This window comes from Arachis ipaensis, chromosome B9, assembly GCF_059453495.1.
Source record: "Arachis ipaensis isolate K30076 ecotype BB chromosome B9, ASM5945349v1, whole genome shotgun sequence".
Classification (NCBI taxonomy): Eukaryota; Viridiplantae; Streptophyta; class Magnoliopsida; order Fabales; family Fabaceae; genus Arachis; species Arachis ipaensis.
The window spans coordinates 16,227,066-16,278,936 of record NC_142444.1 but is presented as its reverse complement, the minus strand read 5'-3'; the positions used below and the strand labels follow the sequence as shown (position 1 = coordinate 16,278,936).

The 51,871-nt window shown below is 32.4% G+C and overlaps 4 protein-coding genes and 1 pseudogene across 6 annotated transcripts; 1 reads left to right on the top strand and 4 right to left on the bottom strand.

The window, feature by feature from the left end:
• Positions 1 to 5,379: 5,379 nt before the first annotated feature.
• On the bottom strand, positions 5,380 to 5,868 carry LOC107617045 (uncharacterized). Its single transcript, XM_016318877.3, has one exon. It carries the CDS (start codon positions 5,866 to 5,868, stop codon positions 5,380 to 5,382), a length of 489 nt encoding a protein of 162 aa, XP_016174363.1.
• Positions 5,869 to 13,868: 8,000 nt separating this feature from the next.
• LOC148543866 (uncharacterized) lies at positions 13,869 to 14,369 on the bottom strand. The gene has a single exon (XM_088498747.1). It carries the CDS (start codon positions 14,367 to 14,369, stop codon positions 13,869 to 13,871), a length of 501 nt encoding a protein of 166 aa, XP_088354873.1.
• Positions 14,370 to 17,626: 3,257 nt separating this feature from the next.
• On the bottom strand, positions 17,627 to 19,673 carry LOC107616829 (delta(12)-fatty-acid desaturase FAD2 pseudogene; annotated as a pseudogene). Its single transcript, XR_015899785.1, has 2 exons — positions 19,587 to 19,673; positions 17,627 to 19,003 (listed from the first exon to the last, which is right to left on the bottom strand). The product of XR_015899785.1 is annotated as a delta(12)-fatty-acid desaturase FAD2 pseudogene (transcript).
• Positions 19,674 to 39,581: 19,908 nt separating this feature from the next.
• Positions 39,582 to 40,715, top strand: LOC107616551 (11 kDa late embryogenesis abundant protein). Its single transcript, XM_016318503.3, has 2 exons — positions 39,582 to 39,754; positions 40,274 to 40,715. The coding sequence occupies exons 1-2, from the start codon at positions 39,647 to 39,649 to the stop codon at positions 40,574 to 40,576; spliced, it is 411 nt and encodes a 136-aa protein (XP_016173989.1). The 5' UTR covers positions 39,582 to 39,646; the 3' UTR covers positions 40,577 to 40,715.
• A 1,045-nt stretch (positions 40,716 to 41,760) lies between these two features.
• Positions 41,761 to 46,030, bottom strand: LOC107618290 (protein EMSY-LIKE 1). 2 transcript variants are annotated; one of them, XR_001615186.3, is made up of 10 exons: positions 45,603 to 46,019; positions 44,804 to 44,969; positions 44,601 to 44,710; positions 44,374 to 44,491; positions 43,929 to 44,159; positions 43,609 to 43,677; positions 42,923 to 43,162; positions 42,761 to 42,843; positions 42,596 to 42,659; positions 41,761 to 42,144 (listed from the first exon to the last, which is right to left on the bottom strand). XR_001615186.3 is itself a non-coding variant. In XM_016320308.3 (10 exons), exons 2-10 carry the CDS (start codon positions 44,888 to 44,890, stop codon positions 42,095 to 42,097), a joined length of 1,038 nt encoding a protein of 345 aa, XP_016175794.1. In that variant the 5' UTR covers positions 44,891 to 44,969; positions 45,603 to 46,030; the 3' UTR covers positions 41,761 to 42,094. The 2 variants fall into 2 exon arrangements, 1 of the variants encoding a protein (XP_016175794.1); XM_016320308.3 differs by having other exon boundaries at positions 42,761 to 42,829; positions 45,603 to 46,030.
• Between the last annotated feature and the right edge of the window lie 5,841 nt (positions 46,031 to 51,871).

The window sequence follows — 51,871 nt, the reverse complement described above, 5'->3', positions numbered from 1 at the left end:
AAAAATAAATGCTTACGCAGAAAAGTTGCAATAAAAATACATATTAAATGCTGACATTTTTAATTAGGAGTTAAACTCCAAAATGGTCCCTGAGATTGGCGTTATGCACTAAAATCGTCTCTGAGATTTTAATTGCACCAATTACGTCTTTGAGATTGAAAAAAATACACCATATTAGTTCCTGACCCACTTTCCATTAACGACGTGATGACATGGCATGATGACGTGGACTGTAAGTGACACGTGTCACTTCATGATTTGGCCACGTGTAATGGTATGATGATGTGGTGACCAGTGACACGTGGCATGCTGATGTGTTCGTTTGTGCCACGTGTCACAACAGTATTCGTCCACGTGTCATTCATTATGTCATCGTTCTATATACACCAAATTAGTCCCTTACTTTACATTAAGTGACTCATTTTAGTCTCTGAAATTAAATGTGCACCAAATTAGTCCATTCACCAATTTTTTCTCATTTTTTTCTATAAATTCAAAATTCTCAATATTTTTGAATGCATTAATTTCAATTCTATTTTTTCACATGTTCTTCAAATAAAAGTGTTTTTATAAAATATTTTTTCTCTTGCGAATACCCTAACTGCCGACTTGGAGTTGACGTGAAGGCTTTTCAAGCACCTTCACTATCATCTCCGACCTCTTTCAATACTTTTATAAAATATTTTTTTCTTGTGGATACCCCTAATAACTGCTGTCTTGGAGTTGACGTGAAGGCATTTCAAACTTCCCTCGTTACCATCTCTGACCTCTTTCGTCTAGACTGCAGAGGTCAAAGATGGTAGTGAGGGTGCTTGAAGTGCCTTCAATCTAGCTCATTTACACATAACAAAAACGTATATTTCATAAGAAAAAAATGTTTATTTTAATTATTAATTTCTTGTTAAAAACACATGTTTTTTTATGAAAAAAATGTGTCTAATCAATCATATAATTATTTTTTTATAATAACATACTTATATATTACAAAATTTACCAATGTTAAATTATTAAAAAAATTATATAATTAAAACTAAAATCTTAAAAATTTTTATAAAAGCACTTGTATTTAAACGATATATGAAAAAATATAATTGAAATTAGTGTATCCAAGATATTAAAATTTTAAATTTAAAAAAATGAGAAAAAATTGGTAAAAGGACTAATTTGATGCACGACATTCAATTTTAGGGACTAAAATGAGTCACTTAATGCAAAGTGGGGAACTAATTTGGTGCATATAAAACGATGACATAATGGATGACACGTGGGCGAATACTGTTGCGACACGTGGCACAAACAGACACGTGGCCAAATAACATTGTGACACGTGGCACAACCATCCATATCAGCATGCCACGTGTCACTGGTCACCACATTATCATACTATTATATGTGGCCAAATCATGAAGTGACACGTGTCACTTACAATCCACGTCATCATGCCATGTCATCACGTTGTTAATGAAAAATAGGTCAGGGATTAATATGGTGCATTTTTTCAATCTCAGGACATAATTAGTGCAATTGAAATCTCAAAAACGATTTTAGTGCATAACGCTAATCTCATGGACTATTTTGAAGTTTAACTCTATTAATTAGCTCAATCTTAATTAAATGGTAGAACGTGTACAAACGTAAATGTAAGAGACCATCAGCATCTCAAAATGAAAATAAAAATAAATAGAATAAGAGAATGTGTATTTACGTCATTACGTGTGCAGCATTCTCTCAACTCTAGCATCAATTTGGTAATGAAATATGGACTCGAGGTATGGTGGGGATATCTTAATCCAATTCCAAAACTACTTCCCTTTGCTTTGGACCTTTGGTAGGATGTAATGACTATATCAAAATTAAATAACTTTAAATATTAAATAATTCGGCCGACATGTACTAGTTTTAACTTTTAAGCATTAAATCCCAAATGGCTAGCATTAATAAATAAATGTTGGAAATAAATGGTTCATATGATATGCCTTTGGAGCAAATTTTTGCAAGGAAATTAGAGCAAGAGGTAAAAAGACTCACTTGGAAAAACACGAACTTCTCCCAAAACGTTAGCTTTTCTCAATAATTATTGAAATTACTTAAACTTATATGACATAGAAATACAAATTTAAAGACAAATAAAAGAGGAACGTATAGGTCTATATGAACCACGTTTTTTTTTTCAATTTTTTAATTTAAATGAGTTGTTACATACACAAATTAAAATTTGAATTTCTGACACTTACTTAATTACTTAAGTGAATTACTAGAGAATTAATCACTAGATTAATCCAAATAGTTAAAGCAACATGGTTCTAAGCCCAGAAAAAAAAAGGGAAAAAATCATAACATAACAAACAAAATGAAACCTTCCATATTTGGAGTGTTCATAAATCAGATTATATCCGTAAATCCACAATATTTATTGGTATTCAATTCTCAATTTGTGATACGATCTTCGAATCTAATTCACACTCTTATCGAATTCGATCGCGGATATCACATCAATAAATTTCATATCTGCGATGTGCACCAAATAATAAATAAATAAATAATATTTATGTTGTATTTATGTTTTATTTCAATTTGTAAAGGGTAACGTCGGAAAAAGGCAATTTCACTTCCATTCCTAGAATTGTTAAAAAGCTAAAGTCTCTTTTTTTTCATTGGATCCTTTTTAGTGGATCGCAGTATTATCTTATTGTTGTTATTTAAAAAAAATTAGTTTATTCAATATTTTAAGAGTAATCACGTTTAAGAAAATGAAAAAAGGATTTTATTATAGTAAAAAATGAATTTTATTGATTTTTTTAAATAGAAATAAGTTTGTTAATATATTTTTATTTTGTAGATATATCTAATATTCGATTCGATCCGTAAATATGTAGATTGTTCGAACATAAAAAATATGAATATTAGATTTGATTTAATTCTATTAGTTTAGTGCGAATCAAATTGAGATTTTGACCATATCCAATTCCATTAGCCAAACACTCTAATTCATAAAAAAAAAAAAAACTAAAGAATCCCCTCCCAGATTCACCAGTTTCTCCTGTTAAAAAATGAAAGATGTTAAAAAATGAGCACAAAAAATAGTACAAATAATAAAATAATATATAAAAATACAAAAATTTAGGTGTCTAAATATTTTCATTAATCAAGTTATTAAAATTTAAATTTAAATTTTTTTCTTTTTCCTCCTCCTCTTTCTCTAACATTGTCGTCGCTACCGCCAGCACAAAAAATAGTACAAATAATAAAATAATATATAAAAATACAAAAATTTAGGTGTCCAAGTATTTTCATTAACCAAGTTATTAAAATTTAAACTTCAATTTTTTTCCTTTTCCTCCTCTTCTTTTAACATCGTTGTTGCTGCCGCCGCCGCCGCCGCCGCCACCACCACCACCACCACTGTCATCGTCGCTGCTGTCGCTGCCATCATTGTCGACTTCTTCTTCAACGTAGTCTTGTTGTTATTGTTGTTGTTATTTAATTTCTTTTTCTTTGTAAATTGGATGTATCTTTTTTATTGAGTGAAATTGAAAAGATACGAATGCCTTTTATATTGTTATTTTATGCTCAATATTTATGTGTTATATGTGTAAATTTGTGTGTTATGTTGAACAAAAATATGTGCTATGCTTAAATATTTGTGTGCTGTAATAAATCAGAATTTGTTTAATGATTTCTGATAAATTAGTGTGAGTTATCAATCTACTATTAGTTTCGATTACTTGTGTTGTTTTTCTATATTCGATGTTTGTGTACTATTGTATATATTTTTGTTTTTTTTTCTCTTGGTTATGGTTATTTATGATGATTTTAATTTCTTTAATTAAGTTGTTTGAAAAATTAATATTATTCTATAATTCTAGTTTTTGTGCTATATATATATGTGAATTTGTGTGCTATGTTGAACAAAAATATGTGCTACGTTTAAATATTTCTGTGCTATGATAAACCAAAATTTGTTTAATAATATTTGTCAAATTAATGTGAACTACCAAATTATTAGCTTCGATGACTTGTGTGCTATGAAAATGAAGGAGTGTGTGTTGTTTTACTTTGTTTGATTTACACATATGATGTGGTATAGTCAATAAAGGAATATATATATTGGTGTAGCAGAATTTGTGTGCTGTATTTTAAAAATTTATGTATTATGATTAAAAAATTTGTATATTATGTACAAAAGTTTATGTGTTATATTAAAACATTTGTGTTACGTTACAATTTTTGTATGCTATATTTTAAAAAGTTGTGTGCTATATTTTGAAATTTATGTGCTATAAAAAATGTAGAAAAATTTATACATATGGTGCAAATCTTTTGAATTGTACATTAATAAAGCACTGAAGTGCGTGCCATATTTTTTATTTTGAGGATGATTTTTATTATAATTAGACCAACTTAATTAGACTTAATTACTAAAAAAATTTGTATATATAATATCAATCATAAAAATAATATACAATGTGTCCAAGAGATGATATGTGTGTGGTCGCGCGCTCAATTTATTGAAAAATACTTATGAATTGACCTATCACTTGTATCGTTGAATAACCTGTGAAATTTAATTTAAACAATATTGAACTCTTACTTAAAGGGATCATCTGGTACACAGGCATCATCCTTAATTAAAAGTATGGTAAAGTATTAAATTAGTTATTTATGTTTAGGCCTAATTTTATTTTAGTCTTTAAAATTTAAAGTATCGTATTTAAATCTTAAAAAATTTTATTTAATTTTAATATAATTTTATCGTGAAATCAACGTTAAATAATTAACGTCTCTATTTCACTAAATTTTAATGTCGTTCTTTAAAAAAGAAGTACAAATTTGAGAGGCATAGGATGCATTTCCCTAAATTACCAGTCTTAGTTTCAACCACATTAAAAATATTGTCAAGAATTTGCTTTTCGCAAAAAAGTTCGTTGATGGCGACAAAAAATAAGGTCGTCGTCACTTCTACTGCGAAGAGCATCTCTTGATAATCAAAAAGTTTGGTTATATAAATTTTTCATATATGAAAATTGAGTTTTACCATTACATTAAAATTAAATGAAAATTTTTTAGATTTAAATAAGAGACTTTAAATTTTAGAGACTAAAACAAGATTAAACCCAAACATAAGAAACCAATTTAGTACTTTAGCATTTGAAAGAAAAGAAAAAGACACATGATTTCGTATATTTTTAATCAGATAAAATTTGATCAGTCAGCGATTATGTAAACCGGATTAAATTAAACATGATAATCATAACATACAGAAGCTATAAATAAACCTCCACACTCATGTGGAAGGATCTATCATATGTAATTCTATATATATATGAAGCTAACCTTTATGTCTATAAGAGTTCTAAATTGCAGTGTTGGATCGAAAATTTATGCATACAATTTTTCCACAAACCCTTGCATGTGATGAGTGGCATCCAAAGGAAACAACTCAGAAATAAAACCTTCCAAATCTGAGAACCCTCCTCCATCTCTAAAACTTCCTACTTCTTCTTCTTTGACTTTCTCATCACTATCATCATTCCTCAGCTCCATTTTCTTGGTTGGATTATTCTCTAACACCCCATTATCATTGCCGCTTGTTTCTTTCTCTTTCCTTGATGTGATGTTATTTTTCCTTGTCTTCGTTGATGGCTGCTTCTTCTTCTTCTTGCGGGTACTTTGATCTTCACTTGTTGGTTTCCCAGTTAACTTCTGAACCAGTTCCCTGAAGTTTTCCACATCGGTCTTGATAATCTCCGGTGCATATATGTGAATTATGCGTATCTTGGGCTTATATTTGGTTTTGCATATTGTGTGTGAATCTTCGTGCAAAGAATGATGCACATGTGATGATTCTTTCTTAGCCTTGTTTTCCATTGAAAAATCAGATTTGAAAGGAAACTATAAGAGAAATAATGTAGGGTTGGTTGGTTCGATTTGTATGTAGTGGTTAGAAAGGAAGAAAAAAAAAAAAAAGAGTGAGTCACATATTTATATATATGTAGCATATTTATAAGGCACAAAGAAGAAATAACTAACTAATATTATGTAGAGATTTATTTCTGAGTGAAGGACAGAGAGGAATATAACGAAGAAATGATAAGGGACACTTTCAGAAAGGAAAAAATTAATATATATGGGAACAAAAATGCTATTGTCAAATTAAAATTAAATACTAAAATTAACTATTAATATAAGTATAATTTAATTTATTTTTAATATATATTTATATTTTAATATATATTTTATATTAATTACTGATTTTAGTAGATAATTTTGATACACCCTGTAACATAATCCATATGAAAAGCTATTAGTTGAATGAATCCTTTGTGTGACAAATGCAAAGAATAGAGAGTCAATAAAGGAATCGGAACTTAAGATATGGTCCCCATTATTCTCCCACTTTTCATTTGTATACAATAAATGTTGATGTTCATTATTGCTAGCTAGGTATTTATTATTATTTTAAGTAGTTTTAAGTTAAACATTTAAAATTTAAAAATCAAAATCCAACATCTATATTAAGTAATTGCTTGTTATCTTTTACAATTATATTACATCTACATAAAAAAATTAGACACCATATATATATATATATATATATATATATATATATATATATATATATATATAATTTCATAACATATAATTATATATAATTCCATAACATATATATATATCTTTTACAATTATATATTTCATAACAAAAACAAAACATATAATAGGTTAACTAATTACTTGTCAATGTTCACAATTTGTATATCAATTATGTTAAGACAACAAAAATAATCACCAAATCAGATATTTATATATAATATAGGTTAAAATATAAAAAATAAATTAAATAATATATATTTAATTTATATATAAATATATAATAATTAATTTAGTAATTATTTTTTGGTGTGTATTTAATATTTTAATTTTTATATATATAATAGAAGTAGACCTTAATTCCAAGTTTATAGATCAAAAAGAAAAAAAAAAGTATAAATACATGGACCTTTATGATTTGTAAGAGGATCAATGTTTTTTAAATAAGTTGATTTGATCATTGGCCAATGTAGGGTGGAGAGTCCTTAAACAATTTATTTCTGATCTTTCTGACAGACTATATAGTTTGTGATTTTTGACTTTTTAAATTACAATCATTTTTATATGTATCTATTTGAAAAAAGATGATTGTTATAATATTTAAAAGGTGATATTTAATTAATTTATCAAAAAAAGTAAAAAAATATTTAATTTAAAAATATAAAAATAAATTATTTTTAAATATTTAAAATTTATTATAAAAAAATTTAGACAAAATTTAGACGTGAATTAATAGGCACCATAAAATTTACTTTAAAAAATTCTAAATATAAGTATAATTGACTGAAAAATAAAAAAGGAGTATCACAAGATCCACATGATACAATCACCACTACACTCTGATATATTACCAAAGGTCATACCTACACCCTCTTGGCCGGCTTGTTAATGACGGTCGTTCGTAAAATAGAAAAAATTTTTTTGAGGGGTCATATTTATCAACAGCCTAACCTTTAGTAAAATTTGAGAAATGTTAGACTCAACAAGTTTTATAATTTGTAGTTATTAATTAGTCATTATTGATATTTTTAATAGTATGAAATTTTATCTAATAGTATAAAATTATTCACTTTTTTTTTATTAGTTAAACGCTTGTTATATTTTAATAAAAGTGCTGATTTTCTAAACTTTTTGATAAAATTTTTCTACAGATATGATATGATTCCATGCCGTTAATTTTTTTTACAACTTGAAGATCGTTGGTAACAGTTAAATAATTAAATTTAAAAATTAATATAAAAAGTATATTACTAACGCGCGCTAAGGCTGTAAAGACATTTTATTAAAACGCCGCCTTTTGATTGAGTCGCTAAAAAAAAATTTTGTTTACAATTATATAAAACTATATAAGCTTAAGAAATTTGGATAAAATATATTAAATTTACAATTATATCCCATTTATAAAAGAAAAAGAGTAATATAATGAATGTGTTAAGAAAATTGTAAAAAAAATGTTAGTTTTAATAAACAACAACCATCCTACGAAATATTATTCGTTGTGTGTACATTCTTTATAATAAATATTATTTTGACATTAATTTTTTTAATAACTAAGCATGTATTCTTTATATTTGTTAATTAAAAAATAATTTAAATACACAATTAATTAATAATAATCATATTTTTGTATAAATATTAGGAATATTTAATATATAGATAGTATTTTTCTATTATAAATTTATAATAAAAAACTAACACCTACTATATGTTTATTTAAAGATAACTAACTGCAATATAAATTTTATAATTTTAATAATAACAATAGATATAAAATCTCGGATTTATTTTATGATGAAAACTTAAGTATAATTATTTTTATATAAAATTAATAATTAAAAATAATTGAATAATTTGATAAATTTAATTAAATTATGATATGATAACTCTTAATTATGAACTTTACATGAAGAATATGAATTTTCACCTTATTTTATTGTCATTTACTGCTTTTATTTCTTTTCTTTTCATTTCATTTTCTATTTGTTCAAACACAAGCAATATTTTTTTTGTTCATCTATTTGTTTTTTCGCATTCAAACAGTGGGTAAGAACAACAGGGGAAAGAGAAGGATGAAGGGTTGTAGACAGGGGGAGGATATTCCTATGTACTTGCTGACAAGTCTTTTATCATAATTATGGCAATGCCAACCGTGTGATCTTTTCTGAGATCAAACACACAACCACACGAGATTGGTGCCGGCAGATATGGGGTCCACCATGGACCACACCACATCCAATTGTTTCAGAGACCTAATCACATACCACGTGGCGACGTGCAATAACCAACCAATCAAAACGAAGCGCACGACTGTGGCTCTGACTTTGACTTCATTTGTAAATGGACGTGATTTCATGTTCAGTTGTTTGCTGTTCAGGCCGTTGCACTTTCTCCTCAGTGCCTTTTTCCAAATTTTTTTAAATAATAAAATAAATATTATATTAAAGAGTATTAGGAAATCAGTAACCTTTATGATTTAAAGTCATCAACTAATTATTAATGATGTTTTTAATAGTGTGAGATTTCATCCAATAATGTAGAATTACTCATTTTTTTTTGCTAATTACATGATGACCAGAATTTAATAACGTTGCTGGTCCTTTAGACTTTTCCTATTATATTTACACATTTATATAATTTAAAAGAAATTTATATTTTTTTTTTCATTTCATATCATATTTTATCTACATGATGTTTTAGTAAAAAATGAAATTTATTTTATTTGTTGAAACATTTCTTTTTATGCGGCACTTTATTTACTTCTAATTATTATTTTGATTTTGGTTAAATACGATTTTGATTTCTAAAGTAGGGGTTGAAAATTTTTTTCTTCCTAATCTTTTTTCCTTATAAAATTGTCCCTAATATTTAACTTAGTTTAAAAATCGTCCTTCACATGAAAATACTCTTCATCCTTCTTCCCCAAAATTAACCAGAAGCGCAATGGCATAAACAAAAGCAGAAGCAGAAAATAGAAATAGAATCAACAATAATGAACAACAACAACTAGAAGAATAATTTTAGGAATAGGGCAAAAATATATATACTAAAATAAATATTGTTAAATATTATTAATTATATGGAGATATAAAAATTAAAAAGAGTTAGTGAACACTTTTATTCTTAAAATACTATTCATTATATATAATTTATAAAAAAATATTTTTTATTTTTAAAACTTAAACTTAAAATATTTTAATTAAATTATAGATAACCTATTATTCTAACTAATTTTTTTATACACATTTAATAATAAAAGATTGAATTAATTGGCACATTAGCGCCTAATAATACACTAGTATTTATAACTTGAAATTAGAATTATATATAAATACTAAAAAAATTAAATCTGTATATAAAAAATATATTTATATAAAATAATAGAAACATAATTTATAATTTTTTTCTTTCTTTCTTTTTAAAATAATTAAATTTGTTATATATTTTTTAATTTAATTTTAATATAATGTTAGATGGAAGATTTTATGTATCTGTCTAATTATGTATTGTAATTAAAATATTTTTTTATTACTATTTCTAAAAATAAAAAATATATTTTAAATTAGTAAATTAATCAATTCATTTTAAAATTTTATATGCAACATAGGTACATATAATAGAACAAAAAATAAAAAATAAGTAATAAAGATGAATAAATCGAGAATAAAATAAAATATATAAAGTCACAAAGAAAATAAAACATTAAATTAATACCTAAACTATAATTGTTTGAATTAAAATTTGCAATTGAAAATATCAAAAAGAGAAACAATGAAATCGGAAGATATATAGAGTCATTGAGAGTTATATAAAAAAAATAGAGAATTTAAAATTTATTTTTTGATGAAGAGAAGATGACCACTAGACAAGAAATAGAAAAAAAGTTAAAAATATAAAAATAAGAAGAGGGTTCAAGGGAATAAAGAAGTGACAGCATAAGAATTATATTTGATTAAGTTAAATAATAGGCAAAATGATAGAGAAATAAAAAATTAAATTTAGAACTTTAGCTAATTGAGTTTAATTTATTTGTAGTGGAGTCATTTAAAATTAAAGTGGAGACACATATTATATATATATATATATATATTTTAAATAAATAAAAACACCGTGGGGGCAAGTGTCCCCTCATTGTTGCTACTGGGTTCGTCCTTGATCGACGACCATCCAACCTCACGGAGCTGCTGGCGTCGACGTGACCTCACTCCAGCGGCGACGACGGGACATGGCTCGATGGCGACCGATGACAGTAGGGCGTGGCGAGCTGGATGCGGTCTCCCTCAGCTCAACGTCTCCATTCCTCTCTTCTCTTCCTCTCCCCCTCTGCTCTCTCATCTCTTATCATTAGTGTGAGTGTGTGCTGAGGAAGAAAGGAAACGGCGAGATTTGGCGATGAGGAGCAGCGATGAGAAAGCAACGGCGGCGGTGGCGATTCCCTTCCCCAATTTCCCCTTTTCCCTCACCTCTTTTTCTTTGGAAACAACCCCTCACCCTATAAACGTGATTCCCTTCCCCATTTCTCCCTTTTCCCATTTTCTTTTTTCTTTTTTTTATATTTTTTATTTAGAGATAATTTAGTAATAAAAATAAAAAATTTGGTAAAAAGAACGATTTTAAAACTAAGTTAAACTTTAAGGACGATTTTATAAGTAAAAAAAAGTTGGGGACAAAAAAATTTTCAACCCCTATTTTAAGGATCAAAGTCGTACTTAATCCTTAAGATTTTTACTATTATTTCTATAATTGGTTCTACCAAAAATTTTTTTTTTTCAACAATCACCAAAATAAAAAATAAGTAAGAGCCATGAGTTAGATATTATTTTTCATATGAAATTTACATTGGTGTTTTTGCTTACCATTGGGGAGGAAGATGTTTTGCCGCTTTGTGGGTGTCAGGTTCAACACGTAAGGGCAGGGCATGGTGGCAGGGAGAGCGTCAGCAGCGTGGTAGTTCTCCGGCAACACGCGAGGAGCGTGATGATCTAACGGTCGCAGACAGGTGGCAGGGCGCACTACCAACACGCGGGGGGCATATTGCCCTGAAATCCGTGAAGCGTTGCAGGTTTTCGCACGTTTTCGAGGAGCCTACAACAACATGGAGATGTGTTGCCGGTAGTCTGTATGCAGGGGACAGCTCCCACCCCGATAACCAGCGACAAAGCAATGAAGCTCTATAAATTGACCTTCTTTGTGACCCATTCATGCATCAATAGTGTGGCTTCTTAGCAAAAGAAAATGAAAGGAGTATGTTAATAGTATATGCACCCAGAAAGAACAGGGTGTTAGTGTTAGCAGTGTTAGTAATAGTAGTGTGAGTAGTATATTGAAAGAAAAAAAATTATATAAATTATTAGTTTCTAGTGATTTTTAAAAATGATAAGTAATTATACGACACCGAAAAATATATTATCAATTATTTGAATCATTCAATTTATGTAAGTTGATAATTTTATTTTCTTATGTATTTAAATTTTTTAATTTTTGTTATTGTTAGTATATAAAAATATAGTATTGTTATTTTAGTATTATTTTTTTGATATTTTATGAATATTTTTGAATAAAATTTTTATTTGTCTAATATAATTATATTTTATTTTATATAAATGTGAATATATAATTTTGTTGAATTTTTTTGTTATAATGGAATTATTTTTCTGTATATTTTAATAAATAATTTAAATATTAATAACTAAATAAATATTTTTATTTTTTGAAAATAAATATGCAAATATCTATTAAATATTTTAATAAATAAATATTATAATAAATATGTGAATATTTATAAAATATGTTATTATTAAATATTGCAAAAATAAATATTTTAATAAATAAATATTATTAAATATTTTATTTAATTTCAAAAATTAAAATTATTTATATTTATATTTCAAAATTGACTATTAAATATTTATTTATAATATTTAAAGAATTAAATGTTTTTTAATTATGATTAGAAATAAAAATATTTATATTGATGTCAATTAGTATTATAAATAATTATTTATTTGTAATAATTATTATTTATTTAAACTAATAAATATATTTTTGTTGAACCAGCCTAACAAGAATTTGATGGTTCCTAAATTGGATCTGCCGCAGATGTGGAATTCGATGGTCGAAAACTACTTACGCTCCACGAGATTCTACCACGTTTCTAGGATTGGGGTGATAAGAGGATTTTACTCCTTATTAGCTGCTCTGGTGGAAAGGTGGAGGCTAGAAACTCATATCTTTGTATTGCCAGTAGGTGAGGTTACTGTGACACTGGAAGATATCGCTCATATATTTTGCCTACCCATTGATGGAGAGCCTGTGAACGGCTGGACAGATAGTAGTAACGACTTCCTATAGAGCTAGAGCATCGCAATATTCGGTCGCGAACCAGTTGTCAGTAGTTCTTCGAAATCTTATATAAAGTTGGGTTAGGTTCGGCGTATCAGAGACGCAGAGCCATTGGACACTGAGGAGTCTATTAAGAGATATGTCAGATGCCAGATTTTTTGTTTGTTGGGTTCGACCCTATTCACGGATAAGTCGACCGCATATGCCCACGCAAAATATTTACTGTTGCTTCGCGATTTCGAGCGGATCCATACTTATAGTTGGGGGTCAGCATGTCTCGCACATCTTTACAGGGCACTATACCGTGCATCACGGTATGATACTAAGGAGATGGATGGCCCTCTTAATTTGTTGTTTGTTTGGACATGGGAGCGACTGCCGTGTATTGCGCCCATATCGAGACAGTCCCTTCCACCGGCAGAGATATACCAGTTGCCATGAGGTAATAGTTCTTATTTTAGTCCTGCATTATATTGAATCAGCATATTTGTTTGACGGTAACCGTTTTTAATTTTTTCAATGAACCATATTTCAAGTGGAGTCATTCCGAACGGATCACAGCGTGTTATCGAAGACTACAGCGACTTTTAGGCAGGAAGTAGACTACATGGACGAGTTAAATATTTAGTGTTCGTGTCATTCCCGTATCCAAACATTAATATTATGGTTCTAATTTTCTAATAATATGTGGCAATTTGAGTGGCGGCCGTACGAAGGATTGATCATACCCTACAAGTTACATGGACACCTTGAGGTGTGTGACATCGTTGCTCTGTTATTGTCGTTCGAGTGTGTCGAATGGCACCCTACAAACCGAGTGATGATAATATTAACCTAACATTGAAAACATCAAAAACATCAATGGATAAACCCAAATTTAAAAATATAAACACGACGAACATCAGAAAAATTAATTGGCAAACACAAAGACCAACAAAGATCTAGGGACCACCATTGTCACCAACACCGCTCGCTCCTGCACGCTGAGGACATCGACTCCGACTATGACCTTGAGCACCACAGAGACGGCATATCCGAGAACCACGCATGTTGCGTGAGTCCATTTCATTAAGGTATCGGGTCAATTTGGGATGACCTTTAGACCTTCGTCTCAAGGTGGGATTAGTGAGCAATAATGTAGGTTCCTGATAAGTCGGCCATGTCTCTGGATTGCCTAATGGTGTGAAATCAAACCTATAGATCTTACGAACCTCTGTAATCTTGTACACATCATGCACATACAACTGCCAATCGAGACGCTGGTTAGCACAGCAAGCAATAACATGGCGACATGGTAGTTGTTCTACCTGAAAGTGCCCACAGTCACACGTCTGTCGCGCAATATCAACTACCAACACCTTTCTGCTAGTCATTTCGTGCACCTCAAATACCTCATTTCGTCTATCAAACCGGTGCACAGCTATATTCCCAGCATGTTGCATATTTGCTTCTATCTGCTGTTATGCAAATACAGAAAAATAGACTTTTAAGATTGGTCATTCATACAGTCTAGGTAACTTTTAAGATTTTTATAAGAAAAATATGAGTTTTGGATTTTAGATAATTAACTGTGGATTTTAGATAATTAACTGTTGATTTTCAAAAAGGTTAATAAGACGAACGATCATCACTGCTATTGAAAACAACTTTTTTTTATATGTATCTTCTTTTGACAATTCCGGAACTCCTCCGGTGAGACAATGTGATTAGGTTCTCACCCCCTACAACCTTATCTTTTCAAGAAACAGACGAAGAAGATTAGGAAGAGTTTATTGCGTTTTTGCTTTAACGATATTGTTGTATTAACTTAATTATTATTTTTTCTCGCTTTTATCATTATATTTTTGTAAAGAGGGATAGGAGTCGTGATTGTAATGTTTGTAAGTATTTGTATAAATAACTCTTATTATTAAGTATATAGAAGTCGTCGTAATAATATCCTCGTTATTAAAGTAGTACAGCCGGAAACGTGACATTCTGATAGTAAAAGTATTACAAACCAAATTGATCTGGTGAGTTCTACTCCTTCAAAGTGGCTAATTTAATCTTGGTGGTCTCTTCTCATTGCATATAAAATCACTGTGTATATCTATAATTTGAAAGACAGATTTTTGTGTATTTATGATCTATTGAAGTTTTTGAATATTGTATATGTACTTATGTATATTAATTTGTATTAATTGAATTCGAAATTTTTATTAAAATTTTTTTATTCATCTACTTAATGCGAAGTCTATTTTTCTTTGGTATAATGTATATATATAAAGAATAAAAATAAAAAATAACTCACAGATTCTTACTTATATATCGTTAATATTATGGATATATTAAATTAAGAGTGGTTATAACTTATAAGTTAAAAATCACCATAATATTTTAATTAATAGCCAATTATGACCGGAACATAACGAGTTTATTAGTTGAAATGTTACCAAGTCTCAAAAAAGTGAGCTAGTCTCCTTTGTAATATAATAGCGCCTAATTCCCTATGTGATGGTTTGGAGGATCATGTCTCTAGGGAGATCTAAGGTTTTTTTTTTTTTTTTTTTTTTTTTTTTTTTTTTTTTTTTTTTTTTTTTTCAGTCTTTTACACTACACATCTATACACACGTACAATCACTAATATTATGAATTTTATAACCTCCTAAGCTTAGTCAGAATTCGAATCCCTGTGCAACTCCTTGTGAGATAGGAGATTCTGTCACTAGCTTCAAGTCTCGGTTTCAAAGAGATCTAGGTTTAAATTTAAAATGTAGCTGTGGAGTGTGGATTAGGGCTGGTAATGAGTAAGGTAGGATAGACCTTACCTTAACCCTAATCTTATTCGCACTTTAAAATTCTAAATCCTACTCTACCTTATCCTACCTACAGAAATATTAAATTTTTTCAAAGTAAATATAAAATTCAATCATTTCAAATTTTATACATATTAATAACATAAAAAATAAAAAACTAATACTCTAAATTACTAAATTAACTAACTAATTGCCAATGAGTAATAACTCAAATGGCATAGTCTCCCCATACTCAATTAAGAGGTTGCGAGTTCGAATCTCATATCTTTGGTAAAAAAAAAAAAATTAACTAACTAATTTTAGTGGTTATTCATTTATTGTAAGTCATTACGTAAAAAAGGTTGTGGGTTCAACTTTCACTTTCTTCACTATATACCTAATTTTTATAAAATATGTGTTATATATGAGGTGCGGATAGGGTAAGATAGGGTACACCCTAAACCCGTACCCTACCCTACCCGTAAGCATATCCAGATCGTACCCTACTCTACCCGCAGCGGGTCGGATAGCCTACCCTATTCGAACAGGTTGAACTGGGTTGGATACCCGCAAATAAGATATAAATTGCCAGTCCTAATGTGAATGAGTATGTCTTATCTTTCTCGTTTATTGGATTTGTGAGGCGTCTTGGGCCAAGTTTAGGACCGAGCCCCACCTGAATCCATAACAATAATCAAATGATTTTACATTAGCATAATCAAACTTTTTATAAACACAAAAAATATAATTTTACTACGCGCATATGTTTTATAATAAATATTATTTTAAAATTAATATTTTTTTAACGACATGTATTTTTTATATTATTTATTAATTAAAAAATAATTTAAATATATAATTAATTAATAACAACTATATTTTTATAGAATATTATGAATATTTGAGTTACGAATAATATTTTTTCAAAAAATATATTCCTGTATGATGGATAGGTTATATTCCATTGTATCATTAACCACTTAATTTGGACACAAAAGTCCTCTTTTATTCCGCTAATTGGGTAACAAATAGATAAAAATAAATAATATTTAAAGTTCATATTTTATAGTACAGTAGAATACAATCATGGTGGAGATTCAAAACCCATAATAAGTTGGCAAAAATTATGATAAATTATTGATGTTTATTATATGAATAATGATATAATTGAAATTTAAGATAAACTTCAATGTGAAAATTGTGAAATTTTTATTGGGTCGTGCATGGCACTACCTATTACACTTTTGTCTATATGTTGGGGGGTTTTAGAGGGTTATGAATCATGAATCACGATGAATATCTGCTTGGAGTCCACCAGGTAATTGAATTTTCTTTCATAACCTCAACTCTCTTTTCAACTTCATCAGCTTTTTAGCCACTCTTCCCATTCTCCTTTTTGGCCGTCTAATTCAGATACACTCTCAGCAAATTGGTGGATATTTCTCTTGTATATTTGTATTATACACACTAGAACAAATTTCAATTATGAGATTTTCGGTGTTTTAATTTCTATATTTTAAGGAAAAAAATGTATAAAAATAAGTTGTTCAACTATCATTTTCTAAAAGATGTATTATTAGCATTTCATATTTGCTGTTAAGTGATCTAAAACAATAGATTTGAATATAGAAGAATAATATATGATTAACAAATATTATTTTATGTTAGTATTTAGTCAATAATAATTTGTATTTATATTTGTAGAAATTTTATATATAAAAAGTATATAATCTGCATCTATATTTATCAAAAGTTATACACATGAATCAATATAATTTACACATATAAATTAATAAAATTTATTTGTTAAAGATAATTTAATACTTATACTAATAAAAAATATTAAAAATTATTAGTCCCAAAAAATTTCTCTTGAATATATTTAATTTAAATCCAATACATATAAAATACATATGGGCAAATGCTTTGCAAAAGTATTTCATTTGTCATAACAAATTGTTCTTCTGCCAACTTTGTTTCTTTAATCAAAGTTCACCAATAATATAATCACTGAATAAGAAAAAAAAATAAAAAAATAAAAAAGTTACAAAATGTCTCTTCAGAATTAAGAAGAGGCCAGCCAACTACTATAGCGATACAAGAACAAAAAAGTAAATTCCTCACACTTAAAGCTTATTATACCAAAGAACACCTTTGTTGTCGCTATCATCATCAGGCTCAACATACATGCACTCTTTGGCCTCTCTCCATAGGGCCTTGTAAATTGGAGTGCCATCAAACTGATAGTATTCTCGTAAAATTGGTTTAATAGCATTGGTTGCTTCCATTGCATGATAGTGTGGCATTGTAGAGAACAAGTGATGCGTAACATGCGTATCAGTGATGTGATGAAGAACCTTATTCAAAATCCATCCATAATCTCTATCTATTGTTGACAAAGCTCCCTTAAACCACTCCCATTCATTGGAATCATAGTGAGGCAAAGAAGGATGCGTGTGCTGCAAGTAAGTAATTAGCACCAAAAGTGCGTTAACCACCGCCAACGGCATTCCATAAACACAGAGCGTCCAAACAAGGCCTTGAGCTAAGACCAGTCGGTAAATGCCATAGAACGCGGCCAGGACACCGACGTCCGACAAGAATATCTGAAACCTCTCGCGATCGGAGTAAATCGGACCGTACGGATCGTAGTGGCAGGCGAATCGATCGTACTTCCTTCCGGAAACATTGAAAGCGAGATACAGAGGCCACCCGAAAAAGAGAGTAACTGATAGTGTGATGGTTCTTCCTACGGGATTGTTAAGATACTTTGTGTACCAACGGATGCTGGATCTTCGCTTTGGGACGAACACCTCGTCGCGGTCGACGGATCCGGTGTTGGAATGGTGGCGACGGTGGCTGTGCTTCCAGGAAAAGTAAGGGACGAGAAGGAAAGAATGGAGAATGAAGCCGACAAGGTCATCTAACCATTGGTAGTCGCTGAAGGCATGGTGGCCGCACTCGTGTGCAATGACCCAGACGCCGGTCATGACGGCGCCTTGGGCGAACCAGTACAAAGGCCAAGCCAAGAAGGAGAGGTTGTGTGGAAGATTCCAGAAGTAGTTGATGGCGACATAGGCGAAAATTGAGGCTATGGTGAGGTCGAAGAAGACGTAGGAGAATGAGCGAGCGACGGAGCGTTTAAAGCAATGTGGAGGAATTGCTTTTCTGAGTTCGCCGAGAGTGAAGGGTGGTTTTGTGTGAGGTGCTCTCTTCAAAACTTCTCCTTCTTTTCTTGATGATAATGTTTTTGACTTCCTCTTCCCGGCAGAATGACCACCAGACCCCATATCTTCAGACGCCTGTTTCCGATTTCGAGGTAACACAAAATTAGTTTTCAGATGAAATATATATTAAAATATAAAATATAAATTAAAAATAAATTAAATTGTATATGTATTTAGGTAATATTTGAGTTTGGTATATGTATGTTATTTTGTATTTTATTTTATTTTATATTTTTTAATTTCTAATAAAATATTAAATAATAATAATATAATAAATGTATAATTATAAATAAAAACTATAGATGTTAATTGTTAAGTTAGATAAAGTTACTTTCTCTTCTTAACATTACCATTTGGTTAATTACATACCTACCACCATCGAGATCATGAAAACTCACCGTGCCAAATTGTGCAAAATTAGTTTCAAAAAATTATTAAATAGCAGAAATCAATCAAACCCTAAAAAAATATGTTAATAGCGTTGTGTCTTTTTTTTTTTTTCCATAGTTTTGTGTGTCAATTTAAGCAAAGATTTAGCTACCAATAGTTAGAAGAATGTTAGAACACGAGGATTGAGAGTCACTCGTGGAATGCATTGAATTGTTAGAGAAACTAATAACAATTTAAAAATAAAAGGGTAGAAGAAAAAGAATAGTACCTTAAGGAGAAGAGAAAGATATTGTTTCTCCTGCTCCTGTGTGTCTGAAGATAGGAATTTGTTGTATTTTTTCCGGGTTTGAGAGAAGGAAAGATAGTTAGGAGTATTTAAAGGCTAAAAGGCATGTCTCTGTAGAAAAGGGAACCGCAAACAAGGGGATGTTGATGTCCATTTTGGGTTTTTCTTGGTCAAGAATTTTCTATTACCCGTTAACGATTTTCCTATTATTTCTCTCTTCTCTATTTGACTCTGAATTTTTTGTGGTTAAAAGAAAACTAATGAATTGGCTAGATTTAAAGCTTTATATTGTTAACTTTTACTCATTTGCCATTTATAAGAATTAAAACTGTCAACTACATTCGAATAGTATATTTTTTCCCTTTCATGTCTTTGATTTCCAATTAGAACAACATTTTTTTTCCTTGTGGTTTCTAATTTTTTCATATTACATGATATATAACCAAAAAAAAAAAAAGTTAGAAAATTAAAATTTATTGTTTTTAGTCATTATTTAATTATTAATTTAATTTTTTTAGTCTAACAATCTAATAACATATTTAATTTTATCCTATATTTTAAAACATTAATAATTAATTGATGACTAAAAATAATATATTCTAATAAATTCCTAGCTTTCTTTAAATTTAAATATATTGTGTTTTATTGCTTTTTTTTTTCTCTTTTATTAATCACAAGTTTTTTTTATTTAAATAAAATAATAGGAGATCAAATTTACCTAATCCCCTAAATAAAATTTTAAAACGTGCATCTCCTAAACTATATAATATATAAATCGTCACAGGTGATATGTGTTAGATAATGGATGAAACATGCTACCCTGTGATGCTTTGTGCATGAAACTCCTTGGACAAATGTACATAAATTATCTCATGCCAATGTGCTTCTAAAGTTGTATATAAATCGTCCCACCCTAGCATGAATTACGTTTTTTAACCTAAAGTCCACACCCTAACACGATTTACATGTAAATACATAAAACACGTTACCCTAACACGATTTATATGCAAATACCCTAAGGCACATTAGGATGTGATGATTTACGTTAAAAAATATAAAGCTCATGACCATAGAACGATTTGTGTACTTAAAGAGGCTATAAATAAACGAGTATGATGTATAACAAATCATAGTTGAATTGAGGGTTTTGGAAGATGGCTAAAAGTGTGTTTTTGCTAGTTCATCACCGAAAAAAATTGATGAAAACACAAGTGAAGGTGTAATGTTCACTAGTAAAAAGTAGGTTGGAGTGTTCGTAAATCCTTCAACGAGTTAAAGGAATTTACAAAATAGTATATTACAAAAGTTAGGATAGTGCGGTAAAAAATATGTAAAGCAATTATTTTTTCAGATTCCTATCTCACTTAGGCAAGGTTATGTTAAGTTTGGAAAGTATGAGATGTTAGGCGATGACGACATTCGTGTTATATTTCACATTCAATCTAGATTTTCAGATTGGTGGCTATGGAGTTGTTTGCGAGAATGGTTGATGTGAAGGATAGCTCGGGTGGATCTGCTCCGAATCCGCCAACTGTCGGGCTAGAAGGTGGTTCTAGCGCTATTCCAACCGGTCACGATGTCACCGCACATAGTTTGTCTCCATTATTTGCAGCAAATATGCCCGTTTAGGCCGATAATGCAGACGAGTTGGGTGATATGCGTACCTTCGAGGAGCTTACAGCTGCAATCAGAGCAGCACCGATATTGGATGGTACACCAGCATTCATAGAGGTCATAGATAGGGATCCACTTGCTGAGGCTATAGGCGATGATGAGTCAGATTCGGGACCATCCATATTGGCGATGATACTGATGGTGAGGAAGATACAACACGAGTTGGGAGATCGCAAGGGAGACGGGCATAGTATGCTTGGCACAGAGAAGTTTCAAATCAGCCAGCACAGTTCCAAAGTAAGGAGGAATCTGTGCTGACAGTGAAGAGTTATAATATTCATCGAGATGTTGAGTATAAGGTGATTGTGTCCTATCAGTTGAAGTATCACGGAAAGTGTGTGCAGTTTGGGAATGACTGCAATTGGCTGATACATGTGACTATGCGGCAGAGAAAATGCTACTGGAAAGTCCGAAAATACAATAGGGCCACACACATGTCTTGCAACCGAGATATCCATCGATCATAGGCAGCTTTATTATCATGTCATCTATGAATCAATTCTATCGCTGGTCATGGCCGATGCAACAATCTTAGTGAAAGTATTGCAAAATGCGGTCTCATCGAAATATGGTTTCAAGCCCAATTACAGGCAGGTGTGGATGGCTAAGCAGAAGGAGATTGCATAGATTATTGGTGATTGGGAAGAGTCTTACAACCTGATTCCGAGATGGATCATCGGGATTCAGATATACATGCCAGGCACTACTGCAGTGTTGCGTACTTCACCTGTAAGGTCTAGTAATACAGTCAATGGAACGAGGGTGTTCTTTCATCGATTGTTTTGGACGTTTTCGCCATGTGTTGAGACCTTCAAGTATTGCAAGTCACTGATATCTATTGATGGTACTCATTTGTATGGCAAGTACGGTGGTACTTTACTCATGGCGATTGCACAAGATGGAAACTCAAACATCCTTCCAGTTGCATTTAGGCTAGTCGAGGGTGAGAACACAGCTTCATGGAAGTTTTTCCTGAGTCACCTTCATCAACACATCCTGTAAAGTAACCGTGCACTCCCCAAATGACATGTAAAAACGTGTGGGTCTCTGGATGTCATCGCTCCACAAATGCACTAATCAGTGGCTTATTAAGCTTAAACCAATGATCATTTAGCCTTGCAACATGTAGTAATCCAGCACCATCTAGGTGCGGCATTATACGGTCATGCATTATCATCTTTTGTTGCCTACGAATGCTCTTTACACACTGGATTGGCTGATAAAACAAGAATATACAATCATAACTTAACAACGCATAATAACCAAAAACATATATCAAAAGTCAAATTCACCCTTAAACCACACAACAACCACAACATTCCTAAGCATATTAAACCTAAAATATTAACAAATATCTAAAATTACAAACTATATAGATTAACATAATTAGATTAATATAACTCAATATAATACCGTTATCAACTATATACATTGTAAACCAATTTAACAACTAACCTCTTCGTCAATAAATCCCGCGCAATACGTTTCAATTGGTACATGTCGCCTTCGTTCCTCGCCATCTTCCACCAAAACTGTTTGGACCCACCTTGCACTTTCCCACTTTGCTGCCTACCAAAGCTTCAACCGCTGCTATTAGCAGCTGCCACCACCGTCCTCTGCCACCCTCTTTTCCATGTACCGTACCTACATGGCTGTGGCTCTGCCGTTCACAAAAAAGATTCTTCCTCCTCCTCCACCGTTAGTTCCCTTCTTCTCTAAGCTTCCTCATCTCCAAGAAGTTCTTTGCCGTCAATGAGAGCTAACAAGTGAAACATTACTCATGGGAAGGTAAGTAGGATTTGCCTTTATATATATTTCGTCCTAGGCTATTGAGCCTTATTTTTATGCACGTAAATCGTGCTAGGGTGCTAGGGGTATGACTTTGTACGAATCATGCTAGGGTGTTGAGGGTTGGATATTTGCACGTAAATCATACTAGAATAGTAGACTATAGATTAAAAAATATAATTCATGTTAGGATGGGACGATTTATATACAACTTTAGAAGTACATTGGCTTGAGACGATTTATGTGTATTTATCCAAAGAATTTTATGTATAAATCGTCTTAGAGTAGCACATATAAAGATTCCATAGTTTATTATCCAAATTTCACTTTCATTCTTACCCTTAAAATTTATTTGATTAGGAATATAAAAAAGTAATTTAAAGTAACTAAAACTCCTCTTGCAATGGATTTCATAGCAGTTATAGCCAAGGTAGAGAAAATCGAGATTTTACGTGAAATCGGAAAAGTAAATAAAGAACGTAAAACGTAAAATCTTAACAAGATTTAAATCGTAAAATCGTCAGACTTAGTATAAATTTTGTAAAATCGATAAACTCATTTAAAATCGTAATATCAGAAGATTTTAAGAGTTAAATCGAGATTCTAGCTACTATGGTTATAGCTATATTTGCCACATGCTACACACATATATAAACCCAATTCCCAAGTCACTTTATAAAATACATTAGATTATTAATTTACCAAATTTTAAAATAACAAATAAAAAATATAAATAAAATAAAAAATTAAAATATTTAATAATAAAAAATTAATCAAAATAGTTAAAATTTATTTTATTTTATTAATTATTATAATAATTATTAAATATGAAATAAAATAAATTTTAACTTTTTTTTAATATTACCGCAAATAAAAAATAAAGATGGGAATGAATTCGTACATAATTTATTTAAATATATTTTTTTAGGACTATGTGAGCATTACTAGGAATTTTTTGCTTCTCTTGAACGAGACGAGTCCCTATAGTGTGATTAAGGTTTTTTTATTTAAATAAAATAATAAAAAATTAAATTTATTTGAATTTTCTAAATAAAATTTTAAAACGTTGATTCTTTAAATCATATAATATGGATTATTGTCATTTTTATTTTTATTTTTATTCATTAAATATAGTTGTTGTAATTTTTAAAAATTTGTCTTTATTTAAAAAATTGGTTTTAATAAACAACTTTTGAAATGTCAAAGATTTATCAAAATTAAACTAAGAGGTATTCAATTTAATTCTTAAAAATAAGAAAATCCTTTTCTTTAGGTATTTTTTAAGAAAAAAATTGTGTATCAAATGTGTTGAAGTACTATAAATATATATTGTAAAGATAGTTTATAGATACAGAAACATAAATTATATATTATATAGATTAACGAGTAGAGCCTCATACTAGGCGTTTCGTTATCGACAACGAAGACGTGACTCCTTTTGATTCGCGAAGAATAGAGGTATATCATTGTCACTTTTGATTAATTTCATATCTCATTGCCACTAGTTAGACTGATTCTATTCCTTTATCGAACTCTGTGATTAATTTTATATGTTTGAGAATTGTTAGAATAGTTGGTTGAGGGCTTGTGTTAGCTGCAGTTATAGACAATGTTTTTTTAAATTTTATTATTTAATTTTACTTCTAAGAATGACCACCATCTATATAACTCTGTCTATTAATCATAGAGGACGGTTTGAGAGAGGACCATGTAAGAAGGCTAGTTACATTGGTGGAGACAACCACACGTTTCATGCAGTTTATGCCTACACCTTGTGTGATGACAAGTGTTAGAGGTCGCGGCACAGCTATTAGAGGTAGAGGTCAAGACAGAGGTTGAGGCAGGATAGGTGCATTAAGCGGAGCAAAAAATGGTATCTCAAGCGAGAGCAGTAACTCAACCTCAATTTCATAGACTATGTGTTCTAATGTGTTTGTGGATGTTCACAAAAGAGAAATTTGATACTCATAGACTCTTATATTTTTGTATTTTCATGTACTCAAGATAGCTTGTAGACTATTTATGCTTGCCTTTTGTTGTTTTGGTATACTAAAGAGAGATACAAAAATCTTGTATTTTATTATGCAATTTTCATGGTCTGTTTAAAGGTAGACTTAGTTACGCTGCTTTTGAAGGTGTGATGTTAGATATAAGACTCTTGTTTTAATTTTTTGTGATGGATTATGCACTTCCTCACTTGTCTTCTTTGGCTTATGTGATAACTATTATTTTTGAGAATCAAAAATTAACTAACTTCAAATGCAATGTTCAATTGAATTGTTCTTATTCTTGCCATGCACATGTTCTTGCTAGAGATGAAGTTTGTTAAAATCAATTTAAATGGCAACAACAAGTTAACAGCATGGGAGTCTATGTCAATATTTGAGAAATTAAATATCATCAAGTTGCTCATACATGGATGTCTATGTTATTGTTAATGTATCAGAAAAAAAAAAAAAAAAACAGAACAACATTAGAATAACTTAGACATTATGTCATGCCAAGATTAGAAAAAAAATTCACTTATCTCATGATTAACAAATATCCCAAATTATACCAATCTTATATTTTATCACCAAATACAACTCACAAAATAAACAAAACGCTACCCCTAAAATAATGGTTGAAAGTAACACTCTAATTCTCCTAATTTCACCCCTAAATTTGTCTATCTTTCTGACCATCATTGAGGATGCTTGATTATTTTTTCCAACTGCAGTGACAGTCAATCCATCTTCATGCCTTGCATAAGAATGCTCCAAATTTTTTTAGCTAAAGATCTTGCTAGGTTCTCTCATCTTTCTTCGATTTTATCCACTTACACAAAGTATTTGCAGTCTCTTGTCTGAAAAAAATACAGAAAACGCATCCAGATGTCAATTAAAATTCAAAAATAAAATTTTCACCTCAACAATAACAGCACCTGGCCATTACCGCCCATAGAATACATCGGATGAACCATCTATTAGGGTCCGTCATTATGCCAGACTCCATCAACGCAACCTCCCTCCCACAGAAGCATCTGCTGTTGAGCTTCTTCTCCTTCCTCTTCTTCGAACTTGAAGAGACTTCCATCATTTGTAGCAGAGTTAAATCTGCGCAAAGACATTCTGGGGGTTACGACGTTATTCTTTCTGACCGTGAGTTCACTTGACACTATATGAAATTTAACAAGGTTCAGTTTTTTGGGTAAGGTTCAAATTGGGGAAGATAACTTGCTAGGGTTCGATTTGATTATTAGAACCTCATCAAACGATCATATACCAATGTTTACTTCTACATAGATAGGACTTTGGAGGGTTGGAGTGTCACATAGGGTTGGATAACCACGAAGCAAGTGCATATCTAAGATAGGGTACATATATCAGCGTTTTCATCTTTAAAAATAGGCACACATACAAGTAAAAAATTTGATATAGTGTTTATTTTTAGATATTAGAACTGAGATTGAGAGGCTGAAATTTAGTATTATGTTTATGAGTTAGAGATTAAAATTAAAATTTAATTTCGAGACACAAAATTTCAGTTTCTTTAATACCTCCAGAAAGTAGGAACACAAAAGACTAAAATTTTTAGAGACAGAAACTAAAACTTTAATAATATTTTTTTAATAACTATGAGTATTTTAATAAATATTTTTAATTTATCTCTGTTGAATTTGAAAAACTAATATTCAATTAAAATGATGAACAAATATTATTAAAGAATTATTAAGTGTTTATATGATTGTGTTATGGTTGCATGCAGGAAAATAACTTTTGAAAACATGACCCAAATAATCCATACACCTTGGTTCATCAAAGTTAAGTCAAGCCCAATCACATGCCCATAAACCAAGTATGAGGAATTAAAGAAATAAACCAAGAGACCACAAATCTCATTCAGTTACTCCCACTTTGGTTACTTGAATGTCAAATTCATTTCAATTAATTCCATTGAAACTTCCACCGAAAGGCAAAAAGTCCTCTCTTCTTTCTCCTCTTTCTTCACTTTGATCACATCACTCACTTAGCAAGAAAGAAAGAAAGAAAGAAAAAAGTGTAGAGGCTATGGAGCTTTGAAGGACAAAAAGCTTGTTTGATAAGAAAAAATTAGAACAAAGGATAGAGGGATAAGAAAGAGACGAAGAAAAGACGCAACAAAAACATAAAAGGATAGATAAATGGGGTTATTTTTCTACTAGACCTCTAAAAAATCTATTCTTAGCAACCTAGGTCACCGGAAGGGGTTCCCTACTAGACCTTCAAAGAACTTGTCCTTGACAACCTAGATCAGAGGGATGAAAATTGAATCACTCAATCTTCTCCATGCAACAAGCGAAGCAAATCATTCACCTTACTTAATCACACTAAAAAACATGCATAAAGCACTAAAGAAATTTTATTCATCAAATTTATGTAAATTGTCTCACCAAAGGTGTTTAAATAGGCACTTAACAAACTAACTAAAAGATAAGATAAGATAACTTAATTTAAATCTCCTAAAAATAAGATAACTAATTTAAATCAGATTTGATTTAAATTTTAAAATCCTAAAGATATGATAACTAATTTAAATTAACTTTGATCTTATTAGATTAGATCAGGTTTGATTTAAATCTAAAATCCCTAAAAATACTATTAAACAAATCAAAAGTAAATCAAATCTTCCAACAAACTCTAACAGCAAAACAAATTAAAAATAAATGACTAAAATTCAAAAATTAATAAAAATTATGCCTCCCATTGAATTTGAAAATCTTTATTGGGCTTCTTGTTGTCTTGCCTTAGCCCAATGGGCCTTATGAATTGTTGCCCTTTCAGCATCACTGTTTTTGAGACGGACTCTTCGTCTTTTTGATGTCCAAGACTGGCATGGCCCAATTTTTCTAGAATTTAGATCCTTGAATATGACAAGATTATCATTCCGTCCCTTAGCTCTAAATGATAAAAATTCCCTCCTAATCACGTATCATTGTTGCCAAAACGAAGCAAGAAGGAAGTGCTATAACCAAGAAGTTGGTCACTCACGGCCAGACCATATCAAAAAGCATCTTCCTCCATTTGTGCTACACTAAGTAATGAAGAAGGAAATCAACAAAGTCTCAAGCACAGAAGAAGCAACCATGAAAAAGGTGAGGTCAACCACGGTCAGAAGAACATCAACGCTCAAAATCAAAACTTAGGGCCAAAGTCAAGCTCAACGGTCAAGATTGAATAAGCTTGAAGAAAAAGGATGAGAGAGAGAAACGGTGAGTTGCATGCAACAGAGTTAGTTTTCTCTCTCCTCTCTGCTGAAGCTGTTGCAAGTTTCTGATGATGGAGAAGAAGACAGTGTTAGGATTGAACGTGATTCAACCTTAGAAACTTCACTCTTCTATATTAAGGGTGAATGACCAAGGGTTGAAGATAAAGAGAGTAAGTAAAAAGTACAGAGTTCATTCTCATAGCTACCCAAATTGTTTGAATTCTTCTCTTTCATAAAGTTCATTTAATATTTTTTTCTCAGTTTAATCTGTCTGAGTCTCATTGAAAAAGGCAAACATGGTGAAGTTTGTAAGAAAAAGCCAGTGAAAGGTAAAAGACAGTGAGTTAAACTAGGAGAAAAAACCATAAGATGTCTTAAAGGTTCTTTGTACATCTTTCTATTTTGTTTCATGATCCTATGGGATTCCCTTGCAAGTTGGGTCAGTACTTTGCGGTTAAAAGCTAGATTAAGGTCTAGTCAAATTCAGATTGGGTTAGAATTTAGATTTGTCCTAGATAGGATTGGGTAGATCCTAGGGAAGAATTGGTAATTGTAATCTATTTAAAGATAGTGAAATTTCGTCACAATTGTAATGGAGACTGCATGTAAGCTACATGGTACTAAGTAGCTGAACCAGGATATATCTGGGTGTTATTCCTTCTTCTCTACTTCACTTCTGTTTCTGTTACTCAGGAGACAAAATGAAAATGTCTTTCAACTCGTCACGAGACAAAAGTAAAAATATCTCCTGAGGTTCTTTGAAAAAGAAATTTTTATATTCAGCAGAAAAAGAAGCTAAGATTCAACCCCCTTTCTTTTAGCCACTGATAACCATCAATTGTTATCAAATCTTGGTCTCAAAAAGATCAAGCTTTGTAGCTTGGAGGAAAGGTCCTAATGGTGAACAACAATGGTTCAAATGTAGTGGCCTACACTCTGACAAAAGGACAATCCAGTAACAGGCCACCATTTTTCAATGGAAAGAACTATAGCTATTGGAAGGAGAGAATGAAGATCTTTGTTCAATCAGTAGATTACAACATCTGAAAGATCATCCTTAATGGTCCCCAAGTTCCAACCAAAACTGGAGCATATGGAGCAGTCACTCCTAAGACTGAAGCCAAGTGGAATGATGAAGATAAAAAGAAAATAGAGCTCAACACCAAAGCTGTCAACTTGCTTAATTGTGCTATCAGTTTCGAGGAATTTCAAAGGGCATCTAGATGCAAAATAGCAAAGAAAATCTAGGACAAGTTTCAAGTCACCCATAAAGGCACTACCCTAGTCAAGCGGACCAGAATAGACATACTGAGCAAAGAATACGAAATGTTCTCTATGAAGGAAGGAGAAACAATTGATGAAATGTTTGAAAGATTCAACGTCATCATCAATGGCTTGGATGCTATGGGGATCACTCACTTTGAACTTGTGCTAGTAAGGAAGGTTCTGAGAAGTCTCGCTAAAGAGTGGGAAAATAAAGCTATAGTTATAGCCGAGAGCAGTGGCATTGATCAAATGACATATGATGATATAAGAGGAAATTTACTTGCTTTTGAAACCCCTTATTTGAAAAATGACATAAAAAGGAAAGGAATTACTCTCAAATCATTCACTGAGTCCCTGAATGATGAATCTAATGACAATTTATCTGATAACAAGTTTGTTCTTTTTGCTAAGAAATTCAGGAAAATGATGAAGCTGAAAGAACGAAGCAAAGGAGGCAGTTCAAGAAAATTAAAAAGAGACCTAAGCAAGATCATATGCCACAACTGCAAAGAGGTTGGACATTACGAGTTTGACTGTCCGAAGATGAAGAAAGAAGAAAAGGCCAAGAAAGAAAAGAAGAAATGGCTGATGGCCTCTTGGAAAGATTTGAAAAATGATTCTGATGAAGAGGATGAATCAGAGACCAAATTCCAAACCTGTCTCATGGCCAATCAAACTGATGAGGTAATTTTCATTGAACCTACTACTGAAGACCTTCATCTTATGATCGATCATCTCACTGAGAAACTAAGATGCTTCTTGAATGAAAATCATGAACTTGAATATCAAACTGACATCCTAAAGGCAAAAAATGGTTTTCTCAAAAATAAATTAAGGGAAGCCAAAACCGTTGTTGATCTTGTTGAAGAAAATAAGCGGCTAAATGCTTAACTTAAGGGTTGTGAGAAACAATATTCTGTGATTTCATACTTAAATTGTTTTGAAGAAAATGAAAGGTTTCACAAAGAAATAAAAAGCCTTAAAGAGGATTTGGCTAACTTTGCTCAAAATTCTGAAAATCTGAATAAACTTTTGGCTAGTCAAAAACCTCTCTATGATAAGGATGGTCTGGGTTTTCATAAGAAATCTGAAATTGTTTTTGAGAAAAATTTTTTTTTAAATATGGCATCCACTTCGGATGACATAAAATTTCAAAACCTAACCAATCTGAAAAAACAACAGTAAAAAAGGTTTTGTCATTTATACAATTGGGATGGACATTTTCCTATTCAATGTTTCATAAGTGAAAGAATGATTGGAGACAGAGTGTACAAAGTAGTTGGCAACTACAATGGTCTCGAGCAAAAGAGGTGGTTTAACATACAAGGATCCAAAGAGATTTGGATACCTAAGGTCACTTGAGATTTTTGTGTAGGTATGCCTAGCGTCCAAAAGAAAGGACAACATGTAGTACTTGGACAACGGATGCTCTAAGCATATGACTGGAAGGTCTACATTCTTCATCAAGCTAGACGAGTATGATGGAGGGTTTGTAACCTTCGGTGACAATGGCAAAGAAAAGATAGTGGCCATAGGTAAAGTGGGTAAAAATTTTTCATCTTTCATAAATGATGTTTTTCTTATTGACGGTTTGAAACACAATTTACTAAGCATTAGTCAATTGTGAGATCTTGGATATTTGGTTATATTTAGAACATTAGACTGCTTAGTTATTTGTGAAAAATCTAGTGTTTTTTTTAAGCAAAAAGATGTAACAATGTGTATGGATTCACTCTAGAGGATTTAATAGATCAAAATGTAATTTGTTTTACCTCAATAGAATCCGAAAAATGGCTTTGACACAAGAAATTGGGACATGCAAGTATGTATCAAATTTCCAAGCTCGTAAAGAAGAATTTGGTTAGAGGCATCCCTAACATAAAGTTTGACAAGGATATCACTTATGATACTTGTCAATTGGGCAAACAAACAAAATCTTCTTTTAAGCTCAAGGATGAAATCTCTACCAAAAGGCCATTAGAAATGTTACACATTGATCTTTTTGGTCCCACTAAAACTCAAAGTTTAGGAGGTAAGAATTATGGCTTGGTGGTGGTTGATGACTACTCTAGATTCGGATGGGTTCTCTTCCTAGCTCACAAAAATGATGTGTTCTATGCATTTTCTTCTCTTTATAAAAAGATTCAAAATGAAAAAGGATTTGAAAGTTGCCCACATAAGAAGTGACCATGGAAAGGAATTTGAAAATCAAGATTTTGAAAATTTTTGTGATGAATTTGAAATTTCTCATAACTGTTCATGTCCTAGAACTCCTCAACAAAATGGGGTTGTTGAAAGGAGAAATAGAAGTTTCCAAGAAATGACTAGAGCAATACTTTGTGAGAAAGATGTTCCAAAATTCTTATGGGTCGAAGCTATGAACACAACTTGCTATATCCTAAATAGAACCATAATTAGAAAAGGATTAAAGAAAACACCTTATGAGTTATGGAAAGGAACTCCCCCTAATCTTAAGTACTTTCATATATTTGGATGCAAATGCTTTTTGTTTAATAACAAAGACAATTTTAGAAAATTTGATCCAAAATCATATGAAGGTTTATTTGTTGGATACTCAACCAATACCAAAACTTATAGAGTTTACATACAAGAACATAGAACTATTGAGGAATCCATACATGTGTCTTTTTGCGATACTAACTTCATACTAAGTACTGTCTTAGATGATGATGCAGGAAATGAAGATGAGGGAAGTCCTCAAGTGAATCAAGATAAAGTCAATTCAGGTCCTTCTATGAAAAATGTCAGTTCTGAACCTACTCCTCAAAATGAAAGAGACATTTCATTTTTGTCTCCTGATGATGCCAGAGAAACCAAGACGATGAATGATGTAGAACCAAGTCAAAGCCGAGTTGAAACCTCATCTCAAAAGCCTAGGGAATGAAAGTTCTAGAAGAACTAACCTCACGAATTTATAATTGGAGATCCATCCTAAGGAGTCAATACTAGATCCTCAAGCAAGAAAGTCGAAACCAACAATGTTGCTTTTTTTTGTCCCAATTAGAGCCTCAAAATGTGAGACAAGCTCTTGAAGATCCCTCTTGGGTAAAGGCCATGGAAGAAGAGTTAAGTTAATTCAAAAAGAATGAGGTTTGGTTTCTTGTACCTTACCCAAATGATAAGAAAGTAACGGATACCAAGTGGATTTTCAAAAATAAATTGGATGAGGATGGTAGTGTTGTTCGTAACAAGGCTAGATTAGTGGCCCAAGGTTACGATCAAGAAGAGGGAATTGATTTTGATGAATCTTTTGCACCGGTAGCAAGAATGGAAGCTATTCGGTTGCTACTTGCTTATGCTGCCCACAAAGGTTTAAAATATTTCAAATGGATATCAAATGTGCTTTTTTGAATGGGTTTATTGATAGAGAAGTATTTGTAGCTCTACCCCCGATTTTGAAAACAAAGATTTTTCTAATTAGGTTTTTAAACTATCCAAGGCTCTTTATGGCCTTAGGCAAGTTCTAAGAGCTTGGTATGAAAGGCTTAGTGAATTCTTAATGCAAAATGATTTTCTAAGGGGTACTATCGATACTACTCTATTTATTAAAGAATCTAATAATGATTTCTTACTTGTCTAAGTATATGTGGATGACATAGTGTTTGGATCGGTAAATGAATCCTTATGTGAAGAGTTTGGAAATCTAATGACTAGCGAGTTTGAAATGAGTTTGATGGGAGAACTAACATTCTTTCTTGGACTTTAAATCAAACAAACTCCTAGTGGTATTTTTGTTCACCAAGAAAAATATGCCAAAAAATTGATAAAGAATTTTGGTTTAGAAAACTCCAAACTTATGGGTACTCCTATGCATCCAAATACAAAACTTGACAAAGATGAGAATAGCAAAGATGTTGATGAAACATGGTACAGAGAAATGATAGAATCACTCGTGTATCTTACATCTTCTAGGTCGGACATAGTTCAAAGTGTGAGTGTATGCTCTAGATTTCAATCTCACCTAAAGGAATCACATCTTTCAGCCATTAAAAGAATTATTAGATATATAAAAGGCACATCTGACCTTGGCTTATAGTATACTAGAACTAATGAATTTTGTGTAGCTGGTTATTGTGATGCAGATTATGCGGGTGATCGTGTGCATAGAAGAAGCACTTCGAGAATGTGTTGCTTTCTTGGAAAGTCCCCAAATATTTGGTCAAGTAAAAAACAAGCCACAGTTGCTCTATCCACAGTAGAAGCTAAATACATATCCGCATCCGCTCGTTGTTCACAACTCATTTGGCTTAAAACTCAACTTGCAGATTACAAACTAAAAATTGATAGTATTTTCTTACTTTGTGATAATATGAGTGCAATACATATTTCGAAAAATCATGTATTACACTCAAGAACAAAGTACATTGAAGTTAGATATCACTTTATTAGGGAACATGTGCAAAAGGGAACTATTGAGATTCAATTTGTTAAATCCGAAGAACAATTGACTGATATCTTCACTAAGCCAAAATGTGAAAAAAGATTCTGCAGATTGAGAACTGCATTGGGAATAGTTGACATCAATTCTATGAATTAATTGAATTTTTTCTTTTCTCTATTCTGTTTTGTCTCACAAGTAGCAGGGAGACAAAACTAGGCAAGTAATGAATTCCTCTCAACATGGATTTCTCAAAACTCAAGAATCTTGGGAATAAGAAAACTGGAAAAACTGCTCTCCAACAGTCCAGTATACTCTTACCTTTGGGTTTCAGTAAGACATTTTGTTCATATGAAAGGGGCTCATTTCTAATATCATAAATTTTTATTGAAAATGTTTTTCTCTTTCTTCTTCATATCAAGTCATGTCAATCAGAAACTCTCCTCATTCCTCTTGACTTGTCATTTCAAAATGCATTAATTTAAAATTCAAATCTTTTTCTTTAAAATCGTTTCATTAAAAGTTTTTACTTTAAAAGATAAGGTTTCTACTCAGCATTAATGATGGTTTATCAATGCTAGCCTCGCTCTTCCACTTTCCATCTTCGTCGCTCTCTATCTCCCTTACACCATCTCTTTTCTTTTCAATATAAGAAAGAAGATTGCAACAAGAAGAAGTACCGGAGCTTTCATGCCTCCTAAAAATCTTTCTCACTCCAAACAATCCCATTCACACACATACATTCACATTCACTCCCATTCGTCTTCTTCTCATTCTTCCCAACCATCCGAGTCTATAATTAGAAAAGTCATTCATCCAAAAGCACCTTCAGCGTGAAAGGAAGCTGAATCCTCTCGTGGTAAAGGAGGAAAAGGAAAAGGGCCCATGCATGTAGAAGAGCACCAACCTCCATCACCTCTTCGCCGTTCCACTCCGCATCCCTCCAGTCATTCTGCTCTAAGCAACCGTCCTTCTAGGGGTTCGAAAAGAACCATACTTCAAAATATCAGGGAGCCTTCTAATCTTGACTCTCTTGATTTCAAACAAAAGTATGGTAAATTACACTCTCATTATGATCCTCATCATTTTGCCAGTTGCACTGACTATGAATTTCATAAACAAGTTCTTTCAAACCGAACTCTCTACTCTTCTTTTGTCGTTGATCTTGATGCTCTGTCTGAAAAAGGGATTGATTTTAAAACTAATTTTTATGATCTGAAATTGACCAACCTCTTCAACATTAGAAAGCTTGTCTATCCGAACCTTGTGCGTGAGTTTTATGCAAATCTACTTTTTCATGAAGAGGAACTCCACTCTTTTGTTAAAAATACTCAGTTTGTGTTGAATGCTATCACTATTAGTGAAGCCCTTGGATATCAAGACATAGGGGGTAAGTGTGTATATGTCTGGTAAATGGGATAACCAAGTTGGCATCTCTCACCAAGAAGTCCTGGCTTGAATCTGTGAAAATTTTTCTTCCATAGATGGCACAACTCCCACACACAAGGTCCTAGGTCCTGTTAGGACTCTGTTACATCGCATCATCACTCATATTATCATGTCTCAAAATGGATCCTATCAAAGGGTAACAGTTTGTGACACTCTTGTACTCTATGCTATTTTGAACTCCATCCCTATTTCTTTTTCATATCTTATGATTCGTCACATGTGGGATTGTGTCAAAAATGATAAAAAGAGTTTTCTTCCCTATGGAATATTCTTAACTTGTCTTTTTGAATATTTTGATATTGATTTGAGTAATGAGCCAGTTGAGAACAAGGTGTCTACTATAAAAGACGGCAGTGTACCTCAGCAAGCAAAAGGTAAAAGTGTCAAGGGCACTAAGGCTTCAGCAATGTTTGAAAGTGAGGATGAGAGCCTTCCCTCTCCCTCAGTTGCTGGTATATCTGATTCCTACAAGTACTTATTCTCAGGAGTTGTTAAGGATGTCCTTCAAGAATTTGCTTCAATGACCAAGCAAATGGTCAAATCAAGTAAGGAAGCTCGAAAACTTGCAATGCAAAATGAAAAATCCTGAAAGAAATCTCATGATAAGGTTGCTATACTTCTAAAGCACCTGGATTCATTTGATGAGGATCTAGCACCTTCCGAAAAAGAGGATGACCCCTAAAATCTAATGCCTAATTTTACTCTTTGCTGCTTCTAAATGATCTCTATTATATTGCCTCTGAGTTTGGAACTATGATACTGTTTTAATTTATTTTGAATTTTATTTTCTGTGGATGAATGTAATAACTTTAATTTTGGCACACTCTTTGATATGCATGACTTAATATTATGGCTGCATTATTGAATATTTGTGCTTGCAGGTATCCCTCCTTGATGTCAAAAAGGGAAGAAAGCATAAAAATGAATTGGTTTTGAACTCTGTTTCAGTTTATTTTTATCTCGCTCTAATTTGTCTCCTATGTCTCTTGATTAAAATATCTGAACATGTGGCTGATTGAATTATAATTTTACCAAAAGAATAAAAATGAATTGGTTTTGAGCTCTATTTCAGTTTGTTTTTATCTTGCTCTAATTTGTCTCCTATGCCTCTTGATTAAAGCATCTAAACATGTGACTGATTGGATTATAATTTTTGTCATGTTCTGAATTGGATTACTAATTTATTGTTGGATCAGTTTTTGTATATATAGTTGGAATTCTCTACCTTGATTTTAAGGAATAACATAAAGCAATTATTTATTACAATTTTGTTCTGTTTAAAGGATTTACAATTTTTAAAATTTTTAATTTGGGTCACTTTTGCCTGATCAAAGGAACACATGTCTTATTTGAACATAGGCATTACCTCTATGAATATATTGTTCTAATCAGGTTAATCAAAGCACACATTAAGGAGGAGCATAGTGATAAAAAGAAAGGGGGAGCATCATCAAAGGGAAGTTTCCTCTCCTAATCTCTTTCAATTCATTTTAATCATGTTTGTCATCAAGGGAAACATTGTTGAGTTCGAAAAACTAATATTCAATTAAAATGATGAACAAACATTATTAAAGAATTATTAAGTGTTTATATGATCGTGTTATGCTTGCATGCAGGAAAATAAGTTTTGGAAACATGACCCAACTATTCCATACACTTTGGTTTATCAAAGTTAAGCCAAGTCCAATCACAAGCCCATAAACCAAGTATGAGGAATTAAAGAAATAAACCCAAGAGACCACAAGCCTTATACAGTTACTCCCACTTTTGGTTACTTGAATCCCAAATTCATTTCAATTAATTCCATTGAAACTTTTACCGAAAGCCAAAAAGTTCTCTCTTCTTCCTTCTATCTCTTCACTTCGGTCACATCACTCACTTAGAAAGAAAGAAAAAAAGAAAGAAAAAAAGAAAGAAAAAAAAAGAAAGTGCAGAGGCTATGAAATTTTGAAGGACAAAAAGCTTGTTGCCAAAATGAAGCAAGAAGGAAGGGTTATAACCAAGAAGCTAGTCACTCACGAACAGACCATATCAAAAAGCATCTTCCTCCATTTGTGCTACACCAAGAAATGAAGAAGGAAATCAACAAAGTCTCAAGTACAGAAGAAGCAACCATGAAAAAGTTGAAGTCAACCACAGTCAGAAGAACATCAACGCTCAAAATCAAAACTTGGGGTCAAAGGCAAGCTCAACGGTTAAGATTGAAGAAGCTTGAAGAAAAAGGATGAGAGAGAGAAAAGGTGAGTTGCATGCAATAGAGTCATTTTTCTCTCTCCTCTCTGCTGAAGCCACTACAAGTCTCTGATGATGGAGAAGAAGACAGTGTTAAGGTTGAACGTGATTCAACCTTGGAAGCTTCACTCTTATATATTAAGGGTGAATGACCAAGGGTTGAAGACAAGGAGAGTAAATAAAAAGCATAGAGTTCATTCTCATAACTACCCAAGCTGTTTGAGTTCTTCTCCTTCATGAAGTTTATTTAATATTTTCTTTTTCTCAGTTTAATTTGTCTGAGTATCATTAAAAAAGACAAACATAGTGAGGTTTGTAAGAAAAAACCAATGAGAAGTAAAAGCAGTGAGTTAAACTAGGAGAAAAAGTCATAAGATGTTTCAAAAGTTCTTTATACATCTTTCTATTTTGTTTCATGATCTTGTGAGGATTCCTTTACAAGTTGGGTCAGCACTTTGCGATTGAAAGTTAGATTGAGGTCTAGTCAAATTTAGATTGGATTAGAATCTAGATTTGTCACAGATAGGATTGGGTAGATCCTAGGAAAGAATTGGTGATTTTAATCTGTTTAAAGATAGTGAAATTTCATCACAATTGTGATGTAGACTGGATGTAGGCTACATGGCACTAAGTTGCTAAACCAAGATACATCTGTATGTTATTCCTTCTTCTCTACTTCACTTCTATTTCTGTTACTCAGGAGACAAAATGAAAATGTCTCTCAACTCATCACGAGACAAAAGTAAAAATATCTCCTGAAGTTCTTTGAAAAAGCAAAATTTACATTCAGCAAAAAAAAAAAAAAAGCTAAAATTCAACCCCCTTCTCTTAGTTACTGATAACCATCAATCTCCATATTTATCTTGAACCAAATAAATATTGATATATAACTTAATTTTGTATATTTTATACCAAACATAATACAAAAACTTAATTTAATCTCTGTCTCGTAATCTTTATCTTTTAGTTTTAATTTTTCTTCTAAACACAACTTAAGAAACTTAAGTCAATTAACCGTTAATTTTCAAAATAAATAGGTTGACTTGTTTAGCATATTCTTTTTTTTTAAAGAATATTTTTAACAATATTTTATTAATATAACATAAATATCTTAAGTTCTAACTTAAATATCTCAAATTTTATTGTTCACAATATTTTTTAATCTGACTCAGGAAGGACTAATCTCAAATTTCAGTTCAATACTCAATTAAAATATAAAATTTGACCTAAAATTTCTTTTTAGTTTTAATTAAACATAAACAATTAAGAAAAAGGTAAATGAACTAGTTCATTTAATCCCACAAGCTTCCAGGTCAAATCTCTATTTTGAAAATTCATATATATTTAATCAATCATAATATTTGTATATAAAAAAATTAGTAATTGATATTTGATATAAAATATATATTAAAATAAATTAAAAAAATATTTATTTATATATAAATATATAATAATTAATTTTTATACGTTCATAATATTTTTTATATAAATTTAATTGTAATATATACATTAAAATAATAATTTTATATATATATTAAATTACATAATATTATATTAATAAAAATAATTATTTTTTATATTAACGATATAAATAATCATAAAAAAAATAAATATTACTAGATGCCGTGTAAAATAATTTACAAATATATCAAAAGTATACTCTTTTTATATTTAGTATTAGTATATAATTTTCTAAAATAGTACAAGTGTACAACCCGCCACACAAACTTAAACAGCTAATCCCTAATCTTTTCTCCTTCTCGTAACTTCACATGTAGGTAAATTGTCTAGATACACACGTCAGTTTAGTGTCAAATAGTGACTCAAACTCAATTGCCACTACGATATTTGCCACGTGTCACTTCTGGACACTTGTGAAAAAGAGAGTGGGTCACTTCACTCTATTTAAAGGCATGCCATAATGCCATGCCTGAACCAAATATATCGAAACAAAAGAAGATCAGACATAAAGAAAAATAAAACCGAGTGTTGAAGAAAAGTTGAGAAAATGCAGGCAACAAAGAAAGCAGTAGAGAACGTTAAGGAAACTGCAGCCAACATTGGCGCCTCTGCCAAGTCTGGCCTAGAGAAGACCAAGGCCACTGTAACGGAGAAGGTTTTTCTTTTTTTCCTTTTATTTCTTCAATTATTTTCTAATTAATAATAAAAATAATTTTTTTTAATTGATTGATCCATCCCCTCTTGAATGAATTTTACCCACTATATATATATCCTTGCTTCTTCCCTTTTTATTCTCCGAATTGTTATCCATACTGTTATTATTATTATTATTGAAGATAATGATGATAACGATGATCATGATGATATTGTAGAGAATGTTCAAAGAGAATGCTCAAATGAAACAAAAATTGTCACATGATGCAAAGTTAAAAGTTGAATGATGTAAATGATTTGACACAACAAGTAATTTACATAAAAATAATTACACATGAATTTCTATTTTTCTTATGCATTTTTTTTTTTTTGACAATCTTTTTACTTTTATGCTTATGGTTTTATTAGATAAATTTAATACATTGAGAGAACATATCTTACTTGAACATTGTTTCAAATTTGGAACTAACAGATATGTCCTTTTTGTTTTTGTTTTGCGTGTGGTTCAAACTTTCAATAGGCTGAGAAGATTTCAACTCATGATCCGATACAGAAGGAGATGGCAACACACAAGAAAGAAGAGAAGATCCAACAGGCAGACATGGAGAAGCATGAGGCCCGCGAGCACAACGCTGCTGCCAAAATGTCCGCCATGGCTGGCCACATGGACCGAGCTCCGTACAGCACCACTGGGCCTGCCACTAAGTCCACTGATGTAAATGGGCCTGGGTCTGAGCCTGCTGGTGATGGACAACCAATGGCACGTCCAACTACAGGCATGGGTGCAACCGCCGCCCATGGAAAAGGGTCTAACTTCAATTGAAATTAATAAGTGTGAATCTGTAATTAGGCTGCCTTTGTGACTTGTTTCATTGTTTAGTTTGTGTAGCCCTTAGTACTATACTACTATGTCACATATCTTGTTTGCCTGTTTATTATGTTCCAGTTTCTGTTTAGTTTATAACTGTGTTTCAATAAATTGAAGTGTGTTGTTAAAGAGCACTCCTGCTGACAGTTGCGTTTTCTCTTCTTTTCTTTTTTTGTTTTTTTTTTTTCCTCTATAAATAACATGGTAACGGGCAAACGTTTCCACAAAGATGAAAATAACAATGTACTGTCATGTAACCAACGAAATCGCCTACCATTTTCAGCTGAGATGTTTGAAAATGTACAAAGCCAATCAACTGCATTTCAGGATTAACTTTATTGAAAATCTTTGAAAAAAGTTAATTAACTTCCGCGTGAACTTATCTTCAAGGCCAAAGAAAATGTCACTTAAGAACTGCAAAATCATGGCACAGTAGAAGACTGGTCGCTGAGAGGACGAATACTTAAAAGGTCACGAAGTTGATTCAACACTCTTGGATTACGGGGATCAAATTTTTTGCTATTTAATTTGCTGCTACGGGAATGTGTATATTGAATTATTGATGAACCGGTGAGGCCATAACAGGCAATAGCAATCAAAATTGATCATGAATTTGATATTCGCAGTTTGTGATCATAAAACTCAACTTGTAAACGAACAGTGACGTAGGGCTCGTTGTACTCCCAATCCTAGACAATACAACATTAAAAACTCGCACACTAGGCAATCACAAACACACCACTTAACGATTTCCTACTTGACCTTGTCATGTTTAGTACCCGGAGGACTCGCTATATTTATTATTTGTTTTTTCTTCTCTAAATAAAAATCTAATTTTAATGTAGTGTAAGTAATACATCAATAAAAATAACTATTTTTCACATTAACTGTATGAATGATCATTCAAAATAAAAGATATAATTACACAACTTTATAAAATACTTTACACTGCATCAAAATTAAACTCCTCTAAATAAATACATAAAGATAAGCCAGTTTATTTCAATTCAAAACCAGCCCAGACCCGTTTATGTTTAGTTCATGTCAGTTTAATAACTGGTTCATTCAGACCAATTTTCGAACCAAATCAATTTTCTAGTTGAAACAGCCATGCCAATCCAGATATCAACAACAATGCATACATCGAACCCCTTTTTTCTTTTGCATTCTTTTACACTTGCATGAACATTGAATATGTGCCTAATAATGTTAGTATCTATATTTCTGAATCCTGATTGTCACTGAGGACAAAACTGGCACATACAAGCACCTTTCAGTGACAAGTGTCAGGGAAAGGTTAAAATAAATACATGATAGACAAAGTGCATCATCATCATATCATCTTGGTTACTCGATCCATCTAAAGTCCTACAAGTGCATACAATTTGACTTTTGCCACAAGACTTCATGCGAGAAAAAGATTTATGTTCAAAAGACTTTTGCTCCAACATGCAACCAGTTTCTGTGCTGTCTTCAACCTCTGTCCATTGATTCAATTTGTCCATGTATGTACGGTTCTCCCTCTGTAAACAAGGCAAATAATGAAATAGTTACACAGATTACAGCCATAATAACTATTCTTAGTAAGCATACAACAAAGATCAATCTGCGCTACCTAATCCCAAACCTTAGTATCAAACAAAAAGCTTCAAACACCCCAACAATACTTTAAGAAGCCCAATCATTTGTTACTTCTGTTACTTCTGTACCCCAACATTTTACTGATCCAAAACATAAGAGATAGTAGCGTACACCACACATAACTTCTGTTTAAATTATCTCAACTAATTTAATTTTTTCATAGAGAAGACAAGAGATTCACCAAAGCAAGATGCTAAGACCTTTTTTCTTGTGAACCATACAAGAATAAATTGATCAAACCTAGTTAATTTTTATTATTGAATAAAAAAGAAAAGGAATGGGTTTGAGAATGCAACAGTATGCTGCAATAATATGTAGACATCTAATTACTACCACTTTGGCCTTCAGATGCATCTGCAATCCTTGAAATTGCGTCCACAAGTGCCTGCTCATGCTCCTGTAAAAAAACAATAAATACAGTAAATACAGTGATGAGTATAATAACCATGCACGGTGACAATGTAAAGAAGGAAAATGCTAGACGGTTGGTGATCACACTTTCAGCATTTTCTTTGCCTTCTCAAGTTCCACTGAATCAGGAGGACTCGCAGCGAAAACCCTTTCAACCTGATAAAACATCACTATTGTTGATAAGTAATAGAGTTTCCCTATTTTTCTCATCATAGCATACTGACTGCTACAGCATATCTAAAAACCTACCTCTTTAACTAGTGATTCTGTATTCAGCAACTCAATGTCATCCAAAACTCTCTTTCCAACACCATTTTGTCGCGGGAGAAATTCTTTTCTGAGCTGCTTAGGTCCTCTCCCTCTTCCTGCGCCTAAAGAATCACCACCACGACTAAAGAACTTTTTAACTCCACGACCTTGCCCACTATTTCCAATTCTACGGTGTATACCAGGATCTTCACCATCCCATCGTATATCCTCAGGAGAGATCTGCAGGTGATTGTCTTTAACACAAGATCTTCTCTAACAAATACACATCCACTAATTCACTAGCTATATACATCTTTGGATGGAAATGGTGAAATCATTTTTGTTGTTTTATTTATTTATATCAGTAAATTTTAACATAATAAAAGTATGATCTATCCTGCTACTCTTCAAACATTTTTCTCATTCTCCTTTTGGTGCATATGACTTGGCTCACAAATTTATTGTAAAGATAGAAAGCATCAATTAAAAATATCAATAACAAAGAACAATAACAACAATAGGACTGTGGTGGTGGTTGTCATCTTCGAAAGTACAACTTTGATAATAATATCAACTGGTTCAATGTCTCTCCTTTTCATTAAGGAATTTTCACTATTGCTTTACACATAAACCATTCAAGGCTGATTAGTAATGATCATATAAAACAAATCAAAAGAAACAATTACCTCTTTGAGATCAACCCATTCCCAAGTCTCATTTGCCGTACGAATATCATAAACCAGAGCATGCCGACCCTGCAAAGAAAAAAAATATATGTATATCTTAAAAGATTGATAATTTAACCAAGAAAATTATTCAAAACAACCTGATTTGCACTTACAGGATTTGGTACTAATCCTAATTAATCATAGTTTTCTATGATATCTTACATGTGGAAGCATTAGACTTGTCCACTTAATTCACCTTAAACGAGGAACTGAAACTAACCATGAGAAATATATGTATTAAAAACTAAGGACATTTACAACTATTAAAACAAACATACATCGGTATGACTGTAATCAGTTATAACAGCCTCATAGAAGTGGTTGTCTTCAGGCCATCTAGTCCAAACTTTCTTCCCGATCAATGGATCAAAAGCTGCGGCCTCGGAAGGTACATTAGATGCAAGAGCATTCGAAGAGCTGCGGCTCATGAAATGCCTAGCCCCAGTGGCTCCAGCAGAAGGATAAGGCCCAGGCCTCCCCAAAGACGGAGTAGGCAACGATTGACCACCCTGTGCCAAAATTTTTAGAAAATACAAAACCAAACAGATGTCAAGTCATTATTTTTTTTCTATGTATTTCTCTAGTAATGAAGATAATTGCAATTCAATTATTCAGCTTTTAGCCTCTGGTTCATAATACCTCCTACAATTGCAGTTGTTAATTTGAACATAGAAACAGTGCTGTTAAAGTCAACATAATATATTATACAAGAAAAAGTGGTACCGAATGGGATGTCTTTAGCTTTTTGGGAGCAGAAATACTTGGACTGGGTAAAACGTCATGAATAGGTTGAGATGTGCTGCGCCTTGCAGGTTGGTAAAGTCCAGTTTGTCTCCATTCACTGATTGTATTTTCATCACATAACATTGTAAAACAATTTAATCAATAAAATTCTGTGTCTCACTATATGCATTGCAACAACATTGCAGCTGTTCAACTAATTACAATACCGTATCCGGTGGATAATTTCATCAGCGTTAACCCTATTAAGAAGTTCTCTGTGTTCATCGTCAGAAACCCTCAACTCCTTCCTAAGCTCAGTTATCAAACCTTCCTTCTCCTGATTCATATATAATATATTGTTAATATATCTCCAAAGCTAGAAAATGTAAAGATAATAAAACAGATTTCGAAAATTAAATGAGGTATATACCCAAGTAAGAGCATCAGATTGTGCTTTGAAAGCACGTAAGACAGCAGAATAAGCTTCCTGCTCTAATTGATGAATTTGAGCCTCCATCTCACTATACTATCAAGAGTGCGGAATAGAAGCTACAGCAAATTTCCCATTGCCAGCAAAACCACTGCTGCTCAGAATTCTGTTTAGATTTGAAGGAAAAAGATGGTCATTGGCAACAAAAGTTAATGAAAAAAGGATTTTGCAGATAGGTAAACATTGATGATGTGAATGAAAATTTCCAATTTTTGTTTTTAATCCACTACTAAGGTTCTTAGAATGTGAGAGATAGACATATAGAGAGAGTAGGGATGGCAATGGGGTGCCAAACTCATTTTTCTCATAAGATCAGGAAGATAACCCGCCCATCAAAACATTAAATCAACATAAGATCAAGCATAAAGCACAATTTGAAACCAAATTCAGCAACACATTAGTTATCCTTCAATTCAAACAGTAAACAAATTCAACAATAAACCACAAAAGAGGGCGTGGTCCTTCAATTCTTCAATCGTCATCACATTTCGATTCTCCATCACCATAACTTGTTGGATACTCATGTTTTACAACTAAAACTAAAGTGTGATAAAAGAAAAAACCAGCGCAGGCTCAGCGTCGGAACAGAACGGATTCAATTGCAAGAGAAAACCCTAAATCAGAACACAACATAACAGATTCAATGGAACAATGAAATCAGCACAGAATCACAATGGAAGAGTTAGGGCTAGGGACAGGGAAGGGACGAATTGTGGCTGAGAGGGAGGCGGAGGCCTACCTGAACTGACGGCGACGAGAACCAGAAGTAAAAGCAGAGCAGAATCAGCGAGGAGAAGCATAGAAACGAGTATGGTGACGAGAATCAGCAACGCCGACGAGCTCCAACGAGAGGAGAAACTCAAGCAGGACAGAATTCACGGCGAGAGTTGAGAGAGCAGCAACGATACAAACGAGCTTCGGCGAGCGGTGACAAACCTCCGGCGAGGGGAGAAGAAGCAGCGACGGCAGAGCAGAAACCTCTCTCGGTCCTTCCAACGAAGCAAGGGCGGTGGCAGACTGGCACTGCGACGGGGTTGGAAAGGCGAGTGAGAGGAGAAAGGGAAGAGAGACAGAGGCTGAGACGCTGGACAAGAGAAACCCTAAACGGCTAAACCGAACGAAACGACACTACCAGCGGCTTATCAGTCAGACAGTCGCGGTCCTGTTAACCCGCTTTTTTATTATTATTATTATTATTATTATTATTATTAGACTCCTCTTTATTTTATAAATGTTCATTTTCCTCTCTTCTAACTTTTAAAAAATATCTTCTTTAATCCATTTTAAATTTTTTGTATTAACTAATATTAATTTTATCTATTTTCAAAAAAAATAAATTATTTTTTAAAAAAATACTCGTTAGCAAAAATTTTATTTTTTATCATTAAATTTTGCTTACCAAAATACCCTTTAATAAATTATTTTTTATTGATTAAATTGTATTTTTACCAAAATATTTTTAAAAAAACTTAATAATTAAATTATTTTTTCTAAGATATCTACTCTTTAATAATTTTTAATTATTAAATTATGATTTTACCAAAATTTTTGTTAACAATTATTTTTATATTTTATTATTAATTTTTGAGGAATGTTAGGAGGCCAGCAATTTTGGTGTTTTGTAACTATCAATTGGCCATCAATAGTGTTTCTAACGGTGTGAAATTACATCTAATGATGGAAGATCACTCACTTTTATTTTGATGGTTAAATGCTGGCCAGAAAATACAAAAGTTGCTGCCCCTAGACTTTTTCTTAATTTTTTTATATCAATATTTATTATTTTAATATTAAATAAAAAAATATTACCACTGTTAATATGTATAACAATTAATATATATTGATATTGAAAAATAATCTTACTAAAATTTTTTATTTAATGTTAAAATAATATATATAGATATTGAAAATTAATAGTAAACTATAAAAAAAATTGTTAACGAAAATTTTGGTAAAATTATAATTTAATAATTAAAAAATTATTGAAGGGTATTTTAGAAAAAAATAATATAATTATTAATTTTTTTAAAATACAATTTTTAGAATAATTTATTAAAGGGTATTTTAGTAAACAAAATTTAATGATAAAAAATAAAATTTTTCTTAATAGGTATTTTTTAAAAAATAATTTATTTTTTCTTAAAAAATGGATAAAGTTAACATTAGTTAACACAAAAAGTTTAAAATGGATTAAAGAGGAGGTTTTTTTTAAAGTTAGAAGGGAGGAGAATGTACATTTATAAAATAGAGGAGAGGGAAGTGTCATTTTAGCATCTCGAATTCATTTCAAATGTTCATAAGGTAAAAACTTTTATGATGACTCTTATTCCATTTTAAAAACCTGGTGTCCGACCTTTTAGAGGTCGGTCATTGTTAACTTAAGTTATTTGTGGGGTACGTTTTTGGACCTTTCTTAGACCAACTTAGTCATCGTTTATCTGAGTTATGGTCATGATCAGCGTACATAACTTCTTTACACTAACTTGAACCTCGTCGTTTTATCTTGCCGACCATGTAGGTCGAACAATGATTTTTGCGCTTTTTCGAGCTTAAGTTAGTATGTATCGTAGGATAAATAATGGAATTTTTGAAAGATGAATAACTTATTAAGAAATACTTTACAAATGCTTTTGTTACTAAGAGTTTTTAAACTCCTAACCCTTATCCCTCGTTATGATGCCTCGTTAAAATTCCCTTCAGGAAAATCCTTTTCAGGAAAAAACCATGAAGTCAGTAAAAAAAAGAGTACATCAAGGAACGAGGTTCACTTGTAGCTATAATAACTTTTTATATTGCACGTGTGCCATGACCTAGGGAGCTCGGTTCCTTGTAAGTCAGACACTTTATAGTAGCCTTTTTCCAAGACTTCAATAATCTTAAAAGGACCTTTCTAATTTGCTGCAAGTTTGCCTTCACCCGACTTCGTTACTCTGATGTCATTCCTTATCAGAACAAGGTCGTTTGTGGCAAAGCTTTTTCTAATAGCTTTCTTGTTGTATCTTGTGTACATCCTTTGTTTTAGTGCTGCCTCTTTTATCCGAGCTTGTTCTCGGACTTCTGGGAGGAAATCAAGCTCTTCCTTCTGAGTTTGGATGTTTTTCACTTCATCAGAGAATCCTACCCTTGGACTTTGTTCATTTACCTCAATTGATATCATGACTTCTATTCCATAAGCAAGTCAGAATGGATATTCTCAGGTTGTAGAATGAGGAGTTGTCCGATATGCCCACAGAACTTGTGGGAGTTCTTCGGCCCATGCTCTTTTTGCCTCTTGTAATCTCTTCTTTAGTCCCACCAATATAACTTTGTTTGCTGCTTCTGCTTGTCCATTAGCTTGAGGGTGTTCTGCCGACGTGAATTTATGCTTAATTTTCAGACTTGCCACTAAACTTCTGAAGGTCGAGTTGGTAAACTAAGTACCATTATCGGTGGTAATAGAATAGGGCACCCAAAATCAAGTGATAATATTTTTGTACAAGAATTTTCGATTTCTTAGAGCTATAATTATGGCTACTAGCTCTATTTTAATCCACTTGGTGAAGTAGTCAACCCCACAATGAGGTATTTTACCTGTCCGGATGCCTAAGAAAAATGTTTGAGCAAGTCTAGACTCCATTTTGCGAAAAGCCATGTGATGTTATGCTAATAAGTTCTTCGGGAGGAGCTACATAAAAGTTAGTATGTATTTGACAAGGTGGACACTTTTTGACAAAGTCAATGACATCTTTTTGTAATGTCGACCAAAAGAAACTGGCTCAGATCACTTTTTTAGCAAGTGATCAAGCTCTGAGATGATTTCTGCAGATGCCGCTATGAATTTCTTCTAAGACTTCTTCAATTCTGCAAGTTGGGATGCATTTTAGTAAGAGTGTGGATATTCCTCTTTTATAGAGGATTTTATGCACCAAAGTATAATTTTGTGCCTCTCTTATGAGTCTTCTAACTTCTTTTGCTCCTTAGGTTAGATATCGAATTTTAGGTATTCGATAATTGGAGTCATCCATCCTAGGTTTAAGTTGAAGATTGTTAATGTGTCCGACCTCTCTTCTTCCGACTTGATAATTGATAGTTCTTGTAGGGTCTCTTGGATCAAGCTTTTGTTATTATCTCCTGGCTTGGTGCTCGCTAATTTGGGGAGAGCGTCAGCTCCGCTGTTAAGTTTTCGAGATATATGTCGGGCTTCTGTCCCCGAAAATTATCCAAGCTGTTCTAGTATCTTCTCGAGATATCTCTTCATGTTGGGATTCTTTTCTTGGTAATCTCCATTGATTTGGGAAGTTACTATTTGGGAGTCACTAAAAACTGTGACTCTTGCAGCTCCATTTTCTTTAGCGAGTTTTAAGCCAGCAATCATAGCTTCATATTCAACTTGATTGTTAAAAGTTGAGAATTCAAATTTTAGGGAGAGTTCTATTCAAGTCCCTTCTTCATTTTTCAAGATGATTCCTGCCCCCACTTCCTATTTTGTTGGAAGATCCATCCACATATAAACTCCAACTTGTAGAGGTTCCATATTTTTCTCCTATGTATTCAGCCAAAAAGTCAGTGAGGTATTGAGACTTAATTACTGTACAAATTTTATATTTTAGTCAAACTCGAATAGTTCTATAGCCTATTATAACATCCGTCCTGCTATGTCTGTCTTCTAGAGGATGTGCTTTATAAGTTGGTTGGTTTGGACCTTGATGGTATGAGCCTGAAAATAAGGTCGGAGTCTTCTAGAGGCCAGAATCAAAGCATAAGCAATTTTTTCAATCTTTTGATAGTTTAATTTTAATGAAGTAGATGGGTTATTGTCCAACTTTATCGTCTTGAATAAGGGCCGAGGTTATGCCTTTGTCAGCAACAACTGGGTATAGTACAAGTTCCTCTCCTATCCTTGGTCGAGTAAGGATGGGTGGTTGGCTCAGAAAACTTTTGAAATCTTGAAAAGCTTTTTCATATTCCCGAGTCCATTTAAATTGACATCCTTTCTTAAGTAGTGAAAATAGGGGTAAGGATTTTAACGTCGATCCTACCAGGAATCTGGATAGTGCTGCTAGCCTGCCATTTTATTGTTGGACTTCTTTTAAATAAGTCAGCTTTTTCATTTCCATGATGACTTTACACTTGTCTGGGTTGGCTTCAATGCCTCTTTGTGTGAGCATGAAGTCTAAGAATTTTATGGCTTCCACTGCAAAGGTGTATTTTGTGGGATTTAGTTACATCACATGCCTCTTTATTGTGCCGAATACTTGTGAGAGGTCGGACAAGATTTTTGCTTCCTCCTTGGTTTTTACGAGCATGTCGTCCACATATACCTCCATCAAGTTTCCGAGATGGGATGCGAACACTTTATTCATCGACCTTTGATAAGTGGCTCCATCATTTTTTAATCCAAATAGCATGACCAAATAACAATAATTCGCCCTTGGGGTGATGAATGATGTTTTCTCTTGATCCAACTTATACGTCGAGATTTGATTGTATCCCGAGTATGTATCCATAAAAGATAAATATTGGCAGCCTAAAGATGAGTCTACCAATACATCAATGTTGGGGAGGGGATATGGGTCTTTTGGACAAGCTTTATTGAGGTCCGTATAATCGACACACATCTTCCACTTTCCATTTTTCTTTTTCACAAGCACAACATTTGCTAACTACAAGGGGTATTTCACTTCCTTGATAAACCCAGCTTCTAGCAGTGCTTGAACTTGTTCTTCAATGATCTGAGCTCGTTTGGTCAGAGCTTTCGTCATTTCTGTTGCACAGGTCAGGATCCAAGGTACACGGCAAGTTTGTGGTTCATGAGTTCGAGATCAATCCCGAACATGTCAGATACCTTCCAAGCAAAGAGGTTGAAGTTTTCGTATAGAAGCTTAATAAGGTTTTCCTGCAATCCCTTGTCCAAATTGGCTCCAATTTTAGTGGTCTTTCTGACTTGTACCTCTTTTATCTTCCGTTTAGGTTGTGGCCTTTGTCCACCCCCACCTCATTGTAGCATCTTCTTGCTAATTTTTTGTCTCCCCTTATAGTGGCTATCCTTGCATACGTCGAAAATTTCATACAGAGGTGGGGGTGGACACGACAGCACCAAGCCGATTTAAAATTGACCGATCTATTAGAGTATTGTAAGCTGAGGCTACGTTGACTACAATGTAGTCTATACTCAAAGTCCTAGACTTCATTCCTTTACCAATGGTAGTATGTAGAGAAATGAAGTATAAAGGCTTTATGGGTGCATCTCGTAGTCCAAAGAGAGTATCGGGATATGCTTTCAATTCTTTTTCTTCCAGCCCTAATTTTTCAAAGGTGGGTTTGAATAAGATATCGGTTGAGCTTCCTTGGTCTACCAGAGTTCTGTGAAGGTATGCATTAGCGAGTATCATGGTAGTTACCACGAGATCATCATGATCGGGTATTATGCCCTATGCATCTTCTTTTGTAAAAGAAATGGTAGGAGAGTCGGGAATCTCATTGCTCTCTTCGACTTAATAAATTTTTTTTAAGTGTCTTTTACGAGATGACTTGGTTAATCCTCATCTGATGAATCCTCCTGCTATCATGTGGACATGCCTTTCCAGAGTTCGGGATGGACGATCTCTTTGCCTTGTATCTTCTTCGTCCCTTCTTCTTTTCCTGTGATCATCCGACCTTTCTATGAGATATTTGTCCAACCTACCTTCTCTAACCAATTTTTCTATCACATTCTTTAGGCCGTAACAATCATTTGTAGAATGCCCATATAGCTTATGGTACTCGCAGTACTCTGAACGACTTCCTTCTTTCTTATTTTTAATTGAGCGAGGATAAGATGACTTCTCGGTATGGCAAATTTCTCTGTAGACATCAACAAGAGAGACTCGCAAATGGGTGTAGTTGTGATATCTTCGTGGTTTGTCTGAGTTATACTCTTCCTTTTTCTTGGCCTCCTTCTCTTTTTCCCGAGCTTGATAGGAGTTTGTTTGTCGAGGAACAGGCTCCCTTAACCGAGCATTCTCCTCCATGTTGATGTATTTCTCAGCT

Excerpts from the sequence above, each read along its gene's own strand:
- LOC107617045 (XM_016318877.3), bottom strand. The coding sequence starts at position 5,868 with ATGGAAAACAAGGCTAAGAAAGAATCATCACATGTGCATCATTCTTTG.
- LOC148543866 (XM_088498747.1), bottom strand. The coding sequence starts at position 14,369 with ATGCAACATGCTGGGAATATAGCTGTGCACCGGTTTGATAGACGAAAT.
- LOC107616551 (XM_016318503.3), top strand. The coding sequence starts at position 39,647 with ATGCAGGCAACAAAGAAAGCAGTAGAGAACGTTAAGGAAACTGCAGCC. Across the intron at positions 39,755-40,273 it reads AGGCCACTGTAACGGAGAAG|GCTGAGAAGATTTCAACTCA; the intron begins GTTTTTCTTTTT and ends AACTTTCAATAG.
- LOC107618290 (XM_016320308.3), bottom strand. The coding sequence starts at position 44,890 with ATGGAGGCTCAAATTCATCAATTAGAGCAGGAAGCTTATTCTGCTGTC. Across the intron at positions 44,492-44,600 it reads GAAATTATCCACCGGATACG|TGAATGGAGACAAACTGGAC; the intron begins GTATTGTAATTA and ends AAATACAATCAG. Across the intron at positions 43,163-43,608 it reads AATGGGTTGATCTCAAAGAG|ATCTCTCCTGAGGATATACG; the intron begins GTAATTGTTTCT and ends AATCACCTGCAG.